Consider the following 72,089-nt stretch of genomic DNA (forward strand, 5'->3'; position numbering starts at 1 on the left):
CTAGCCCAGGTCCTAAACTGTAATGGAAATGCGCCACGGCCTGGACCGGCCAGCGAGGCAGCCCGAGCCCAGAGCGAGGACGCTTAGGGACGCTTAAACGGGGCTACCCCGCTGCAGTGGAAACGCGCCATAATACACATCAGTTACATGTCCAGCACAGTGTGTGTGTTCAGATCACATTATAAAGAGCCAGTTCTGGTCACGAGCAGAGAGAGGATCAATGGTGGAGCTTGCTGAGCCGTGGCTGCAGACTGTCAGACACTGACGGATACATCGGTGTGTCAGTAACACACACACACGCACACACACACCAGTGGCGAGCCGTGACTTTTATACCTTGGCCCTCTGACCCCCCTTCCCTCGAAAAAAAAAGAAGAGTTATTACGTCACAGCGTATACTTCAGCGGAATATCAAAACAGCGGCCCAGGGTGCAAAACGCATCAATGACAGCGACCCTGTACCACACAAAACAACATCATTTATATAAACACCTATCATGACAGGGCACCCACAGCCAAGTAACAATTACAAATGAATTAAGTCGGCACGGCGGCCCGCATTGAAAATGACTTAGGCCTACCTTTGATGATCAAATCACTGAAACACAAAGTCCATCCTCCTGTCCTTTTGGATGAAGCACTTGATGGCGGGTCATTCAGCTGATCCTTTGCCACTCCAGTTTATCATTGTAACTCAATCTTGAAAATGACTCGGTTAATAATTTCGCAACGATGTCATCACTATCACTGAAGTGAGCCATCATGAACGAACTTATGCTAATTATAAATCTATCGATCATAAATCTATCGATTAGATTTATGATTCGAAAATGATAAAAGTAGGTAGACATGTGGATATTATCAGGCTGAACAAAACATGCATTTATCTAACAGGTTAGTTTTCCACAGACCTTATTTCCAGCTATTTTTCTAAATCCTATGGAGAAATCCCGTTGCTTTCTGTCGAGGGAATCCGAGCGCAGCTTACTTCCGGGTTTTAGGACGCGTCACTGCACCACTTGCATAGACCCCACAGCGGGCGGAACTTGTCATAAAGTCCGCGAAAATAAAGCCCGCCCATTTAGAGGGAAGATATGATTGGTCAATTGTACTGTCATTTGACATTACTCTCTCGTTTACCTCATTCACACCAACGGTGTTTCAGGGCCGGTTCGGAGCTGGAGCTTGAAAAGCACCGGGTTTTCCTCTTCACACCGCAGCGGAGCAGCCTCTTAGCTCCGGAATCCGGTTCGTTTCAAGCACCAAAAAATTGTCCGGCCAGAGCAAAAGCACCACATACGTCACGCTTACGTCGAGGCGGGGGCAGAGACAGGATCAACTCCTGAACAACAACAAAAAGCCCGCGTTTTATCCAGTTTGATGGAGAAACTTAACAAGAGTTTCAGTGTTTCTGCCATAGACTGTATAAAGGTTTCTGCTCATGGTGAAGCAACGTGTCTGCGTGTTAAGGTGGAAACTGAGCATTCACGTTGATCACCTCTCATTATAACTCATTATAAATCTATAAAACTATAAATATTAAACTTTACTTCACATGTTCATTTGAGAACAGCTGTTACATACCTGGGTGAAGGTTACAGTTCATTTAAATCAGGGGTGCCCAACCTTTTTTGAACCGAGAGCTACTTTTAAAGTTGCCAGTCTGCCGAGATCTACCAGTCCAAATAGAGAGGCGTAGCCATTACAGACAGCCTACTACCAGGTAAATACACACTACTTGTATAAAACTTACCTTTGTACGATTAATACTTCATAAAATACTGCAGATCCTTTATCTTACCTCTTTCTAATCTACACACATACAAGTATTTAACTGAAGTTACACAACAGTGTTGTTGATACAGAGTTGGAGTTTATTCACACGTCACATACTACAGTGGGTAATGTTTTTTTTTTGTGGAGTTGCAGCAATCTTTGACTCAAGTTTACTTATCAATACTAAACCAAAATTAAATTATACCTCCTTTGAAAGTCTCGTTTTTAGTCTTACGCATCCGACCTGGAAAACTTTGCAGCCAATCTTATTTGTTACAGTGTACCGTGCACCAGGTCCTTATTCAGAATTCTTATCTGAATTCTCTGAGTTTTTATCAACTTTGGTTCTTAAAACAGATAAAGTAATTATCGTAGGTGACTTTAATATTCATGTTGACGATGATAAAAATAGCCTTACTGTTGCATTTAACTCTATATTAGATTCTGTTGGTTTTTGTCAGAGTGTAAATAAACCAACCCACTGCTATAATCACACTCGACCTTGTTCTGACTTATGGTATTGAAATTGAGCAACTATTAGTCGAACCGCATAATCCTGCTTTATCCGACCATTTCTTAGTAACTTTTGAAGTACTGTTACGAGACTACAAAGCATTAGTCAAAAGCTCCTGCAGCAGAAACCTATCTGTTAGTGCTATAGCCACATTTAAGGAAGAGATTCCACCAATACTTAACTCGATAGCATGTCTGCATGTAAGGGAGGAAACTTATACAAAATGTACACCACCCCAAATTGATCATGTTGTTGATAGTGCTACAGATGCGCTGCGAATAAAATTAGACTCTGTTGCTCCTTTGAAAAAGAAGAAAATAAAACAATATAGATTAGCTCCATGGCATAATGCCGAAACCCGCAAAATAAAGCAAAAGTCGAGACAACTTGAAAGGATATGGCGTTCCACTAAACTTGAAGAATCTCGTTTAATTTGGCATATTACTCTCAATGAATATAAGAAAGCACTGCGTAAAGCGAGAGCAGCCTACTACTCTTCATTAATAGATGAGAATAAGAATAATGCAAGATTTCTTTTCAGCACTGTAGCCAGGCTGACAGAGAGCCACAGCTCGATTGAGCCTTCTATTCCCATAGCACTCAGTAGTAATGATTTTATGTGCTTTTTTAACGATAAAATTGTTACTCTTAGAAACAAAATTAATGACCTCTTGCCTTTGACCAGTATAGTGTTATCAACAGCTCCCGGAAACGTAAGTTCTAATATTACACTAGATAGTAAACTAGAATGCTTTTCAGCCATAAACCTTGAACAATTAAATTCAATGATTCTCTCTTCTAAACCATCAACGTGTATGTTAGACCCAATTCCAACTAAGCTGTTGAAGGAAGTTTTTCCATTAATTAGCACTTATTTATTAAATATTATGAATATGTCTTTATTATCAGGCTATGTTCCACAATCATTCAAAGTAGCAGTGATAAAACCGCTTCTTAAAAAGCACAACCTCGATCCAGAGGTTTTAGCCAATTATAGACCTATTTCCAATCTTCCGTTCCTCTCAAAAATTCTTGAGAAAGCGGTCGCAAAACAGTTGTGTGATTACTTAAAAAACAATGATTTATTTGAAGATTTTCAGTCTGGCTTTAGAACACATCATAGCACAGAGACAGCTCTGGTTAAAGTCACAAATGACATTCTAATAGCCTCTGACAAGGGACGTGTCTCTATTCTTGTTTTGCTCGATCTCAGTGCTGCATTTGATACTATCGACCATGATATTTTATTGCAAAGACTAGAGCACTTAGTTGGCATACAGGGAACTGCTTTAGACTGGTTTAGGTGCTATCTATCTGAACGCTCTCAGTTTGTACGTGTCAATGATGAATCTTCCACGCAAACCAAAGTTAGCCATGGAGTGCCACAGGGCTCAGTGCTCGGACCTATTTTGTTCACATTATATATGCTTCCGTTAGGCAATATTATAAGGAATCATTCTGTACATTTTCATTGTTATGCGGATGATACTCAACTATATTTATCAATCAAGCCTGATGAAATTAATCATCTAAATAAAATTCAAGACTGCCTTAAGGACTTAAAAACGTGGATGACCTTAAACTTTTTGATGTTAAACACGACCAAAACTGAAGTTATTGTACTTGGCCCGAAGAATCTACGAAACAAATTATCTAAGGATATACTAACTATGGATGGCATTAATTTGGCCTCCAGTGAGACTGTAAGGAATCTTGGTGTTATATTTGATCAGGATTTATCCTTTAACGCCCACATAAAATCAATTTCAAGGACCGCCTACTTCCATCTACGTAACATTGCAAAAATCAGGCATATCTTGCCTCAAAACGATGCAGAGAAACTAGTCCATGCATTTGTTACTTCAAGGCTGGATTATTGTAACTCTTTATTATCAGGGTGTACCAAGAAGTCAGTCAAGTCGCTTCAGCTGATTCAAAATGCTGCAGCTCGTGTACTAACCAGAGTTAGGAAAAGGGACCACATTACTCCTGTTCTGGCTGCCTTACACTGGCTCCCTAAAGAACACAGGATATCATTTAAAATTCTTCTTCTCGCCTACAAAGCCCTTAATGGGCAGGCGCCATCTTACCTTAAAGAACTCATTATACCCTACTGTCCTACTAGGGCATTGCGTTCCAAGAATGCAGGGTTGTTGGTTGTTCCTAGAGTCTCTAAAAGTACAATGGGAACCAGAGCCTTTTCTTATCAAGCTCCACATTTGTGGAATCAGCTTCCAGTTTGTGTTCGGGCGGCAGACACCCTATCCGTTTTTAAGAGTGCGCTTAAGACCTTCCTTTTTGATAAAGCTTATAGTTAGGGCTGATTAGATTCAGCCCCTAGTTTTGCTGATATAGGCTTAGTTTGTCGGGGGACATCTTACTTCTTCCTTCTCTCTGTCTATACCTGTGTACTCTCATGTTCCGATTAACCCAGCTTCCCCAAATGTCTTTCTTTTTGGTGTCTATATACGCCGGGATCCGGAGTCATGGATGATCCTGCGCTCCTCTGTCCTGGATCGCGAGCCCTGGATCTTGAGTCGTGGCTGTGGTCCTGGATCATAGGTCCTGGATGGATATCCTCGTGGATTCATCTTCCTATTATACACACATGCATTTCCAAACATTTGGACTACCTATGTTGCAAATGTATTATCTTTTCAATTTACACACGGCATCTATTGCACGTCTGTCCGTCCTGGGAGAGGGATCCCTCCTCTGTTGCTCTCCCTGAGGTTTCTCCCATTTTTCCCTTTAAACTGTGGGTTTTCTTCGGAAGTTTTTCCTTGTACGATGTGAAGGTCTAAGGACAGAGGGTGTCGTATTGTCATACTGATATTTTGTACAAACTGTAAAGTCCACTGAGACAAATGTAACATTTGTGATATTGGGCTATATAAATAAACATTGATTGATTGATTGATTGATTTTCAAGAAACATTGAACAGTACTGCCACATATGACACAGGAAAAGAAGAGACGCTGAACCCTTTCTTTGCCATTAAAATTCGGCTTACTAATAAGACAACTCAGATCTGAAGCTACACAGGAATCTGCTGCCAAAGTGCAATAAAAAAGACAAAATTAATAGAATCAACCCCTTTTTTTTGTTGCATTTTAGTAGAGTATACAAATAAATGCCTTTTTAATAGGATGCAAGCAACACTAGTTTCTTAACCTGAATTGATGATAGACTATAATCAATTTAAGTTTGCATTCTTATACCATTTTGTACAATAATTATAATGAAGAAGTTCAAACAAATAAAAACGTACAGCTGATTAATAACGGTATCTAACTTGAGTTTTTATTATATCAAAAACCTGTTGAAAAGCTTCTGTTATTTTTACTGTCCCCAAAAAGCGCGTCGCAGCCTCCAGGAATGCTTCTTACACAACTTCGCCGTCTTTGAAAGACTTCATGTGTTTTGCAAGAACGTGACTGACACGATAAGATGCTCTGGTAGCAGCCTTGCTCTTGTTGTTGGGCCTGGTGAAAATGGACTGCTGTGCATTTAGCTGTCCTTTCAGGCCCCTCCCCTTTTGGGAGCGTAGGGCAGAATTAGGAGGGAATTCCGTCTCGTAGCGTTTGTGCACTGTTTTGAAATGCCGCTCCTAAATTACCCTTCTTCGATAAAGCCACGCTCGCATTGCAGATGAGACAGATGGACTTTGAATTGGAATAGATACAAAAATAATCATTCTCCCACTCGGGAGTGAAAATGATATATTTTGGGCTTTTTTGCTTCTGCCATAATTGCTGTGTTGTGTGTGTGCGGACTGTCACTCCTGGACAACGTCAGTGAAATAGTGTCCACTGCCCACCAGCCACGCCCCCACATATGGGGTCACGCCGGCCAATCACAAAGCTTTGGTGCGTTCAAGTGCATTATTCTGGCACAGGACGATTATGTTATAGGACATTAACGATAAAACTGAATATTGTTGTTCTATTTTTAGACACATCTCGCGATCGACTGGGAATCTCCCCGACTGGTTGGGCACCCCTGATTTAAATGAAAGATACAACGTTACTCCACACTCATGGTTCAGTCCACCTTAAGAAATAAGACCGACCTCGGAAGCAGTTGTGTTTTAAAAAAACCTTTATTGACACGAGTACACTTTTTTATAAGAATATAACTAAATCACAGAAATGACTCCGGAAAAGCTGCAGATAGAGCCATAAGAAATGAATGCAACTGATTTCATCCGCGCGGTTTGGCTTTATGAAGCAGGCACGCAAACGGTTACGTCATGACACAAACGATGACGCAACGACGCATTACCAGTCGGACTCTGGGCGGTGTGAAAAGAGCCAGAGCTAAACCGAAGAACTGGTTCTGAACCTGAAAAGCTCTAGCACGGAGCTTGAACCGGAGTTGCGTTGGTGTGAATGAGGTAGTTGAGTTACTATAGCTGGCCCTCTGTGAATGTAGAGAGGGACCAACCGTCTTCACATAACTCACATACCTCATTCACACCAACGCAACTCCGGTTCAAGCTCCGTGCTAGAGCTTTTCAGGTTCAGAACCAGTTCTTCGGTTTAGCTCTGGCTCTATTCACACCGCCCATAGTCCGACTGGTAATGCATCGTTGCGTCATCGTTTGCGTCATGACGTAACCGTTTGCGTGCCTGCTTCATAAAGCCAAACCGTGTGGATGAAATCAGTTGCATTCATTTCTTATGGCTCTATCTGCAGCTTTTCCGGAGTCATTTCTGTGGTTTAGTTATATTCTTATAAAAAAGTGTACTCGTGTCAATAAAGGTTTTTTTAAAACACAACTGCTTCCGAGGTCGGTCTTATTTCTTAAGGTGGACTGAACCATGAGTGTGGAGTAACGTTGTATCTTTCATTTAAATGAACTGTAACCTTCACCCAGGTATGTAACAGCTGTTCTCAAATGAACACGTGAAGTAAAATTTAATATTTATAGTTTTATAGATTTATAATGAGTTATAATGAGAGGTGATCAACGTGAATGCTCAGGTTCCACCTTAACACGCAGACACCATGAGCAGAAACCTTTATACAGTCTATGGCAGAAACACTGAAACTCTTGTTAAGTTTCTCCATCAAACTGGATAAAACGCGGGCTTTTTGTTGTTGTTCAGGAGTTGATCCTGTCTCTGCCCCCGCCTCGACGTAAGCGTGACGTATGTGGTGCTTTTGCTCTGGCCGGACAATTTTTTGGTGCTTGAAACGAACCGGATTCCAGAGCTAAGAGGCTGCTCCGCTGCGGTGTGAAGAGGAAAACCCGGTGCTTTTCAAGCTCCGGCCCTGAAACACCGTTGGTGTGAATGAGGTAGCAGAGACGGCATTTAACCCTTCACATTCCAACAGAAACTGAACAGGCAGATTTGAAGGATTTTATTATTTTAAATACAATTAAATCAAGTTATTTTGGTAAAACTAATGAAAAATGTAACAACAACAAAATATTAAACATTTTTTTTTTTTTTTTATGTTTTCAAATATCATTTTTTTTAATATCTTAGGCCCTCACAGAGGGCCTAGAGGGCCCTGACGGCTCGCCACTGACACACACCAATGTCAGAACCCACCACGACCAAAAAGCTTTTGGAAAATGTGAGTGCTGCTTGAAAGAAGAAACCTTTAAACAACGGGTTGTCTTGTGTCTACATTTGTCATCTAAATGTTAATGTTTGTTCTTGTTTTGTTGTGCGGTTTGTTTATTTGAAAGTCTCTTCATTATCCCCTGGAGTATTCCAATCTCATCTGAGACAATTTCTTATTTTTCTTCCCCTCTGTCTGTTTGGTGTATTTTTATCCTTACTTTGCTGTCATGTTTTTCTGACTGTGCAAGAACTACACTTACAACCAGGATAAACACAAATAGACGTTGCACTGCTTCTGAAAAGGAAAAAACAGATTAAGCAGCAGCAAACATTTATATGTTGTGAAAAGTGTTATTAGAAGGGTACAGGTAACCTTTAATCCCACCATCATTTATCTCCTTTTATCTGACACCCATTTTTGTCTGGTGTTGTTTCTTTAATGGCTTGGATAAAACTGTCACAGCATAAGTGGAAGACATCTGAAACCCATGTTCGCAGGCGACTGGGTGCGGTTACTTGAGGGAACGTCATAACTCTCCAATTGTCGACCAAATGATTCTCCACGTTTCATTACATGGGTGACATCAAAAATGAACGTTGGGTGGTGTGGACTGCAGCCTGACAGAGGGAGAGTCTTTTATGTGGCCAATAACGCAGACTGAGCTCAACAAAGGAATGCCTGCGTACCCAGTTTTAGCCCGGATTATTTTTACTTTAATGTAGCGCAGTCGGGGGGGAAGCCATTCTCAAGCATGGGCTCAAGGGATTCCGTCATTTTAGACATATAACTCAGTCGGATAATGTGTACTAGAATAGGCCACACAACAATAAAGATGATATTCATAGTGGACTATATCTTCGACCATGCATTCCATGTATCTTTTAAAGCACACATTGGAAAGATGCAGCTTCCGGCACTGGGGAGCGAGCTGTATGCAAACTTATTCATACATAATAAATGCACACAATGAGATAAAGACATGAACCCCCGCCCCCCTCCATGATCGTTTCCTATCCTCCTTTGTAGTCTTTTATTTCTCTTGTTGTAGCATTCTGTTGTGTCCTTTGTTTGTTACGCTTGCTTGATTTCTTTCTTCCAGCTTTTCTTTCTCTCGGTCGAGGCTGGATTACCAACAAGGAAAAGGAAACTGAATGAAGAATCTGAACACAGATTTAGTCAGCAGAAGTTGGCTTTATGTAATTTGATGAATTGATTCGTTAGTTAAGGTATTTGAAACCATCTATGCACGGTATAAATAAAGGTGGGTCTTTTATTATTTCCTAATCTAGTGTCTTAATTTTAAAGAAGGCCAAATGGAGTTAATATTGTGCTAATACACAACAATTGACTCAATTTCACTTCAATTGGGACATCACAAACAATCCAACCAATCCAAACGAATTTAAAATAATCTAAGAACGTTAGAAACTTCCACTTGTAGCTGAACTTGGACGTTTCCCTGTGTGTTTGACTAACAGGAAGCTTTGTCTATATTTGTTGCAGTTAGCCTCAATGACACCTTATTTATCACACATTTTCAGAGATGTCTTTAATGCCTGAATTCATTTCACACAATGTGATTGCTAAATATGTAGCTAATAAACAAGTGAAAATGGTGTTTATTAAAGGTTACGGTTAACATAACTCTGACAATTACTCCATGATTGTTACTTACAATCAGCCTAGTAAGTTGTACTATCTGTCAAATTATGAGACTGCAGCTAACCCGCTAGCATCAGTTTCGACATGCAGGCCTGTCTCTAGTGGCCAAAGCATGAGAACGTAGTGAATACCATGCAATTAATTATATTAGACTATCCAGCACATAGAAACCTGCCACTAAAAGTTTTCCCCAGTGTGTTGAAAAGTGATGTCTTGGGTTCCTGACCAAGCTCCCCCCTCCTGGGAGTGAGAACATATTGATGAACCCACTGGAATTTCTACCATTACAACTCCACCACCAGACAGGATACAAATACAAAAGTGTGGAGTGGAGGAAAATAATTCATCTTTGCCCAGGGACCCGAATGTTTCCTTTATTTATAGTTTGTTTTTGAATTTACATTACAAGACATCACTGTCCATCCCATCTCTCTTCTGATATCCTATCCAAATCTACGCCATCTCCCATCTTCACTGTCGAGTTCTCTCATTATTCCATCATAATGTCCAATCGTCTGTCACCCTATGTGTGACTAGAGCTTCATCCCAGTGCGTGTGTGAGACACCTCATCATCAGCCAATCATACGGATCAGTGACGATGATCCGGCTGGAGCATGAGGAACAAAAAGCAAGCTATTGTTTTTGGACCCGCTCCTCCTTTTTCTATCTCCACCACAATGGACCAAACCTGTCATTGACGTTTGCCCTGTTTGAGCCAAAAGAGCTAATTCATTCATTTATATTTATGAATGCAAAACCCATTCAACTCTGCCATTAAAACAATGCAAATGGAATTGAGTTGCTTTGTTAATTTCTCTCTCTTTCTATATCCCCAAAACCCTCTGATAGATTATCTGAACCTTTGTGCTGTAGTCATGCGCTACTGAACATTAGGAAATAACAAAAGCACCGTGAGCTGATAAAAGTGACAAAAGAGGTCGATGATCTCGGCATCAGGGACAGAAAAATCACTGCAGCAGCCAAGAATAGGTAGGCTGTCCGCAAACAGGGACCAGGTGAGACTGGACCTGGATTTACCGACCAAATCACACTATCACAAGTTAGATTATAGTTAAACATGCCAGTAAATATATACCAATAGAAATCGGCTTATGCCTTAGCTATATGTAATGAGAAATACACTTTATTTACAGCGCTATGTTGCCAATTATTGTCAATTAAAACAGATAAAATATTGAGCTATGGGTATATACGTATGCATCAGGGGATGTTATTTGTGTGACTGTGAATATGTGGATAACTACTTTACAGTGGCAGCATTAGGCTAATTGCTGGTGGACAAGCATCGTATCACTCCAGTGCAACATGACCACAGCTCCGACACAGTCCGCCATGGTTTTTGTGGTGAGTTTAGTTGCCGAGAAAATTGGCAACTTAAACAATGACATCATGTTGTGGCTCCAATCGGGCACTGGGCAGTGGAAACCAAACTGTTTGAAATGTGTTGGACCAAACTAAGATCAGAAAAAAACTAGAACAGAAATGATTTCAGTGGAAAGGGGTTTCTGTTACTTCTTTTTGATTTGTGCTTTTATTGCTAGTTTACCTTGAATATATTTTTTATTTTGCCTAAATCATCTTCTAATTTGTTTCTGCTGAGAAAAATCTGCAAGTTTCCAGCTACCCGTTAGCCTCAACTGATGATCTCAGGTGATGAAAAATAATAGTAAAATGTAGTGGTTAGATTGATAGAGGTATAGAGGATGTGGAGGGATTGTCTCTTTTGCAGCTATCGCATTACAACTGGCAGAAGAGGAAGAGGTAGGGGGAAGGGATATTATTATGTGGGAAAAGGGTCGCATGACGTCCTTTTTGAAGAGATGAGTTTTGAGAGGGATGAAAGAATGTGCTGTGCTGACTGGAGTAAGAAGGTCCACTTTTGGAAATGAGGGAGATAGAAAGGACCGGGAGGAGCAGCAGAGTGAAAGCTAAGTTGTAGAGCCAGACTCCAATGGCCTTCCTTTTTTCTCAGAGCTGTGAGATCCTCCTCTGCAAGGTGATTGAGACTAGTTTCTGAATGATGATGAAATGCGGAGGTATTTACTCCAATACAATTTATCCCTTGCAGAAGTGCAATGCAGTGGTCACATTCAATGTAAAAGCACCAGTGACCAACCTGCAGCTTACCGAAAGTCTTTAATAAAGCCATCACACATACACTGCCGGTACAATGGTTACATGAAAGCCATAACCCTTAAATATAGCCGTTTTTTTTACCCTTTATCAAAATCATGTGTGGCAAACTATTAGCCACTGCACTCCAAACATGGACCCAGGTTCCATAACAACTGGTTGTATATGATTTGATTTCAATTATATTAACGAATGTGTACTTCCAAAGTGCAATTTCAACTGATCTCGTGGCCCTGACAGAAATGTTTCAAAAAATGGTTTCATAAAAACAATAGCTTGATAACAGCACATCCCCAAAAAAAGAATGTGTCTGTATCTAATACCTGATATGTCTTCTGTGTCATCCTGTAGATCTTCATTCAGAAACACATCAGTGATCTGGCTGACATCTTCTTTCATTACCATCAACACACACTATCAGCTGTTTTTATTTGTTCAAAAATCAAAATATATCTATGAAATGTTCTTAAATTAAAAGTACATTTTAGAAAACGTTGGCATGCAGGATGTCTTCTTTCCTGACTTCTAAAATAAGCCCAACATAACAAAAAAAGTAAACCCTGCCACAAAATAACAACAACAAAAATTGTCTGCAATAGTAATGTGTGCGTGCGTGTGTGTGTGTGTGTGTGTGTGTGTGTGTGTGTGTGTGTGTGTGTGTGTGTGTGTGTGTGTGTGTGTGTGTGTGTGTGTGTGTGTGTGTGTGTGTGTGTGTGTGTGTGTGTTACACCTCTGGGACAGCAGTGGAGCACAGCAAACAGTGCAGTGGCTCCTCTGGGTCCATTATAGTGGGACTGACATGGTTCTAATGATGATGCTATGAATCTGGCAACAAAGGTAGCTCAGTCCCATGACAACAGGATGATTGACAGCTCCCGGGTTGTCGTGGACAGCGGGAGGCAGGGAATCCTTCACTATGTTGTGGGTGAGTTAAATTGACACGTGACCTGGCTTCAGCTTAGTTCATTTCACAGCCCCGCCCTTGGCTGGTTAAACCATGACAGACCATTACCATTACAGATGGAAAAACTCCACCAAGGCAAGGCTGCTGGCCCTGATGGTATCAGCCCCAGGGTCCTGAGGACCTGTGCCCGCCAGCTGTCTCCTGTTCTACAACAACTGTTCAATTCCTGAGCCTGCACCTGGAGACCATCCCGGTGCTGTGGAAGGCGTCCTGCGTTGTTCCTGTCCCTAAAAAGACGACTCCTTCTGGGCTCAATGACTATCGCCCAGTAGCTCTCACATCTCATGTGATGAAGGTGCTGGAGAGACTGGTCTTGGCCCATCTCAGACCGCAGGTGAGATCATTCCTAGACCCTCTGCAATTTTCCTACCAGCCTCACCTGGGGGTGGACGATGTCATTATTTACCTGCTGCAGCGTGCTCACTCATACTGGATGGATCGGGTTGCACTGTGAGAATCACCTTTTTTGATTTCTCCAGCGCTTTCAACACCATCCAGCCTCGGCTACTGAGTGACAAGCTGCAGGCTATGAGGGTAGACTCGTCCACCATCTCCTGGATTACCAACTACCTCACGGACAGACCACAGTACGTCCGGCTGGGCAGTGTGCTGTCTGATGTGGTGGTTGGTAGTATAGGAGCCCCTCAAGGGACTGTGCTGTCTCCTGTCCTGTTCACCCTATACACCTCTGACTTTCAATACCACTCAGAGTCATGCCACCTGCAGAAGTTTTCAGATGACTCTGCAGTGGTAGGGTGTATAAGGGATGGACGGGAGGAGGAGTACAGAGCATGTGGCCAAGACCAGAGAGATGGTCATTGATTTCAGGAGGAAGAGGACGTCTCCTCAGCCCCTGTGCATTCTGGGAGAGGGTGTGGCTGTTGTGGAGGACTACAAGTACCTGGGAGTGCACTTAGACAATGGGCTGAACTGGAGGATCAACACTGACGCTGTGTACAAGAAGGGGATTAACAGACTCTATTTTCTGAGGAAGCTGCGATCCTTCCACGTGTGCAGCAAGATGCTGGAGATCTTCTACCGGTCTGTTGTGGCCAGTGCACTCTTCTTTGCTGCGGTCTGCTGGGGGGGCAGCATCAGAGCCGGTGACACCAGCAGGATCAATAAACTGATCAGGAAAGCTGGGTCTGTCATCGGCATCAAGCTGGACCCCTTTGAAGCTGTGTTGGAGAGGAGGACACTGAACAGGCTGTTGTCCATCATGGATAACCACACCCATCCTCTCCACCTGCAGCTGGAGGGTCAACGGAGCTCCTTCTCCAACAGACTGCTCCGCTGTCTCAAGGACCGATACAGGAACACATTCCTGCCCACTGCAATAACTCTGTAACAAATCACCTCTGGCTGGAAGAGAACTCTCTGCTCCATAGTTTCTCTTGGAATAAAACCTCGCTGTACATTTGACACATATATAATCTGTTCAATATTTTATATTAATATTCCATATATCATATATTTATGTATATATATATATTTGAATATATAATATCTATATATATATAATATCATGTCAAATTCAACATGTATATTTTCTTTTCTTTCTTTTCTTGTTTATTTCTAGTTTTGTTTTATTGTAAAAAGCCTTGTCTTTTATGCTGCTGCAACAAAAACAATTTCCCAAATTGGGATCAATAAAGTACCATCTTATCTTATCTTATCTTATCTTATCTTATGAGTTCAGACGGGGGTCAACAAAGGGTCTAGGGCCACTTTACTTTACCCATTATCTCATTACCCATAATCTAACTTTCCCATGGTATCCAGTTATGTAGATTATGTATTGTGGATATATTTTGGACCATTGTTTTTGCGGTGTCCATTGGGTCCACTGAAAGGAATAGTTCAGTTCAAGGCAGTGCTCACTGTTTCAATCACAGCATTAGTCATTTGATGAAATGCCTGAGAGGCCCAGGTTTACATTTACCTGACAAGGACATTTGAGGCTGTAAGAATAATGACCGTTCATTCTCTGAGAAGCAAAGGTGGAATTGTGAATTATACTTAATGACTTAATTGGTAAGTCCCTTCAGAGCCTCCTTGGTTTGTTATATTGTGAATATGGCTTTATGAGAAGAAGAAAAAGACAACCCATTATGAATATGCAAAGAAAATGATGGCACATCTCAGATACAACAATAACTTTGTGACAATGTATTAAATGTTGTACATCTTGTTGTCGTGACTCTAAAAAAAGAGGTGAATTCAATAATTGTAGCATTTGCGGATGTCTTAGAATAGAGTAACTTTTCTCATTATGTCCAGTCCCTGCCATTTGTTTCAATCCATTTTACAGAAAAACTGAGTTACAAATTCATTTGAAGGGAAATGAACTCCATGAAATGACAAAAATAAGAGTTTAGAATTGTAAAGAGTTGAATAGTGAGGTGTGTGAGTTAATAATCGCTGCATTGATATAACTGAGTAAGACAATAGAGACACTGATATGAGTTAGTACCGTGGTACGTGTTGAGCCACTTCCTGCGGCATCTCACAGGAGTCACTGTGTTGACTTCAGTTACTACCAAAGCACTGGGGAGTGCTCCTCCTTGTGCAGTTTCACTATGTCAGACACATGTCGTATGACTAAATCTGACACCAGAAGAAGAGGGAGGATGATTTGGGGTTGTGGGAGGAGGATGGAGAAAAATAAATTGCAGACTGGGAATAGGTAGGGCCCGAAGAAGAGGCATGGTGAGAGGATTAAGTGATTTCAAAGCTTCTTTTTGTGTTCCTTTTTTCAAAACGAAACACTGAGCTACAGCAGCTAATACCTTCCATTCATCCTCACAAAGGAGGGGTGGGGCTGTCTGCCTGTACAACAGCACAGTGAGTGTGTGTGCGGCTGCTCTCCCATTAGCCGAAGGTGTTGGCTATATTTACACACCTCTGTGGCATTTCACCACCCAAACCTTCATGACGGTGGGGTCAGGCATATTATACTGAAACTGAAACCCTGTTTGGTAGGTAGGGATTGTAGGCCTATGTGTGCGTAACAGATATTTAACCAACTCAAATATGGACTGTTGTACATTGACCGAGGAATCCATTTTAAATTGTTGTTAATTAGGGTTAGGGGTGTCTTTGTTTGAACAGGATGTAGTATTTGTAAAATGGTGTCTTTTATATGGGTCTATTTTACAAAATGTCAAACGTTGCAAATTACAATGTTTTGTAATTCAGAATGACATTCTCCTAGCTCCAAGCTCACAATGTCCTCAAAGGAAGTACCTTCTAATCTTCAGAGTACTAGCTTGTTACTATTTCTACAATGTGTAAACAATATCAAACTACAAATGCTATTAAATAGAAATAAAAATACGTTTTCAACAATAACATTTAATAATGTTTTGTCCATTTGTATCTGGGGATCAGCAATAGGAGGACCTGGTTGAGGTGACTAACATAATTCTTTACACCCAGAAGCGTTTTTGCTACCGAGGAATGCCACAACAAAGTGTCAACAAACTAGAACAATGGGTCTTAAATTCAGCAGGGTGAAATATAAGGTGAACCAAACCATGAATGAATAATGCTCCCATATTCCTGGATGAGTCACGCAGCAGGAATCAAGTTTCTGTGAGGATTATCTTATTATTGTAAGATGTTGTTTCACCCATATGACTTATTTGTTTACTCCCTCTCCCCATATGAGAAACTAGGATGGAATTCCACAGTCACATGACACAACAGTATGCATGACAGGGTTATTCATTTACTCAATGGAGATAATCTGAACAGAGGAGAGCAATGTTAATTCTTCCCGTGAATAGAGTGGTGCATGAATCAGTCCTTACTCACCACTTCCAGTTCCCTTGTCTCGGAGTCAATGGTTTTTTCAACGTGTTTTTGGTTAGAAGCCTGAAATAAGATCTGTGGCTAACACAAGCTTAGGAGACTTCCAAGTGTTGTTCTACGACATAACATATGTCAGTAAATACCCCACTGGTGATGTGTCATAGAAACAGTGGTTGCTAACAAGTGACTAAATAAACTACTAGAAAACATCTCGCCGAACATCAGCTGCATTTAGCTTAGTGGTGCAGTTTGTTTTACATTAGCTTTAGATGTTTTATGTGTTAACAATCACAAATTGGTGTTAATATGTGGATATTATCCGGCTGAGAAAAACGTGTAAGTGTCATGTGTTGGCTACTGAAATCCAATAAAGGATTCCCATTGCTCTTTGCGAGGCAGCAGGAATGCGTCATCGCTGCACCACTCTACGCTGCAGAGAAACATCAGCTGGGATCACACAGGCATTTTATTTTCAGTGATCAACATGACTGATTTAAATGCCAACACAGGTGTAGCCTACGTTCCAAGCACCTCTACAAACATTGCCACCAACTCAAGTCCCAGCACCTGTTTTCCTCCCCAACAGAATCATGGTTAACACAGGAAGCTCCCGGGCATTTAAAACACCGGCCCTCTGGTTCTGAACAATGTTAAATTACAGACATGTGGAGAGAGGTTAAGGGCCTAAAATCCTTACTACTCCCCGGTGATAAACCCTTCAGCTTCCTCAAAAAACGAAAAAACCAATTAAGCACCCGCAACGCCTCGTCGCCTCTCAACAGCTCTCCGCCAGTCCAAGGCATGAAAGCGAGGGAGATAAAACGGAAACGTTAAATAGGAAAAACATCTGAAAGTTTCCCCCCCCACCCTCCCTGCTTTTCCTATTCCTCATCAAAGTGTGTGAGTGAGATGCGAGGAGATGACAGACCACCATGAGAGAGCGAGAGATGGGAGCCTCACAATTTGTTTTCTCTTTTTGTTTCCTGCTTTTTTTTCATCTTGGCTTCGCAGGCGGCTTTTTCCCTGATAAACAGGAACAGAAAGAGCTGCGATGCAGACAGTGCCATGAAGACATTTTCATTTTCAGCTGCAGCCTCATAAACACAGTGCTGTGAAGACAATGTGGTTAGAAATGATGAATATATAGCCAGTGGCTTTAATATCTCTAATATGTGTGATGTGGCAAAGAATAGAGCGGGGAATTGGATAATGATGAAAAAGAAGAAAAAAGATGGTGGGTGCTTTTCTACTCTGAGAACTGTGCTCCATTAGGCATTTTTAACTGCAGGTTTTAGCCATAATGCTTTTTCTCAGGACTAACAAGGTTGCTTTTTTCAGCTTTGGAGGTGCTTAAATGTCAGTGAGGTTGCTGAAATAACAAGAAGACCTGCAATGCAGTAAACCAAAATGGGAGGCAGGTGTAGAGTAAACCACAGAAAAGCGTACAGGAGTTTAACACTTTGGGAAATGCACGTTTGATTTCTTGCAGAGAATTAGATGAGATGTCCGAAAACTAACCAACCATATACTATATAAAACAAAAGTAAATATGAAGATACAGCTAGCCACCATTTGGCTTAGCTTAGTAGTACATACACTGAACACTTAGTAGAAGCAATACGTAAAAGATTGTTGGAGTGAATCAAACAAGATCTTTGAAGGCCAAACCCTGAAAAATGGTATTGCACATGTTCTCTTGAGAGCATTGGATTCAAAAAATATAAGCTTTGTGGCAATCAGATGTCCCAAATGAATGGTTACAGCCACATTAGCAGTGGAGTGGTCTGGCCAAAAAACAGTGAATACGTTAGCCAGTACGTTTGATGAACCTCTTCTGGTATACATACAACCATTAGCAAGGTTTCCATCTCAAGTTAAGTGGTTCAATGTTTATCCGAAAGCAAAAACAGACCCAATGAGCTAGTGTTGATGCTATAATAAAGACCTAATCTAGACTTGGTCAGGACCGCTGGCTGGCTGGATGCTTGGCCGTCACTACTATAATCTTGCCTGTTGCTCTATTTCCTGGCGTGCAGACTGTATGGCTGTACAGAGAGTTCTGGTGGTGAGCTGATGGGCTGCAAGAACTGATTTGGTGGCTAACAGGCTCTAGCTAGCTATAGTAAAAGGGAAGCCTGCCGTGTCTGCCTGGCTGTATCCTCTCTCTCACTGGCAGCAGGGCTGGTTATACAGGCTGGTTGCCTGGATATATTGGCTGATTACTCACATGCCAGCTTAGTGACAACTTGGCTGTGCTTGTTCTGTCTCAGAGAGCAACCATCATCCCAATGATAGGGAACAGGATCCCTTAATCACTGCCTCCATATTACATCAACAAACAGTAATGAGTCCATTACTGTCGTAAGACTGCGTTAAGCCTTGTGTTGTACAATGCATGGTCGGAACTGTGAGGACACTTCCTTTTGTCTGAGGCAAGACACCTTAGTGTCAATTAAGAAGCTTAAGGCATTGATTGCAATACAAGTGGTGGGTTATTTTGGAGACCTTTTCATGGAAAGACTGTGGTAGAAACTCATGCTCTGCACATTCACAAATCTGAAAACCCTACATTGTTGAGGCTTTGTCTTTTCTATCACACTTGAAAGCAAGTCAATAACAAAGGCCCCTGGACTCAAACCGGGGATTTTGGTTCATTTGTTACTTTGAGGCTCTCATGATTCCCCACACCAGCGTCTCTTGGAGTGTGATTAGTGCTGCTGTTTTGCGTTGTCTTATCAATGACAAATAGTTATCTCTTCCACTCTTCCTAGAGGGCAATGCTCATCTTCACCTACATCCAACACATGACAGAAATGGAATGGACACAATCTCTTAAATCAATTATTTAAAATGTATAAAGATTCCAAAACTAATTTAACTGGGAAGCCAGGTAGCAAAACCATTTCAGGATGAGACATTGAGTATTAAGGATTTGGGTATTAACCAAAAACATTTGGACATGAAATTCAAATGGGAAGTGTCGGATACAATGATTAGGAGGCTTGATGGCATTTTAGAAATATAAGTCATCTCCACCGTGCTTCTACCATTATTTTTCAACCCTGTCTCACTCAATTCCTCAACTTTTAAGAACGTTCATACTATATTACGGCAGTGTCCCTTTAATGCTACAGCATGACAGAGTTTTGACAATAGTTTGCTTTTTTTAGGGCTGCGGACTGTTGCTGCGGAAGGTCCTTGTGTGATTCAATATGACATTGCCCCTTAGGTCAAATGCAGCACCATAAGAAGATGCTTCCCAGCTTCATATGGAAGTATTTATCTGACCTCAACCATCCAACACCTTTAGGATGTACTAGAACTCTAGCTGTGAGTCAGACCGTATCACCAGCATCAGTGTCGCCCCTCACTATCGCTCTCGATGCTGAAAGGGAGAAAATCCCTGCAGCATGTGGCGGACAGACTGAACCCAGAAGAGTGGAGGCTGTCAGAGCAGCACATTGGAGATCGTGGTTGTGTAACATGGTAATACTTTAGTGTCCACATTAAGAATAAGATCCCTTTACTAATCGCTGAGGGGAAATTCAGGCCTTCACTCGGGTGCTTTTTACAATTACACACATAGGCCCAAAATCCACACATACAAAAAAAAGGACCTATACAGACATGTACCAAGGGTGCCAGAGCTAAGAAGCCGACAGTGTTACGGTACCGGGAGCAAGGACACCTCAGTATTGACCAGGAGTGAACTGCACCTCTCCGATTACCAGTCCACAATCTGTATTTTGTTCCCGATCGGGCCTTGAACTGGCGGCCCTTTGGTTCCCAAGCCATGTCCTTACAGACTACTATAGGGATTGTTAGTACTGATATTTCTGTCCCTCTGTCCTGCAATCGACCCATCATAATATTAGGAGCAGCGCCTTGGAACTAGTGTTGCTCATGGGCACCTCGACAGTACTCGGTCATTCCGAGACTTGAACTGACAACCTTCAGGTTACCAGGCCAAGTCCTGGCCCTGGACTGAGCCACTGTCAGCACTGTCGCTATAGGAGCCACAATTATGAATGTATTATGTGCCTGTTTAATTATGTGTAAAAATGATATAATATTGGAAATGGAAACTGAATATATAAGATAGTAAACACTATTAATTCATTGTTTTCAACTTTTGAAGTTTAAATCCCACACCCTTGTGACAATCAGCTGATTGAGGCTATGATTGTATCATCTGGTAATAAAGTCCTTTTGGTTTGAAGCCACACGGTTTTTTTACCGCTGTGCTGCGTGGAGTGAAAGTAAATACTAAACTAAAGTGGTGCTATATGTCTTTGACCACAGTGTATTTTAATGAACAGAAAATGATTGTGCATGTTTTTGCATTTCAGCTCATAATAGTATAAATAATATTATAATAATAATAGTAAAAGCTACAATGTGCCGATGTGATTTCAAATGTTCTCTGAAAACATCATGAGAGTGACAGTCTGACATAAAGCACTGGACTGTGTGAAATATATCCTCCGGAGTGATTCTGCTCCCAGATAAATAAGTAGATGAAACTGTCACATCAACTCCTGTACTGTCAAGCTGTGTGAGACAATAAAATATGGAAATTATTCATTCATGCCGTTTGAAGGCAACAAAGCAACACAGGCAGACAGCGCGTCCATAGGAAAAACATTTTATTGAAAAACATTTTCAGTTTGTAACAGACTGGTGGAATGTGTGTCATTTATCCTCACTTTGAACTTGTTTTAAATTGTCAATGTTAAAACCATTTTTCCCAGCCTGGCCATCTCATACTGCGAGGAGGGGGGGGGGGGGGGGCTATAGCCACCCGGCAACCATGACATGACTAAAGAAAACCAGGGGGAGAACAAACAATGCTGATATAATACTGTGTTACTTACAAACTGGACTGAAGTTAAATCGTTAACAAAACAAAAAAGAAACTAATTCAATAAATATTTATGGTACACACTTATGGCACAAATATGCAGCAGTCGGTTTGGCAACTTTTTCTCTCATTTTTTTAAAACCAAATTACCATGGAAACAGTGCAAAAGGGGAGGGAGTGGGGAGGACACAGGCTTTCCATCGAGCGCTAGCTAAAATACATAGCAAAAAATTCAAATTTTATACAAAACATCTTACTTTAAGAGTTTATAAAAATGTTTTTATTGGGTTCTGGCCAATATTTACATAAGCTATTTACCAAAAAAGTAGTATGCTCTGTTTTACTGAAGTGAATTCAATTTTTTCTATCGTTTTTTTTCCATTTACTTTCCTAAAAAGGTGAATAAGGCTATTGTAACAACCCAGGATCCATATACAATACAAACATTAATGTATTTACAGTTTCTTACCTACAGAAGTACGGTGCAAAATTACTGAGTCAAGTGACCAAGGGCTGACCATACGAGCAAGGCATTTTACAGAAGCCTGAGGTGCTTCTCCTAGCCTTTGTGCTAAGACTCTCACAGCATCGCTCCACGTTTCAGAACCGTCAGAACCAAACCTGCTCAACGCTGGGAGAGCGCTAGTCGAGGGGCAGCTAAGAAAAGGACGTCAGATTCAAATAAACTAATAAGATTGTCATATTCTGCCGCAGACAGATAGCAACTAAACAGCCATTTCTTTGTGTGTGTCTTTTTCATCTTTTTCTTAAATACCTGTTCAGGTGTGATATATATGCTTTTGTAATGGTTTCACAGTTTACCTTTGTACTACGGCACATCGTTAAAACAGAAAAGGTTCAAATAATAGGACAAATAATGCAGGAAATAAAAACTAACAGCAGGCTTGTGTGACGTACTTTGCTAGTTTTGTGTCATTTGTTTGTTGTTAAGAACACTTTCCATAGGTGGGTTTTTTTTTCTTCTCAGAATCGATTAAAAAAATAAATAAGAATTGCATATTTGCAGATTTTGTGGCCTCTTAGAGGCACAAACCTCAGATCATACAAGGCTTGGCTTTTCGGTGAAATTTGATGTTCTTCATGAACAAATGGCGATGTGGATGATGGGCTGATGCATGCTCTGTGAAACTGCTTAAGTCACGATTATGATCCAAAGCCAAAGATAGTAATGAATGTGATGCACTGAAATATGGACTTGCTCATCACGCGCACACACACATACACACATGCACATGGAGGTGTGTTTGAGGGGATTGGGTGTTCATGAGAATTATCCTTTGGGAGATGCTACACTGAGTGAGTGTGGGAGACACAGCTACTCTGCCCTTGTGTACACCAATGTGAGCTATTTTGGGTAAGTTAGCCCTGCCCCCCCCCCTACCCTTGTCCTGTTTCCCAGGACCGAGAGCTCTTGAAATACGGGACTCAGCGGGCCGAGAGATATAAAATAATCAAAAACCTAGATTGCATAATGTGCACTTATACCATAATATATTAACACGACTTCTTCCTCCTGTCCATACCGCCTGACAACACCTGTGCTCTATGTGTCTATCGTAAATAAATTCTGCTTTTTATTTGACTTTTTTATGATTTTTATTTCATCTTTCGTAATGTCCTTTTTTTAATGTACATCTATATTGTAAAAAAAAAAAGAAAAGAAAAAAGATCACAATATGGAAATGCTAATGGAGATTGAGAAACAGTGACGATGTAAGAAGATGTCCCTGTGCTTTTTTAATTTTTTTAACAAGAATAGGAGAGCACCTGTCACCCTTACTCATCATTGGACCCCGGGGGTAAACAGTACAGTACCTCCAGCTGTTTCAGCCAGCTTCGCTAACCTCAACTACATCGCAGGCCTCTTCTTCACCTCATGTGAAAAACGTCAGTAAGGCGGGTTTTGGATTTATTATTGCCCCTAACACTTTCCCGTGTGAAAAGCCCAGGTTCTGGAGAAGATGAGGCGAGCCCTCACTAGTAAATCTGATGGGATACAGCTGCTCTCCCATCTCTAGCCATCACTGTAACTGCTGTGAAGAGTGGAGGTACCAGAAAGGGGTTAAAAGTGCTGCTCTATGTATACGAGAGGCCTCCACTCTTCCCAGAAGCCACCTGGGCAGACCTGACAGGCGCCCATTAGCAAGAGAGCGCCTGCGTAATCCTCACTTTTCCTGCTCTGGCCACTCCTGGCCAACTGTTGGGTCACTTGTGTTTGAACGTCACACACGATTTGACAAAGGAAAAGAAAAACATCTCTCTATCCACATATGGAAACCAGATACGAGCATAAACAAGATCAGTAAATGTTGACAGTACAATACAAAAGGGAATCTATTTCTCTTGCTTAAAACCTTCATCTAGAAGAAGTGACTTTCTGAAAAACATACGTGGGAATGAGGAGAAAATGGTGTAATCCACACTTAAACCCAAACAGTTCACCGGTGAGACAGTGTGTCTGTGTGTGTGGGTGAATGTGTGTTTATGTGATGGTGAGCATGTGTGTGGCAGGGTGATTGGGTGATCTCCATGAGTCAGTCAGGAAAGTCCCGGAGAGGAATCGGGATGAGAAACCTCGTCCGACTGCTGAACGCAAAGAGTCTCTCCGGCTAGTGGGCATTAAGGGAGGGCGGCCATTTTGTGAGTTCATGGTCAGCCCGAATTCTCTTGCATCTCCTCCTCGCTTGTTTTTTGTCTCTTTTTCCAAGCAGTAGTCTCTCTTAAATGTGAGGTCAAAAATTCCTGCCAGTTAACCTTCCAATCCATACATCCGTCCTTCTGTCCGAGAAAAAGCTGTGCATCCGTTTCACTTTCCGACCCCTCAACACTCAGTTCCTCTAAAATGCTGGCTGCAGTGCACAAAACAAAACCGGGAGCAGCATCGAGGGAAAAAAAGAGATTTGTCCTCTATTTCCCAAGAGCCCCCAGAGAGCGGGGGCAGTGACGGCAGGAGCCTTCTCTCCGGCTCCCTCCACCCGCCCCGTCAGCACCGACTGGGACCAAACCGGAGCCACAAGGTATCAGCAATAAAGAAAAAGTAGTGACAAAACATCAGAGAGGAGGAGGAGGAGGAGGAGGAGGAGGAGGAGGAGGAGGAGGAGGAGGAGGAGGAGGAGGAGGAGGAGGAGGAGGGAGAGAGAGAGAGAGAGAGAGAGAGTGATTGCAGGCATGCCGGCGGTGCCAACTAAAAACCCGCTTTTCCGGGATTGTTCAAGATCTTCTCTTGCTTTAAAAGTCCCGCCTCAGACCTTGTAGTAGATGTTGGCCGGACTCTGAGGCGGCATCTCCTGCACGATGTAGACCGGGTGGCCGTAGTCGCCGCTGACCTTCTCGTAGTGCGGGCAGAAGACGCTGTCAGCAGTCCTGAGAGGGATGATGATGTCACTGGGCTCCGAGCCGTTATTGTTCCCGCCCCCTCCGCCCCGTTTGGGCGTGGCCAGGGTGCTCAGAGACAGCGTGGTGGCGTGCTGCGGCGAGTGCTTGCGGTGCCGCCGCCGGTACTTGAGCAGCAGAAGGACCAGCATGATGATGATGATGATGAGGATGACGCTGCCCGAAGCAATGGCCACGAAGATGGCAGCGTCAGAGGCGATGCCGCTCGAGGACTTCCCGCCGCTGTCGTCGCCGGCGCCTTCTCTGGGTGCTACACCTGGGAAACAGAGGGGAGCAAGGGTGAATACAGGGAGGAAATGCATGTCACTTCTATAAACACAAAATGAATCAGGGTGAACTCAAAAGTAGTTTGTATGCTATATGCCATTAGACCGGTTTTCCTGGCTTTGCACTTGGCTGACTCACAACAACAAGTGAGGAAAGTCAATAATAACAGACGCAAATTCACAACAGCTGTGTCCACTCAGAAGCGTTCTGCATCCACACACACACACACCTAACCTATTCATGTGACCTCCACAGGGAGGGGCTTTTTTTAGGATTGACAGACCTAGCTCCTGGTCGCATCAAAAAAAAGAATTTGAGAGAAAATGTTTGGTAAGTTTGGAAGTAGGCATGATTTTTGGATTGCTTTGGAAAAGTTCCAAAACTGTAATTTGGTATCAGCAGGTTTCAGATGATGGAATAAACTCTTCAGTTTGAGTTTACGGACTCCTTCTAAGAAAAGGAAGCTGTTTTCCACAGTCTTTCCCCACCTCTCCCTTTCATTCCTCACCATCTTTTCATCAGGCCACAGTAAAGGTGGCCGGCAGCAGCGTGGCTGAGAGTGAAGCCTTCCTATGGAGGGCTTTTGTATAAAGGTCACATTCGATCGGTGGCTATTCAAATTCAGGCGGTGAAGACTGCAACCTTGAAAGTAGGGCGAGCGCAGCCTGAGAGGAGATACAATGGCTGAGATAGATACAGGCACTTAGATAAATTGCATTCTGAAAGGCATAAAAAGTAACTTTATTTTATAACTAGCAGCCTCAGAGGGACGAAAATAAGAGAGAAATATTTGAGATTATCAGGGGACATCAATTATGGAAGCCGAGCTGGGCTCTGACTCCCTGCGATGGACATTCTGGTTCCCATCCAGCACCTGGGGGGGCGGGTGTGTTCCGTTCTCCCGGGCTGGACCCCGTTCCCCGGGCAGGCGGGATTACTGAGGCTCCCTGTCTGGTTCCTGCTCTCCTGAGGGCCTCAAAGTGCTTCTGCTGTGGTATATGGGGGGAGTGGATACATGATGGCAGGCAGCCCAACGCAGAGACCCTTCAGTTGTTTTACAAGGGGATTACGCTGCCTCAGAAGCACTGCCCATAGCACTCTGACGCCCATGTGCTGGAGGGATGAGACATAAAAAAGCAAGGCAGACGACGGGAAAAGGAGAGAGCAAGGTGCTGATGTCGGCAGAGAGCGGTGCCAGCATGGATTTAACAGGCAGGGGGGGGGGGCAGATCTGCATGCTCCACGTCAGTCAGATTTGAGGTGACGCCACGCCCTTAGTGAGCCAGGAGAGAAGACTGCTCATATAGGCAGGTTTAGGGAGTAATGGACTATGTAAATCAGATGTTATCTTTTCTCTATAAGCTCTGTTCTGAAGGCTAATTCTTTAAGTCTGAATCTATACGTTCATTTGTTCTGTTTATTATTCAGTAGGTGAAGCTATATGTTAATGTCTTCTCTAATTTATTGCCATTGCATTTGATATCAAGGAAGTAGCCCTCCCAAACTTACATATAGGTGTTTTTGTTCTTTTTGCCTTTCCTGTTTTTTATTTCTAATCACATATCGCTGAGGAAATTGCCGGTCAGATTTGCTTCTCTGGAGATTTCTTACTGCAATATAATAGGCCGAGATAAGAGCGGTCTGCACGCTGTCTGAGTTGTGATTGGCTGTAGAGACAAGCGTGCGTCTGTACTGAGAGCAGGTGGTTTAACAAGATGGCAGACAACGATCAGATCATTTTCCTGAAAATGTCACTTACGCGGCGGGTTAAGGCTGGAACGGGGCCAGCAGGGAGATACCTTATAAGTCCTTGAGAGGCCGGAGATGCCTATCAGTTTTATGGGCAACATTCAATTACTGGCTGATGAATTGCTGACCTTTCTTTCCTTCACTTTCACATGCACACCTCAGTGACTCGCGCAGACACAGACACACACACACACACGCTTACTTGCCGCTATCTGCTTTTAGTTAGGCCAAACAAACGCACGCACAAAATGTCAAATAGTTTCGATAAGTCCTTCACTCAATTACCAATTTCCTGGGATTAAAGATTCATGTGTGGGACCTCACCTGGTTTTTCCAGCACTTCGTTGGGGTTGTAGGCCTCCTTGCCATCTGGGTTCTTGGGAGAGTAGGGTACTCTGGTGGGGCTGTCTTTGGGTGAAATAGGGTCAGAGGGATCTGAAATAAAAATACATAAGAATTTAGTTTCATTTTAAGGTTGTTCTTTATGTCAATCATGCAACTCCCAGGGAAACACAATAAAGGGAATTTTGTATGAACATATACAACAATATGTTCCTCCAAATGCTTCAACAGTGTACATTTATTTGACTAGATCCACTTAAAAACAAATGTACATATGGCTCTTCACGACCCAGAAATGACTGTAATCGACTATTAAGAGTAGCTAATGGTTGTTTTTAGATTCTGCAATGGGTCCATTTGCTTCTAAATGTATCTCAAATGTCCGTCAGTACCTGTGTTGTGCTTGTAGTGATGTGCAGACAGTCACGCTAAACGGAGGAGTAATTCCCTGAGCATCTGCTGTTAGAACCACAGCGATGAACCCAAGCCCAACGGTACCGAAACCACACTAAGTAGAACATTACGTTTAATAAAGCCCCCGATGGTAGGCAGCTCCTAACACAGGAGGCTCAGATATTGCTCAGCACCTGTTCTCTCCTTCCTCCGAGTGCAGCGGCCATTAATTCCCTGACCTTCAGCCACTCTCAGCAGCACTGGAGCTGGAGCTGACGACCGGCCAACCCCGGGATATAACCACTGTGGGTGGCAGCCGAGCAACTGAGTTATGAATATTATCGCTATAATAAAGAACAGTGTCCGACCTGGTGTGGGGCAAACTGTGCATGTGTGTGGGAGTCCCGCATACAGGGTCATAACTCATGAGAATACCGCCTCTAAACTCAATTTGTGTGCAGAAAGCCTTCTAGATAAAGCGTGTAGAGCAGCAGATGCTTCTGGTGCTTGTGTGCATGCAGGCATACGCAATGGATGTGTGTGTGGTGTGGTGTGTGTGTGTGTGTGTGTGTGATGTGTGTGTGTGTGTGTGTGTGTGGTGTGTGTGTGTGTGTGTGTGTGTGTGTGTGTGTGTGTGTGTGTGTGTGGATGTTGAGTGAGTGAGTGAGTGTGTGAGTGTGTTTGAGCGCATAAGGCTTCCGCTAGATTACATCTCCTGCCCCCTCGCAGCCCCAGGTGTCATGGAGACGATGGAGCTGTATGCTGCACAGCCTCCTATGACCTTATTAGGGCATTTTCAGAGTCTCGCACAGTTGTGCACAATGTATCGGCGCTGCATTGTGGCAGAATGCGTAAGCCTGCAGGCACTCATGAACCGTAATTCAATAACACAATAACACAATACTCACTTTGTCCCACTTTCATGATTATCTTCATGGACTTGGTCTTGCACACTCCCCCCTCCTGGTTGTCGATGCCCTCCATGGTGCCGTTAGATGTAGCTGCAGGAGGCAAAGAGAGAGAGGTCAGAGTGAGCTGTCACTGCCAGCATCTTGTACAGAGGCAGTGCGGGGGGGGAAATTGTGTTGCTATATATGCCTCAGTCTATCTCGGAAAAACAGCCATTTCCCAAAGACCACAGAGGCACTGAAAGCCTTCCGCCGAGGCAGGAAATGAGTCATATCCCCTTTAATGAGATCACAATTCACCTGTTCATCACCTCGGACCTCACGTCCCCAAAGTCAATTAGCTTGAGTCATTTTGACTGTAATACCTCTAACTGTGCTGATGGGCCTCATGAAGGAGGCAGTTAAGGGAGGTGAGGAGAGGAGAGAGGAGGGACTGAGGGATGGAGGCAACGCGGGGACGGCCATGACAGCGTCCATTTTGGCAAGCCGCAGGAAATTTGGCGGTGCGTCGTGCATTTGCGCTAATGACACTCCAGAGAGAGGTAGCCGCTCATTAAAGAACACACTTTTGGATTTTTAAAAGCCCCTCAAATGCTCAGATCTGAAACTGGCTGCCAGGCTTAAAGAAGGAGAACCTGCTGACAACTTGAAAACATATATTAACAGGAGGGGATGAGGAATTGTTAAAAATAATAAGAAATAGGGCACTTTTCCAGGAAGGCAGTGAAATGAAGGGAACAGAGGGAGGTGATAAATGCCTCAATAGCCCTTGGATGAAAATCGCTTAAAAGAGCTACAAAAGCACATAAACAGAGGAGAAAACAGCAGTGCTCCACTAAACACCGTGTTTAAGGGACAGGGGCAGATGTCGGGGGGGGATCTCGAGGGGGGATCTCGAGGGGGGTGCAGGACGGCCCACATGTGACAGGAGGAACGAAACGTGCCCGGTGATCAGATGATGTGAAATTGCACTCTGATAAAATAAATCTATACACTGAAAACACTGAAATGTTGAATTGAATGAAATGTAGTAGGTCAACAGATCTCACATAACGGGATTAGATAAATGGAAGCATTAATGTTAAATATTAGGTTCAAGTTAAAAGTATTGCTTTCAACTAACCTAATACAGTTATTTGCCGTTTTCAAATAACCCCCCCCCCCCCCTAGAAAGCTCAATCAGCTGCTCTAAATCCATTAGCTGCTGCTCTGCCTCTCTGCTTTTTATCTGTGCTGCCCCCAGAGGTTGCTGGGCAGAACTGCAGGGCACAGGGTGGGGGGAGGAGGGGGGGGGGGCTTGTGGTCTATCAGGTCAGTAACACAGAGGCTAACGAGCTGCCAGGGCTTAGCAGCTTGGCTTTCCGCCAGCCCGCAGTGGCCCGCATTCACCATACTGACCCCCCCCCCCCCCCCCCCACACACCTCCTCCCCGCCCCTCTGCTTCCTCTCCAGTCTCTCTTCCTCTTTACCCTCCCAGAACAACACCCCATCATCCCCAGTTTCCACCTCTCCAGGGCGGCCATGCCTTCTTCCCTACACCCCCTTTACCCCTGCACATCTTTTCTTATTTCACAGAGGATTAAATGAAAGTCTTGTAGATTGTATGGAGGGACTGTTACCGGCAAAGTTCAAACACATTCCATTTCAATTTCAATGTCTTTATATGCCTCAGAACATCATTCTAATTCATAAGGTTATCTTTTTCAGTGTTTCAATTAGAAAAACTTTCTTCTACCGTTTTAGATGTTACCTGTTTTAAATGATATACTGTTTAATGTATATATCATATGTTATGTTCCCCTTCGTTCTCCATCAAGGTAGGTGCTGGTGAAACTTGAAGATGCGCTTTCCTTTCTCCTCCTCCATGTTGTCCCCTTTCCTTTTTTCTCCTTCCTTTCCACCCAGCTACCAATCATTTTGATCCAAAACCCCTTTGCTTCAATAAGATGGTGATGGGAGCGGACACAAAGAGCATGTTAACAAGGACTCCCTCCCTCCCTCGCCTCCTCTCTCCCCCTGTCTCCTTCTCTGGCTGACCTATGGCTTTTCAGTGGCGACCGAAAAGCACATTACAGACAAAGCTCCTTAAAGGCTTGTGCTCCTGTGCCCTGTGTGTTTGTGTGCATGACGTGCGTGTGTTCATTTCATAAACCTGTTAGCACAACACACATGAAATGAACAATCCTGCAGGGTGTCATTAACCACCTCGACGATGTTTACTTTGCGGAGCGATCAGCGCGGCCACGGTGCGTTTGGGTTTCAGGCGTCGAGGTGCATGCACGCTCAAAAGCCTGAGAGGTCGGAGTTCACATGGCTGTGAACTAAACAGAAGGTGTGTTTATGTCTGTGGCGCCTCCTTCATTCCTGCCTTGTTCTTTCCCTTTGCTCATAAATCGCTTAACACATCCATCAACACTCACAACAGGAAAAAAGAAACATCTTCCCTGCCAAGACTTTTTTAAAACTACCCACTTGGCTGCAACATTTTCTTGACATTTAAGAGAAGCCAGAAAAAATCCTTCAATCGGGAGTCATTCTCCTTCCCCTTTAAATGCAGTGTTAAACACACTCACTATGCCAAGGCTGCAGTCCCAGAAAGCCTGACTTGGATTTAAACAGAATGTGATGTTGAATGGGCTCAGGCTGAATGACTTGGCCCTCCTCGGCCCAGCCAGACGAGGCCAGGCTGACAGACTAGCTGGCTAGAGTTAACCAGCTAATCCATAATGCTGGGGAACACGTTGGAGGAGGGGGGGTGGGTCATACCAGACCCTCACAAATGGATTTATTTGCCGCATTTAGATAAGACTTACAGGGAGGGAGGGGGGGAAGGAGAAAAAATAGTGAGAAAGATTAACCCACTGCTTCAGACTGTGTGACCTCTCAGAGAGAAACAATGAGAGAGAACATCTGATTTTCCTTCACTATGCTCTCCATCTCCACCGTGAGTTTCACAGACTATTTTCTCACTAGGACGTAAATCTGGGCGTTTTGGGGCCGAAGACGACACATGCTCCCATACACACAAACACATTAACACACTAATGCAAGAGCAGACTCCGCAGCCGGGGAAAAAGGCCATCAGGAAAAATCACTCACCGCCTGTGACAAAGTACCGCTTGAGACCAAAGTGACAGCTTGAGTGGGTCCACTCCATATATACACATTTATCCAGCACTCACACACACACAACTTTAACCTCACACATTGTGTAGCTTCAAATGGTAAAAGTGTGTCGAGGGAGTGTCCCCACTTTGAGCCAGCCTGTGTGTGTGTTACAGTCACCTGTGAAATTAGCACTAGCATAAATAAAAAAGCACGCTCAAACCCAGTGGCAAGCCGTGACTTTTATACCTAGGCCCTCTGACCCCCACCCCTTCCCTCGGAAAAGAAAAAACGTATAACTAAAATATATATTTTTTTAATGTTTTTCAATATTATTTTGTAGAATATCTTAGGCCCTCAGAGAGGGCCTAGAGGGCCCTGACGGCTCGCCACTGCTCAGACCACAATCCCACCCCTGCTCCGTAAACATACATCAAGTCAGTCCCCCCCACTCCCAACCGTCCTCACCCTCCTTAACTTAATTGACGCTACCTAACTTCATTTTCTGCTGTTTCTCAAATGAAGAGAGTGGAAAATCACCCTGTCTTAAAGGCAGTCAATTGTGTGCTGCAATCCACATAAATATGCAGAGCTCCTGCTTTCTACTCATGTAACTAGCAAGATAATCCTACAGATACCTGTGCTCGCATTTAGAGCTAGTTTCAGATTGGCAAAGGGTAGTTGAGCTAACATAGCACACATGAGGTTGTGTCTTTTTTTGTTCTTTGAAATAGTAAAGTATATGATTTAATTTGTGGTGGGACAACGTTATGACCTTTTTATGGCATTTTAAGAACGAAGCATTTTCACAGCGTTCAAATAGGAAATGATATCTCGTACAGAGGCTTGTAAAGCTTGAAAAATAGACGTTGAAAGCGGGCTTCGCTTAAATTGCTCAATTCCGTGGGTTTAATTAATACACAATGAGCTTCTGCATAAAGACAATGCCTTTCCCTCATAATGGAACAGAGCTGAGGCATGGCAACAAGAGACTGCAGAGGCAAGAGAGAGAGGAAGAGAGGTATTGCACACAGCCAGAGAATTAGAGAATGATTGGATGGACAGAGTGAGGATGTTTCCCCAGAAAGAAAAGAGGAAGAGAAGAGACAAAGGCAGCTATGATCTAAACTCTGAGCATTAATTGCCATCCATCGTGTTGCTGCGGAGCTGTCGCCACAGCGCTGGGGTTACGGGCTGGTTAATACCCCTCACCACCGTGTGCCCTAATCACCTGTGACAGAGGCGCCTCCGCATTTCGGGACCCCGGTGACCCTCAGAAACAGGCCAGGGCAAAGCTGGGTCGCCCCGGATAATCAAAGCTGTCCAAAAACCACTAACCAACATGTAAAATCCATCATTTAAAAACACTTCACTCCATCATTTCAGCAGTGGTTACATTATGATTTAGCATGTCTGAAAGTTTTTAGACACTTTTTAGAAGAGTATAATAATCCTGTCTCCCTTTATCATAATGATAACAAGGTCCCCAACAATCTAACACAGCCACCTGGATGTATTGGGGTGAATTAAGAACGGATTGTCTGAATCAGACAAATCAGAAAATGCATGAAAGCAATTTTGAAAATGGTATATTGATTTAATGAGAGGAATTTCCCTCTCACAGTATCACACGACAATCAGCAGGGAATGAAGACGGGACTATTTTTCATTTGTGACTGAGGCAAAGGTTGATTACAATCTTGATGAAATGTCCTCGTGTGCTCTGACTGTAAATTCAGCTTGTCCTTCTCTTGCCCTCTTTAGCTCGTCGTCTCTTCCTCTGCCCCCGTTCCCTTTGGCTCTCGTTAGCTCACTTTCGCTGTCGTCACTCTTTCTGCCCCCTTTCCCTCCTTATTCATTCCTCTCTCTTTTCCCCCTCCTCGACCCCTCTCTCTCTCCCTCTTTAGCTCATGTAATCATCCAGCTCACTACGTCCTCGCCTGCAGGCCGTGCTGCCGCAAACAATCACATCAAACTCATCTGCTCTCAACTGGAGCAGCATTGTGCTTTCAAAAAGGCACACCGAAGTACACACGCATGCACAAAATACACAAACGCGCCCACGTGTATCACAGTGACAGAAATCTGCAGATATACAGCTGTGCACGCAAACTCACAATATGCAGTTTGCAAAGACACACACACACACACACACACACACACACACACACACACACACACTTACACATGTATCCGTCTTTTTCTTGCTCGTCTGTCTTCTCTTTATGATAGTACAGGAAGAGACAGGCAAGTAGTGAGGCCTGATTGCTTCAATGGATGGGTTTGATGTGTGTGTGTGTGTGTGTGTGTGTGTGTGTGTGTGTGTGTGTGTGTGTGTGTGTGTATGTGTGTGTGTGTGTGTGTGTGTGTGTGTGTGTGTGTGTGTGTGTGTGTGTGTGTGTGTGTGTGTGTGTGTGTGTGTGTGTGTGTGTGTGTGTGTGAAATACTCATCTAATCTAGGTCTAGCCTTGGCACAATACTCAATGCAAGGCAGCGCTAATCCAATTGGTTGAGACTCAGATCCGTAGCATTGATGTGGGGGCCTTGGCCATTGTGAGAAGTAATGGAGGATTAAACGCCGGTTAATTAATTACGTATCGAGTGCTCACTCCAAAAGACTAATGAATTCCTCGCCGTGAACTTTCTGAGGCTGTGTCACACTGATGGATCTTGGACAGGACTACTGGAGGGGGGGTCGGACAAACACACACACAGAAGATGGAGATGGTTTGAGGTGGAGCTGCACAGGGCAAGTCAGGCCAATATGTATCTTGTATTCCCTTCTGCCACGGGGACGCACGCAGTCATAGGCAGAGATTCACACATTGGCTCAATGCAAGGTAGAAACAACCACAATCAGACTGATTCCACACACACACACACACACCTCTGCGCATTCCTCTCATTCTCTCTTTTTGTTGTGTGTGTTTGAGCTTTACTGCTGCTGTTTGCACATGCAAAGCTGGAGCTTCACCAAGTGGCCGATTCAACACAAAAAGGCAACATAGGCCACAATGCAGCTGCAGAGGGCTGTTCCAAAGCTGCAGAGCTGGAGCCAGAGCTGGCCAAGGAGAGGCAATTAATAGCAAAACGTGACATATGCCGCTGGAGAAACAGCTCCCTCTCCCCTCTTTGGGCTACACATTAGCATTTTGGGTAGATGTGAAGGAAGGCGGGATGACGGAGAGGGGAGTGTGAATGTCGATGGAAAAGGGAATTTGCAAGAAGTGCAACATTTGAATTTTCCGACCCTTCTTTTAAAGTTCCGAATTGAACTTCCGCACAGCTCTTTCTGTTCCAACGTGTCGACTCGGCATGTTGATGGAGATGAGAGGTTTTCAACGTAAGGCGCTGGGAAATGGAATATTCTGGTCTGCTAAAGCTGTGCCACAGAGAGAAATAGCTTCTATAGATGTAAAGTGAAACCACTGGATGTACCGCTACAGCTGTGTGCACAGAGACGCTGCTCCATCTCCAGCCTCCTGAGGAACAGTGTGTTATCAGTGTGTGTTTGCTCTCACCCATGCACCCAGCACATGCACCCCTAAATGTACCCGTGCTGCTCTTTCTTAGACATGTTCTTCATTAACCCGAACTTAACCCTGTCTTCTGATTGCGATCCACCACAGTGTGATCACGTTCAGCCGCAGGAGCGCAGGCAGAGCTCCGGGAGAACCAGAGAGAGTAAACACCAGCTCATCAATAATTAACTGCAGCGTTTGGGAGGGAGAGGAGCGGAGGGCGATGGTGTCTGGCTCAGAAGCCTTTGTAGTCCTAGCACACACACACACACACACACACACACACACACACACACACACACACACACACACACACACACACACACACACACACACACACACACACACACACACACACACACACACACACACACACACACACACACACACACACACACACACACACACACACACACACACAAACCACATCTGATGGTTTGTCAGGCTCCTGTGTATGTGGATGCACTTGCTTGCTTGCAGGTGTGTTTAGTCCCATATATTCTCTATTTTCTAAATTCAATGTGAGTCTTTTTAAAGCAATCAGCCGCACTGCTCCAACATAGCTACTTGTCTTACCTGCAAGACCACAAAAGCAGCTGTTAGACTCTTACACAGCAGGAGCAGCCCCCCCCCCATGCACATATCCTGCAGCTATGACACATTGGTGACAGAGCAGCCACTTTTGCTTGTGTAGTTTGAAACTGACTGAGGTCGGACTGAATGAGAATAATGCGTCTGTGGTTTCTCTAACAGCTGTTTGATTGATCTCTCTGCGGGACTTCTGTGGAGCTCAGAGGAACATTACATTCACAGGAGTCTGCTTCTGCGGACGGTTTAAAGTGGGACATATAGCGTACAATACAATTACCGTGTGTATCATTTGTTTTGCTGAATTCAACTTCCTCTTCCCGCAGACTGTTTGGAGTCAGTATTTCCTGCTCCTCTTTCCTCCTCCCTCAATTCTCTTTTCTTCCCCTCTTCCTTCTCCTCACTCAAAAAGATGGCCTTCTCCTACTGTGACAGCTCACAGATGGCGGTGGCAGAGCCTCACAGATGGTCCTATCTGCGGCACACCCCCTATCAGCGCCACACAGATGGTTCAGTCCACCTCCCATGTTTCAAACCAGGGGGCCGTCGCTAAAACCCGATCAGAATTTCCTCCCAGGGCGACGTTAGTACATCACAGGCAATCAGCCGCACCTGCACCATGACAGAGTGAGCGCTGCGGTCTGAGCGCGTTAAACATTCACTCTCTGACAGGCAAAGTTTTTCCTACATCTTGGAATGGTCTGGCTTTAATGTTCCCATTTGGATCTTTCTCCAGGCTTGATTTATGCCAGAAGCAAATTCCATAAGGAACATCTTTAAGAAGAACAGAATTCCTTTGAATGGACTTTGAGCATACCTTGAGATGGACCTAAAATGTTTACTTATGTGCTCAATAAAAAAAGGATTGTAATCATACAGGATAGCTTCTATCTGCCAATTAAGCATTGGCGACTTTCCCCTCAACCCAAGGCTCATGTACTTCAGTTTACTTCCTGTAAATCTCAGTGTCCATCAACCACAGAGACTGATCAGACTGATCAAACGCCTGATGCTACAAAACTGAGTGTTGAAAGGATTACACCCAGACTAATGTCCCACCCTGTCTTTGACCAGTTATCCACCAGAAACAGAAAACCCCACAACAAAGTCCACCATAAATTCAGTGCGTCACTAACACCGGGTTCTTTGACCTTGCCGAACTGTTCCAGGCTGTTTTCCCCTTCAATTATGCAAAGCCAAATTGATTGCCCCCTCAGGCAGAGACATGTACTTACAGATGATGTAGTAGTCCTTCCCTCTGAAGAACTCCAGGCCCCACAGGTTGGGACTGAACTCCTGGAACTTGAGGGTGAACTTGACGTCCTGGTCGGGCTTGACACAGTTGAGGAGCGGCGTGTCGGCCTTGGTGATGGTGCAGCTATCCTGCTGGTCCCGGGGCACCATGTACACCTTGAAATACTCCACGGCATCATTCATCCCGGCTTCCGAACGGGGGCACACAATGTCCAACTTATCCCCGATCTGGGGGTACAGCACCACGCCTTGGCTCGGCACAAATCTGAAAGGAGAGGAGGGAAAGAGGATATTAGTAGGCTGCAGAGAAACTGATGATAACTCATCCATTATGCATTGCTGATTGGAGTGTTTGCCATTGAGCCTCTCTCCATATCTTTCAACAAAAAAAGAGCAGTCAGCTTAATTATTGATGTGGTAATTACTGATTGGGTCCATTCATTTGAGATGATGACAGATAATGGTGGGATGTGTGTATATGTGTGCATGCGGTGCAAAGTGACCCCGTATCTGAGGATGAAATCACAGCTTTTTCTTCAGCATTGTGACAGCGACGGAATAATGAACCGGATAAATGAGGAGAAGGCTTCCCGGATGCCAGGGAAAAGGCAGAAACGGCGTTGGCATACAAAACAGAAAATTAAAAATCCCGGACTGGGTGAGGCAACATCATAAACAGGAAGAGCTGCAGAAACACACATGGACTGCAGGGCTTTGTTTGGGAGTGCAGTTGTATTTCCCTAAATTCTTCCCAAAAGAAAAATAATGTCGCCATTTAGTCTCCGAGCGCTGAGAGCCCCCGCAGCATGATTGCACACACACTCACACACACACACACACACTCACAGTTGGAGGTGAAACCTTGTATTTATCTGCTAAACCAATTTGCCCCCACGCTTGAATACAATTTGAAGTGTTAACCGTGGAGGCCCTGGAGGCTTTTTAGAGCTGCAAGTAAATAGACAGGAATGTATTGCACATACTGACTACTGAAGATGATGGGGATATCTATGGGAACCATTTTGGTTTATTGTGTCGATTCCATAGACCATAGATTCCATGTGTCTGGTGGGGGAGAAGAAGAAATCCCCCCATTGAACAATTAATTGATCAAAAATTACATTGTGCAGATTTATAAACGGTAAAAGTGTTTTGTCTGAAAAATAGTTCAACTCTATCTTTACAATTGTATAAAGGAGAGAGCATCATCAAATTGTCACATTTGAGCGGGTGGAACCAGCAGAGGTTTGACATATAATGCTTGATAAATGACCCTTAATTATTTACAAGTTGTACCTTCTGATAGTTGATGAGGTTTGTTTATTTATTTCCCTCACAAATCTCCATCCAGCCATACATAAACACATACTGTAAAACAAATGTTTAAGTGTGGGCTGCCTGGCGCCTCTAACTGGCTTCTTTTCCTGGAATAAACCACATTAGAGCCAATAAGATCCTCTCATTACCAAAGCAATGAGACTGAAAACAGCACACTCTCCTGCTCTGCAGCGTGAGGCTTTTACTCGCTTCTTTTTTTTTTCTGACTACAAAGAGAGCCACCGCAGGGCGGCAGGTTGTCTCCACACAGGGGACGGGTGGCAAGGCACAGTCGATTCATAATTAACAAAGAGCACTAAATGAAATAGCGAGGGGAGAAATCCAACCCATAATCGGTTGTATATATCTACTTTGGCTCGACCGAAAATCGTTTTTAAATGTGCTATAGAAATAAAATGTGATTTGATTTTATTTGATTTGATATATATAAATATATAAACACGCCTGGGATGCTAGCTATGACAGAAGCATGTTTTTTCTCTCATCTCTGTCACACACTCTTTCAAATGATACAGTCACACACATTATTTCTCCTTCCTCCTGCAACAGCATGCATCATCTTCCTTGCTTCCGGCTTGAGCTCGTGCAAGCTAACAACGTGCAAGCGCGGCGGCTAACTAGGCCGAGTGAATATTTTCTGCGCCCTGGGGACACACTCAGCGGTGGCACAGTGTGTCCAGTGACGGACCCAGAGATGGGGAATGTATGTCCATGCATCGCAGCGCCATCTGGCATCATCTTATCATGTGAGTGTGTGTGGGGAGGGCGGGGGTGAGAACTAGAGCCCAGAGAGAGGAAAGGTCCTTAGAAAAGCCTAAGGGGGAGCTTCACTTCTATGCACACACTATGGAGCTGAAGGTGTGTGCATTAACCTTGTGTGTACGTGTGAGCACGACTGCAGGCACTCACTCATGCGTGCTAGTGTGTGTTTATACAGCGGTGAAAGCATGCGTGCATGTGTGTGTGTGCACGTTAGCGTGTGTGTGTAGCACAGCACGTGGTGGCCATTATTTATCTAGCGAGGTTAATCTAAAAGTGCTTCAGTACTCGGTAATGACAACACAACAGCAGATCTCTATCCTCCTTTATCGCCCTTTCCCATCATGCTTTGCACATCAGGATCCATGTGTGTCAGTCCTGAGCGTTCAGGTGATTATGTTAGAAGTGATACCTGAGTGAAGTAGGAAAATGTATATCATACAAACATGTTATTTATGTAAAAAGTAACTGTAAGTGGGATTTTTCTTTTGGAAAAGCACAATATTTTGAAGTAGAAGTAAAATGTAGCAGAACATTTAAAGTACCTTAAAATTGTACTTAAGTACAGTACTTGAGTACACTTAGTTAGATTCCATCACTGTGCATGATTCATCTGTGTTATTGTTCTCCTTTATTAGAATAGTAACCTGTCGGTTTGCCGGACACAAACTAAATTAGGGGTGTTATCATTAGTTACAATACTGATTATGTTGGTACACTATTTTATATAAAGAATTATTTTCAACTCCCTAAAAGAGAAAATGTTTTAAACTTGAAAAGTTCAAATGTGACACACGCCCAGGCCAACACCTTCTGTACAAGCAAACATAGTGAACAAGTGAGTCATCAATAATCTTTCCCATGACACATTTCACCAACACCTTCCTGACAATACCAGGGAACTGCTGCTCTGCTAGCATGAATGCTATCACTGCTACAAGTGGGCGACTAGTTCAAAAACATGACGAAGTGTACACAAAGCTAACACACCAGCCTAGCTGCATGACACACACACACACACACACACACACACACACACACACACACACACACACACACACACACACACACAAAAACAACACAGGGAGATTTCCTGTCAGAACATCATAATGGCTCTCTCCTGTTCTTTTCAAAACTGAGATCTACCTTAGCCAGGGGGGGGGACAAGAGCATCCTCTCTACACTCCTGTGTGTAAGCCAGCTGATTTACAGAGCTAATAATGAGAGCATTCAATAACTGCTGACAAAGACCAATACAACCGTTTGAGTGGGGTTTTAAAGAGGAGCTGCCAGGAGGCTGATTGAGGGCAAATATGAGCTATGCTGGATGGTCTCAGAGAAAACCCAGAGACAGAGAGAATGTCCCGTTGGACCCTCATTCATCAGCCCCCCATCCCCCTGAGCTGTGCGATGACACCTGGCCAATGGCACCATCAGAAGCTAACAGCAGGTACACAAGGTCACGCTGCACATACTGCAGATAGCAGGGATGGGCAGGAAACATATAGGAACCTGACCCCCTATCTCATGATTGTTAATGCATTTGACCCCCACCCTGCTTTAAGGCACACTTGCCCCCTCCCCTAAAAAGCATTCTTTAGTAAACTCCCCCCTTCATAAATATTCCTGAAGCAAAGAGCCTTTATCTCACAGAGGTCTGCCATTACACAGCAGTGTCTTTAAACACATGCATTCACTGTGAACTGGTTACACACATATTGATAGACTATAGGTAGAATGCAATGAAAGCCTATAAAACTCTTACTTTAAAACAGTCCGTCAGTCCAACATCAACTAAATACAAATAAATGGTTAGATAGTGAACATTGAATTAAATGATTGTGTGTTGCTGCTAAGTTTACTTTCACGTCCTCTGATCACAGTGTATCCCTCTACCTGCCCCCCCCAGCTCCACCTCTCACCCCACCAGCCACAGGTGCCTCTCTCCTCTCAGCCTCCGTCAGAAATAAAGGCTTTTATACTATTGAGAGGCTTTTCATAATGAAACGGTAAAATCAGACAGCTGCAATTTTCTCCGAACAAAAAGCCCTCGCAGCTTTTCTTGGAACGGGCTTTTAAAAGCATGGACTGTGATTGCTCTTTAGTGGAGGTCCATGGCTGCCTTTGTGAACATGACTTTCACATTCACATGGATAATATTATCTTTTGTGAAATATGGAGCTGTGCATTTCAGGGTCGAGGACCCTTTAAAACCATGTAAGAAGTGAAATGCCAAACCCGCAGCCTGAGACACAGGTGCAGAGTCCTGCAGCCCTCTCCACCTTCAACTGTCTGTTCGTATGTGTGTGTGTGTGTGTGTGTGTGTGTGTGTGTGTGTGTGTGTGTGTGTGTGTGTGTGTGTGTGTGTGTGTGTGTGTGTGTGTGTGTTTGGGGCAAAGGAAAGAAGCAGCAGCAGGACTGTACTCCTACTTCCTGAGGTTATGACCACTGCAGTCAAAAAGACAACAACAAGTAAAGTTAGATCTCTCCTTCCTTCTCTCTCTCTGTCTCCCCCCCCCTGTCACTGCACATCTCCCCCTTCATTGCTCTCCCCCGTCTCTCAAACAGCCTTTTTTATTTAGACCTCTCCTAGGATTTGTGACAAAACAGCCGCGGTGGTCTCCCCCGGTTGTAATCCTCCGGTACGTTCTCCCCTCCGTTTCTCTTCCTGTGGTCCCAAAGTTATGAGAAGACAAAGTAATATGATGGAGGTGTGTGTGTGTGTGTGTGTGTGTGTGTGTGTGTGTGTGTGTGTGTGTGTGTGTGTGTGTGTGTGTGTGTGTGTGTGTGTGTGTGTGTGTGTGTGTGTGTGTGTGTGTGTGTGTATTTTACTACAGATCAAGAGCAACTGTTTGACTCGGAATCCCAGCTGCAACGCAAGGACTCATTAAGGCGGCAGACAAAGAGGCCGAGTGAGGGTTAATCCAGCCGCCATTCTTCACCGTGCCCCGGCTTTCGCCCTCTGTCGGCCGAGGGGGGGACGAGGGTCTTTTAGGACGCCTGTCGCCCCTGTCGCCCCCCCCCTCTCTCCTTGCCCTCTCTCTGGTTCTGTCTCGCTACCTTTCATCCAGTAATCCAGGCCTATGGGTTCAGAGCAGGCCTAGACATAATTACCCTGGCCGCCCCCAGGGCCCGACACTATCTCCCCTCTCTTTCATATTCCTTCACTTCCTGTTCTTTTTATTACACAATCTTAATCATCACTGAACAGGAATCATTATACAAAAGCCACCTCACCCCCCTTCTCACCTAACCCTCACCCTGGATGTGCAGGATTTCACTTTGACTTACTGAAGAAATTGACTTTAATGAAATGTATTATGACGTCAAATGTCCTGTATTAGGTCAGTTGAAAGCAATAATATTAAGTTGAACCTAATATTTGTTATTTAAACTTAATATGAATGCTAATACAGTTATGTGAAATCTGTTGACAATATATTTATTAAAGTTCACTGCTGCTTCCATTTGACCTCTCCGCCTGATCGATGAGGCTAAATGAAAGCAACTGATCCTTCTATCTCTGAAAAAAGGAAGACAGGAAAAATCAGAGCGACTGCATGGCTTTGGAGAGGAGGGGTAGTTTGAGGAAGAGGGGGGGGGGCGACATTACATTCAGCACAAGGCCTCGTCAGTCATTCATGATGGACCTGCATCTCTATGCATCCCCCCCACCACCACACAGCCCCCCTGTGCATTCACAAATAGGACCCACAGAGGTGCCCCCGTCACTGCCCGGTCACAAAGGGCCTTTGGGGGCTTCTGTGTAATCTCTTAATGAACTGCAGTGGAGGAGAGGGAGCGCTCCTTTTTACATAAACCATGTAAAGCAGGCCTCGCTTTTGTTTCTCCCTCCCAACTACAACATGGATTACCGTGTGTGTGTGTGTGTGTGTGTGTGTGTGTGTGTGTGTGTGTGTGTGTGTGTGTGTGTGTGTGTGTGTGTGTGTGTGTGTGTGTGTGTGTGTGTGTGTGTGTGTGTGTGTGTGTGTGTGTGTGTGTGTGTGTGTGTGTGTGTGATTCAGAAGGGTGGGGGGAGGTGGTGGTGGGGTCATTGTTTTTTTTCGTAGTAGTAGGTTCATGCACAAGGGCAATAAAGTAGTAAGGCGCAAACAACAATAAGGTTTAATCGACACAGCCGCGGGCCCCGTGGTGGGTTTTATCTTCCACGCACACTTAGTACACACAGTGTGTTAGAGAGCCTGGCTGTTTCTTTATCCTCTCCCCCGGCCTACACACACAAAGGCATTAGACTGGCCCGCAGCCTTCACATTTCTAACATCCATCCTTCCTTGAATAGTCAAAGAGGAGGAACGCGCAGAGGTTCTGGAGCGTTCTGCTGACATGCTGCAGAAACATATTCACGCACGGGCTTCTCTGTTACCAGGGGGGAGCGGGCGACACACAGGCAGGCATGAGGACTTTCAACAAGCAGTGAAAAGGGGATGATACACTCAGGGAAGTTATTCATCACACTGTAGCTGTGTGGAAAATGAGCGGCATCTTAATCTCAAACTTTAACTAACTTTCTTACTTTTTCTAATGCAGGGGCGCAAAGTGTAAAAATACATTAACTGCAATTTTCACAACTTTCATGTATACATTGTATATTTACAAATATAGTAAATGAACTTAAGCTTCTATAGTTCCTACTTTAGTTTGTATGGTGGTGTGTCAGTTCAGAATCAGATGGTCAGGAGGATTACTACACAGCTGTGGAAATTAATGTAAAATCATCACATTAAAAGTTTTGATCATATCCAGATACCGGTGACTAAATGTGCTGTACCTTTGTAAATACAATGTGATCTGGAAGTTGTAATGTACATTTGTAAATAATAAACTGAGGCATACAAATGTTGAATTTCCACACGTTTTTCTTCCGGTAACTGCTAGAATCCACTTCAAGACACTGGTACTTGCGTACCATGCTGCAAATGGATCTGGCCCTTCCTACATCCAGGACATGGTTAAACCGTACACCCCAGCGCGTGCACTACGCTCTGCATCAGCCAAACGACTCGCTGCACCCGCACTGCGAGAGGGACCCAAGTTCCCATCAGCAAAAACACGTGGGTTTGCTGTCCTGGCTCCAAGATGGTGGAATGAGCTCCCCATTGACATCAGGACAGCAGATAGCTTGCACATCTTCCGGCGCAGACTGAAAACTCATCTATTTCGACTCCACTTCGAGCGATATAACTATTAACGAAGCACTTTTATACTAATAAAGGACTGGCTTATCTAAAGCCAGTTGAGTAGCACTGGAAATGTTTGGCTCTATGAAACCTGATGTCAAATGTACTTATTGTAAGTCGCTTTGGATAAAAGCGTCAGCTAAATGCAATGTAAAAAAAGTCAGGTTGTCAGGTTGTTCATAACGTTTGCTAGAAACAAAGTTCATTCAAAGTGAACATTTTCAGAATGTACTTTTTTGCACTAAAACAAAGGGAAGAATTTGGAGTTGTGGTTATTTAAAGGATATTGTGCTATGATTTTACTGGTCCGGCCAACTTGAGATCAAATTAGGCTGAATGTGGCCCCTGAACTAAAATGAGTTTGACAACTGTTCTAATGAGTAATAATATAACAACTTTATATGAAATGTCACAAATATGTTGAGAAAAAGCTGAGTTGTATTGCAGCCAGAGCACTTGAACTACCAACTGAAGCTATTGTCCCCCCTGTGCCGTGCTCCAACCCAGTATTAGCTCCACAGGAAGAGGTGAGTGGTCAAACAATGATATCACTCTCTGGCCTTTTACCTCTGAACTCCTCACCCACCCAGACAGAACGCAAAGAATGCGCACAGGCACACACTAATTCCGTGGAATGCCCTCTGCATTGGTGGCAGCCCGGGGCCTGAATACTCTCCCTGAGGCTGGACCATGTTCCCCTTTTGGGTTCTGTCCTCCTTTTACGAAATCAAGAGTGGAATGACACAAGAGCTGCAGCTCCAACATGGAGAAGTTCTCCGAGACGTTTTCTAAAAGCACAAAATGAGTTGATCCCTATAGAGAAAACAACCTTTGCCAGGAAGCAAAAAAACACATAGCATGACATTTAAAAAAGCACATTTGCTGTGAACTACTTTGCATTGGCTTCACACTGAGATCTCTCGACACGTCGGATTCAAGCAAATGTTTCCTGCTGAAATCAATGTGGGGTGTTTTGTCTCACTGTCTCTCTAATAAGGCCAAATGGTCATCAAATGGCTCTACAGCAGAACAACAAAGAACTCACTATATAACACACGGCAGCACAGGGCCATTTGGGCTGAAATATAGTAGTGAAAACCAAAACCGATATTAACCTTTAAAACCTGCCTGTCTGTCTAACAATGAGATAAAGTATAATGAGTGCGTCACCGATGAGATTCAGACACGGCGGGACACAGATGGCTGAGGCAGTCAAGAGGCTAGAAGGCCGAGTGCTTCATGCAGAACACAGATCAGTGTGTCCCGCAGACCCTCCACTCAAATACATGGCGCAGACGTGGCCCCAGTGCGCACAAGTTAGTGTTGATTTCCAGCAGTCAGCCTGCAGGCCATACAACAATAGACACCTGTTAGACGATCATAACGTCTCCATTGTGTGCATTTCTGAGAAGGGAAGCAGAGAGGGGCTTTCTGGGCTGTATCGGAGCCAAAAGCTGAATTATTAAGCGAGTTGGAGTTTGGCCATGACGAAACGGCCACAAAGAGGGGCGCCCCCCGCCGGGCTGAGAGCAGGGGTGTAGAGGAGGAGAAAAACACCTTTTTATTCGAATAAAAGACTTTAACCGCCTCTCTGGGCCTGTTGGAATATTCAGGAGGCACATGGAGTGTTTAGATTATTTTAGATTGGGGAACAGGCGGGGAATAAGTGGAGCCCGTGTTTGTTTGCTTTAATTCATATTAATCTACACAGCAATGGTCATAGCTAATGCAATATTTTCTGAATATATACTCACAATTGTATGAGACATCCTGAAATGTCAAACCCGACACTTCTACATGCAGGATTCTGACCGATAGTGAGAATGTCTGGGTGTATAGAGCCATAAGTATGCGCACGGCGGTATATTAAAAGGTTGTGCGTCAACTTACCAGTATAATATACTTTGCTCAATTCATTATTTAATTGTACCCACACAACGTGTTGGACACCGTCACCAGAGCTCCAGAGGCCCGGCGGGGCGCTCCGGCTGCTCCATGAAGCCTCCACCCCGTCACGTAAAGCACAACGAGGACCCATTCCTCTCCAATCTCATATTTATATTATCTTCAATACTGGGGGTACAAATAATATCCAATATTTTATCCAGTGGAAACTTAACCGCATGAATAAACAGGGATGCTAATGAGTTCAGTGCAGCTTCAAAGCTCTGCTATTTTTTAATTGATTCAGACCTGTTACAGTCAGATATGAACTATAGTAGTCCAAGTTGTTATTGACCAAGGAAGCGATGCGTAAAGTTACCTTCAAAATTAATTGTCTTAAAACTATCAAAATCCAAACAACAAATATAAAAGAAACATGCCAATAAACAAAGAATAACCGATGGATCGCACACACTACCGAGCCGTGTGTATGTGTGTGTGCTGCCTCCATTACGCGCGACCGAGCGGGCCCTGTCCACTGCGCGTAAATATTCCCACACAGTAAATCTACCAGATTAGATGTAACGCCATACTCAGAGCTAAATACAGTTTTCTTTATCTTGACAGGCGTTTAGGGTGATGTGTGCATCATGTATGGTAAAGCGTGTATTAGTATCCTAACCCCGATGCCTCTCGGAATACAAACTCCGGAGTGAAGCTGCAGAGCGGGCACGGATCGATGTGAGATGTTTTACAGTTCATTAAGGTTATGTGGGAAACTCGGCATACTCACGACCCACTATAAACAGTTATTATTTCTGACAAACATTTTTTAATCGAGTCTCAATTTCAACAGATCGTTGTCGTGGGAAAGTATTATGAGGATAAGAGGCAAATAATCATTTACATTTAAAATCACGCTCCTATGAGAGCTCTTTGTTTCACTTAATGTATGCTGAATGTAAGAGTGGCTTATGTTTAACTACCCCATGTTAACTCGTGCTATTTTACCCATATAGGCAATGTGCGGCGGGGAAAGCAACATTCAATTGCATGATTTTTCAACCGAGTCTGGCACGAAATGAGCCGACACACGGGAGAGCGCTCGGCACCGCGGGGGCCAGCAGCAGCTCGCGCGGCTTGTGTTCCACTTACTTGGTATTTGTTGTGTTCCAGTAGATGGACTCCAGGATGACCGCCCGGCACAAGTCCACTTTGAAGGCAATAAACAAAACTCCGAAATAATATCTCCACATCGAGTCCCCCATGGTTAGCCTGCGCGCACAATCCTTCTCGAATATGTCCACAAAAAACAAATCAAGCGCTCCAGAAAAAAAGGCTGACCGTGGCAATTTCTTCAGCTTATATCCCGATTCAGAGGAGATGCGCAAATCCAGATCAGAGCATCTCCAGAGGAGCTCCAAAAAGCAAAGGCGCACGGCAGTAGTTCATTCAGCGGCAGCGGCAGCGGGTTCTCCCCTGTTCAGAGCGCACACTTCTCCGCGCTGTAATACATCCCTCACAGAGAAAAAAAAGTAGTGGGCCAGGCGGCAGATGGAAATCAATAAAAAATATAAATCCCCCTGCGTAATAGTCCAGCGGTGCACGCCAAAATCCAAATCAGCAGCAGAGAAAAGGACAGAGAGGCTGGGGCTGGAATGGAGAGATATTCCCCTTCAGATGCTGCTGGTGGTGGTGGGGGTGGTGGTGAGCTACAAACTGTGGGTGACAGCAGCAGAAAAATGAGAAGGGCAAAACAATGAGGTCGGATGGTCAAAATGAAAAAAATGGTAAAATATGAGAATGAAAGGAATCAAAGGAGCTGTAATGGAAGTTCTCATACTAGAGGTTCCCCCAACAAGTGCCGCGGCTCGGTCCTGCAGATATCGTCCTCCACACGGCCGCACACAGCGTAGCGATGATGCCTAGTGCTGCTCCGAAACCTGGATGGAAAGTAACTGCGAGCTGCCGAGACTGGGAATATTTGGTGTAGCAGGCCCCGCCCCCGCCGCCGCTGATTGGTCCCAACGGCGGGGAATTCAGTAGGAGCCCTGCTGTCAGTCAAGCGCGACAACTGGTTCAGCACGGTGACTAGTGGTGAGCGAAATGTGGAGGAAATACAGCCGAATCCTACTTAGGCCTAGTTAACTAGCAGGTGGATGAATATCAATCTGAAAATGTCACTTGTGTCTAATTATGACATCATAAAAGTGTCAAAGCATATTAGGTAGTCCAATAATACACAAAAACAATATTAAGGTGCATTTCACTTCGATTAAAACATAGCTAACACTACAGAACAGCAATCATATTTGTACTTCTTATAAAAGCATATGGGCTCTCAAACAACGCATAACGTGTTTATAGTTTCTGTAAATAGTCCCATAATGAAAACAAAGAGACAACATTTGGTCCCATAAGGCTCGCGCACAGCCATGTATGGAGCCACAGTGCTGCGCGTGTCTCCATCAGAGCACTGCAGCGCAAGCTCTTCCGAAGGGCACGAGCGCCCACTAGCGGGAAAAACATATCTGAGACAGATGAGGAAATACAGAAAACAATAGAAATGTGTTATTTTGTACATTTAAATGTAATAAAAAAATTACAGCACTGCTTGTATTGATGTTTAAAAAAGTACAACATCAAACGATGAAGTGCCTGGCCCTATTCTAATTAAGAGCTATTTTATCATCAAGCCCACGTCATTTTAAAGAGAAATCCACTTTAGGCTATTTAAACTTTTTAGAAGTTTAAAAAGTATGGCAGTATTTACAGGAGTTTTTCCTTGACCGCCACATTATTTAGGCCTAGCCTACATTATAAGATGTCCTGCACAGGGTTTCCGAACAATTAAAAGGTTGTTTTAAAGTTCTTTCAAAGCATAATTGAGACGGCACACATTGACACTTTCTACAAACACTCTACTTTTAGTCAATGGCCTCTAATTTGATGAGCACTCACACACCTCTGCAGTCGTAGATTACAGGTCCCTGAAGGCACCGTGTGAAGTTTTGACACTGTTTAACGACTTAATTCGATCAGGCTTTCTCCAGGCGGCCGCTGTGGATTGCGGCTGTTTGATGATCGTCCGGCTGATATTCACCGCAGACTGTGTTTATTGCAGCAGCGTGAACATCTCATTAATTTAATTATGCGAAAGGCAAAGGCAACTATATTAGATTAACAAGACTGGCACGCGGCTCTGCGAACCGGCCCATGCAGTTCTCTAAAATAGGCTATAGGATGTTTACTCATTGACCTAAATAAAACAATGCAATTTATAGAGTTTCAGAATGTGTCTACATATTTTAAAGATAGTATTTTATAACTGTGAGAGCTTGATAGTTGTGTTTTTGTTTTCTCTACACACCAACGTTTAAAAGTGGCTGAATAAAAAAATAACTAATATGCCCGTTCTTGAAGCTATAATCATTGATTTAATTTGAGTAAATATGTGCCTCTTCTGTCGTCTGAAGTAACGCATCTCTTAAGGTAATTTCAACATATTCTTAACTTTATATTTCATGTAAATTATGGCTTGTCATCAAATGTGTTGTTTGAAAAATTGTGGATGACAGCGCAGAGGAAGTTTTGAGTTTATTTATTTTTAAATCTCTTCCTTCCTGCCTTTAAAACAAGTCCCTCAGCCCGACGGGCAATGAGCTGTGGAACGTCTTTCTCACACACACACACACACACACACACACACACACACACACACACACACACACACACACACACACACACACACACACACACACACACACACACACACACACACACACACACACACACACACACACACACACACACACACACACACACACACACACACACACACACAGAATCTCTGAGGTTGACACTTGCAAACAGGAAAGCACTTTGGACAGGACTTTAATTGTTGTTCCAACATTGTTCAAAGATAATCAAATGGAAATTGTCCTGCTGACAGACAGGCCGATAGGTATTTCAAACAGACGCGAAACAAGTTTCGGAGTCTCAGCTTGCCTTTAAAAGAACATTTAAAACAACTTAAGAAAACAATTGTAAAAATTAATATGTATAATAGCCCGACATCAATAGCATAACCTGACACTTCTTTGTTTACTTTCTATATTCAGCTTGGAAACTTTTTTTAAACATTGTTTTATCTCCAAGTAGCCTATACTCATTTGTTTCTCTTTTAATTTAGTTTGTGGGGGAAATGTCTCTAAACCAGCTGTAGATTTTTTTTTCAAACCAACTAAATGTAGGCTACCATGTAGCATATTAATTAAATGACTTGTATCAATCAGAAACAGTCCGCGAGAGGCCGCGGTGAGCCCCGTGTGTTCCGCGGCACCAATTAGTAAGACATTAAAATAATATTAGGTTCGTTTGCTCCTCTGATTCAAATAAACAAAGTAACCGGAGTTTAAATACTCACCTCTCAATCCGTCATTGCTTGACATGCACTTTTCGTGATCGGCCCGTGCCGGAGGACCCGGGTTCGAATCCCCTCCGTCTCCCCCTTTCAACTAATTCGCTTAAATAGAGGCACTTTAAACAAATAGTTAAAGAAAAAATATATATATATATTTATATATGGATACATTCATTGAGACTTTAAGCAAACTGCTACCAAACACAGTAGTATTTGTTGAGGTGATTTGTCATGTTGAATATGAGAAGCATGATCTCCTTCAGCAGCCCTTCTGAATCCAGCTGCTGTTACAGGGTTTGTTAACTTGATGTATCGCTCGGCTCAAGGGTGGAAATGGATCGTAGTGCGATACAAACCGCTGACAAAGCCGGTGTAATGTCATTAAAATGTGCCAGTCTGAAATACTACTTATTTAAAACGGTAGTGTAAAGTGCTTTTAATTAACTTATTTGTGAGCTAGGACTCAATAAAAAGTAAAATGGAAGTTGAGGAGCGTTTCCTTTAAACTTCTTCACATCATCACACAGACACATGAGCGGCATTCAATGGATTTATTGAACTGTTCAGTCCCTTGACATTTGGGGGAAATTACATGACAAATTCCAAGTCCCACAAAATAACAAAAAGTCTTTATATACCCACCTTAGGTCAGCCTGCCTGCCAGTCACACACACAAACAAACAAACACACACACACATTCGCTGTCACACTCACACTGCTGCTGACCTTAAACCTGATCTTACCTGAACTTGTCCATCCTAAACGAATCAAGACTTACCAAGCGAGGCGCATTGCCAATTTTAATGTAATCTACAAAACTGTCATTAATGAAGGGACTGTATGCTCGGCTGTTCTCAAAATGCAAAACTCAAGTATTACTGTGACTTTTGTGATCAACTTCCTAACACAATCTGAATTTGGGGGGGGAGGAGGAGGAGTGGGAGTCAGCACATCACAGCAAGGCTAATAAAGTTACATCATACAGGAAATGCACTCTCCCCTGCCTTTACCCACAGGCCCCCTTTTATCGTGGACGACACACACATCCTGTTGTAAGGATCGGTCATGGGCAGCTTGGGAGTCGGGCTGCGTTAACCTGCACTGCAGCGACTTCAAACCTAACACATTTCATCTCAGGTCGACATGCTGCTGTCATTTTAGAAAAAAAAATGATATACATGGCAGACAGAGCTGGAGCAGAAAGAAAAGAGGTTTATGGTGAAGGAAGGAACGTGGAAGACACACCGCTGTCAGCTGGACGGGAAGTTCACTGTGATCGGTTACCACTGCCTGCTTCAGATGAAACGGAGAACAGCAGGCCAACTCCCAAGCTGCACACGAGCTGTTTACAGTAGACTGAAGTACACAAAGTCACACATACTCTTCTATACCGGGGACTGGAGTTCTATAGTAGGTTGCTGGCTGTGAACACATGTAAAGAGGAGCGCACAGGTGCTCGCTGTTAAGACTTAACGGGGGCATGTTAAAGCATTCTACATCAAAAGGTCCCTAAAAGTACAAAAAAAAAAGCACAAACAGGATTCATCTGTGCGGTGGGGGAGAGGAAGGGTGGAGGAAGCAGTCGGGTCCTTCTTGGATGAAGAGCTGCCTCCTCTTCAAGGTAGTGGGGTCTTTCACAGCGACAAGCACAGGGATGCGGCCCGTTCCTCGGCCTTCCTTCTTTCGGCGCTTCCAAAACGAAGCGAGCGTTCCGCAGAGGAGGAGGAGGAGGAGCGGGGGGCGATCGATGACAATGGGGCTCATGGAGGTTGGGGGGGGGGGGAGCAGTCTCATTCCGTGGCCTTGAGGGAGAAGGACAGCTTGGGCCTGGACTTGCCCTTGCCCAGGATGATTTTCTGCTCCTCCTTCTGCTGCTTTTGACGGTCCTGCTCCAGCTTCATGCGCTCCTCGTGAATCTTTCTCTGCTCCTCTACAATACGCAACTGCTCCTCAGCCTGGGGACGGAGAGGAACACACGGAGCAGACAATAGGGGTCAGACAAGGTCAGAACGAGACAATGCTGGCATTGGGGTTTCAACCATGGTAATAATATAAAAGAAGGGTTGATAGTAAAGAGTGTTACAGGAGCGGGTTTACTAATTGAACTCAAACTAAAGCCTAAATAAGATATAGGGTTTACATAAGATTGGGAACAGTTTTGAATTGCCAAAAAAAATTCAGAGTCTTAAAAAAGGAGAGCTCTTTATAACATATTAACTAAGACGTTAGGAAATATGAAAAATAATGAAATCAATGAGTCAGTACATTTTTTGCCACTTCAGAGCTGGTTTTTCTTTCTGCACGTAAGAAGGCACACTTATCATTGGCTGTGATCAGGACGGTAACATTTGTGGGTATCAATATACTCCAAAAATGTTATTAAGAAAATCCCTGTTTTTTTCTTTTAAATATACAAACATGGTTTCCAGGTTTAAAGAGGATGCGATTAGAATGTTTCCGTATGTGAGGAAGGCGGCATGCAAAACAACTCAATTGAGGGTTATGAATTTTAGTCAAATGGAATAAATGTATGAAAACAAGACAGGAAGTAGCAGGGCGTACCAGTTTGGCCTGAGCGTCGGCGATCTTGCGGTTATTCTCCTCCAGGATTTTTTCCAGCTCCTCCCGCTTAGATTTTTCTTCCTCCTAGACGGGTGACACGGTGCCATGTTAGCGCACGAACAGGCTACAGCCACAGAGCACTTTATGCACACACACACGCTCACCCTCTAATTGTCACACATACCAGCACACACACATAAAGTCATTGCACCACAGAGAAGTTTGTTTAGCCTCTCGCACATGACCACACTGTGGCATTCTTTGCAGTCAGCCCGAATTCTTAAAAAATACAAAGAGGGGTCAAAACGCATATAGAAACTGAGGGGGGGGGGAATTCACCGGCAACTACTTTTCCCTCCCCTACCCTTTAAGGAATAATTAAAGCTCATTCGCTGAACTATCGTAAAATTTACACGAGAATAAAAAAAATATATATAGAAGGGGGGGGGGGGGGGGGGGTCCCACTCATCACACTCGTAAAAATAAACATATAAATGACAGACAATCTAGAGGAAAATAGATTTTTAACATCATTATAAGCATGAGAAAAAAGGATACAAATAAAGGAGGGAATAGTTTTGGCTCACCAATGCACGTATACCTACGCATTTTCCTTGCCTGTGTACCTACACAACTGGTGAAAGCATTCAGCATTAAACGGTTGAATATTTACTGTCTCGTCCGGACTGTGTGGCCCCTGCAGAGACAGAGAAGCGCTCCTGGGGTGGGTGGGTGGGTAGGTAGGTAGGTATGGGGGGGGACTCTGCCATACCGCGCCGGCGGCATTCCTCTTTATAACTGATCTCTGTACTGCTTAGCCTTTGCCTGCAGCCACAGCTCATTCTGTTTAAGGGTTTATCCGTTCTGTACGGCGGCCCCACAGGAGAGGACAGTACAAAGTGGGGGTCCACGGTACACTTACAGTACAGGACACGAGTCACGGTGAGCTGAAGGCTGCAGGCCAGCTCGGGGGTCAAGTGCTAGTTAGGAAGACGCTGAGTTGTTGTGTTTCCAAAATAAAAACAACACAAATGTATTTAAATAACAGTCTCAAAATGTAGCAGCAAACCCTATAGGAGAAGTCATGAGTACAAAACACAGTACATTTGCTTTGCTAGAGAGAAAAATCTCTTCAAATTAAAATTATTAGAAAAATATATATATATTAACAGATTAAAAAAAGGTTAGACCACAGATAGTTAACCTTGTCAAAACAGGAAATGTCCGTCATTATGTATCCAAGAGCAGGTGGCGTCTAACAGAAGAATCCCAAGAGAAGGATTGTTAAAGAGAAGGTAGGGGGGGGGGGTAAGCATAACACCTGCACAGGACAAACTGTCTGAATGAACAAATGGGATTAACATTTCTACACATCAAATTGGGTTTGAAATGTCAGCGTAGCAGATAGGAAATCTCCACTTGTGTTTTTAAAACTCAGGAGTTATTGTAGGAGTCTTCAGCTGAATACTCTACACGTTGGTTATAAAAAGGGCCTTTCTACCGGTCCTGTGAGTTACACGGTGTCGGGTTGAGAGTGGGACATTCAGAAAGAGGCATACAGACAAACTGTAACGGCCCGTCCACACGGCGGCGTGCGTTGAAGCTTCAACGCTTCTGCCCATTCACTTTGAATGGGGTGACGTCACACTTTGCCGAACTGCATTGTGGGAGTCTCGCTTCACTTTGCTCGCTTCAAAAGTTGAGCAATGTTCAACTGTTGAAGCTTTGACGGAAGCGTCAGCCAATCGAATCATATGCCAGTACAAGCTCGAGCCAATCAAATCGCGTGCTTGTGTGTCCGGGGCGGGAGATTCATGTGATTGGTTGTTGGGCTAGCTTCAACGCACGGCGCCGTGTGGACGCTGCGTAAGGGGGCACAGGGCTGACCCAATAAGTCCTGTAGGTGAAGGAGGCTTGCTAGGACTACATTTCTCACCCGATTATTCCCGAGCCACTGGCTGCTCCCTGTGAGAGTCAGGGTCACTAGGCTTTAGCCACCCTTCTCAAACACAATACATTATTACTGTAGTATAAACAAACCCCCTTTTTTAATGAAGCCTGGGGAGGCAGTGGACAGGCTCTGTCAGACAGCTTCACTCTCTAAACGAAAGGAAGAAGCAGGGGGGCTGTACTAACTTGAAAGAGCCCGAAAAGGGTTCATCATAAAAACTGTTACAGGACATTAGGAAAACTAAATCAAACTGAAGCCTAAAAATAATTAATAGAGTTTCTCAAAACTTGTAGGTATTTGGGAAGTTTTAAATGGCGAAAAATGTTCAGAGTCGGTGGTCTTAAAATAGAGAGCTCAAAAAACAGAACCGGGGGGGGGGGGGGGAATGAAATAAAGAAATCAGTTCATTTTTGTAACCGCGCCATGGCAAAACTCTCACTGGCAAGTTAAGGAGACCCTCTTGAGACGCCATTCACATTGCCCCATGTGTATAAAACAGGCAATTATACTTTAAGTCTAAATTGCCTATTTCTAGCATAACTCTGGCTGTGAGAACCACATGTCCCATACTCCTAGTGACTGCAAGAAAAAGGATCACTTTTAACATGTGAATGTGTGTACATGTTGTAGTTGTATTACTTTAAATAATTGTAAGCCTTGTGCACGTAAGTTCATGCACATCCGACATATTTAAATTTGTAAGAAATAACAATTTTGACAAGTTAAATTGACAATGAATTAGATTTATTAGTAATGCTTTTGCTACATGATGTCCCTGCAGGCTGTGCATACACCCTCCCTGCAGTGAAACTTGTACCATGGCTAGATCACGCATGTCCTGGAGAAAGGCAACAGTGAGACCAGCTGACTGGGGAAGGTATGTAGGGAATGGAGGGGCTGCGTTCCAAACGACCGAGCGTTACCTCTCTGGCCTTCTGGGCCGTGAGCTCTGCCTGCCGCTGTCTCTCCAGCTCCTCCAGCAGCTGACGCTCCATGATGCGCTTTGCCTCCTCCACGCGCCGCAGCACCTCCCGCTCAATCTCGTCCTTTCGCTTCTCCAGCTCCTCCTCCACCCTCTTGGCTACCAGCTCCTCCACCCGCCGCGCCGTCTCCTCCTCGATCAGCTTCTCCTCGATCTCCTGCTGCCGGCTGGAGGACGGAGAGGGAAACAGATGAGAGGAGCTATGAGAGCGGGATCACAGAGGGAAGGATGCAGGGATTTATCATAGGGCTCATGTGCTGTCCTGCCAAAGAAACACATTCTACTACACTGAGAACAAAACAAGGGAGTGAGTTACCAACACACATTTAAACAAGTATCTTGGCTTTTTAAAAATGATTTAGAAAATGTTATCTGCAGCAGTGTGAAGTTGTATCAATGCAATATATCTTCACATTTTGAAGGATTTATTGTCATAAGGAAGTAGCTACAGTGTAGTGATGAAAAAGTACTAAAATACTGCTCATTGTCATAAAAGATGAATATGGGAAATGTAACGGAAGAATGGTGTGAAGTAGTGAAGGCACAGAGCTCAGGATATAGATATATATTACTTTATAATGCTTACTCTAGTGTTGTTTTCCCACTAAAATGGCTACAGTGGGTTGATGCAGATGGAGTATCATCCTGTTAACCTATTTAAAATGCTTTAAAATTGTTCTTTCATTCTCCAATTAACAGGAAGCTATTAAGAGTGGATGTGTGTTGTCACATCGCTCCTGGCCCCACTGTAAACACACAGCCCACCCTGCCTGGATCTTATTTCATTTTGTCAACCACTGGGAAACCAGAGACCGTTCCAGGCCCAAGTCCTTCCTTATCTCCCAAGTCTCGGTGTCAGGATATTTACATGTGTATACCAGGAAAAGTGGCCTTGTGACCAGGGGTTAATGGAAGAGCCACTCAGGAGGCCAGGTGTTGGGCAGAGGCTGGTGTCTCAGGTGTCTGTGCGCCTCTGGCTACCACACACATTCACAACAGCAGCTTTCCTGTCAGACAGACAGAACCTGCCAGCAGACAAGAAAACTAGCTATGGTCATTATGTGTGGCAACCGCTCCAGTGTTTTAACAGAGAAGCGGCAGTCTATGTGAAGGGTCAAGGGGTTTATTAGTACATGTATTGACAGCCAAGTCAATTGTTTTCCTTTGTGCAACTCCATGTTAGACTGCAGCAAACTAGTATGTCCATGTTAATGTGTACATTGATGTAATTCTCAATAACCAATGAGTACCATAGGGGAGGTTAAGGTAAAAAAGGTACGAAAAATCACTTGTGTCAGATAATGATCCATAACACATTCAGAGGTTAATGTAAAGCACAAGTTACACTAAGACAAGATTCATATAGCTGCTCATTAATGAGTAAGACAACTACCACATTTCAAAACTGTTGGTTGACAAACTGCACAGCACTACCTAGCATCATGCATTAGATTAAGGACCAGTGACCTGTTGTACTGACAGTAATACTTACAACAAAGTTGAAATCTCCTCATTGACACTATGAAGAGTGTAATAATGATAAGCATAGTGCAACAACATGGCTGCTATTATAAAATGGGAATTATCTAAAACTTAAACTTATCTTCAAGTGCAGCCAGGCTGAAAAGGTGAGCTGGCCCCTGCGTTGCTTTCTTCCCTGACAGGGATAATAATGTGTGTGTGCGTGTGTGTGTGCTCAGGGCCTGTGGAGCCTAGCTGACGTTAGCATGCTTTGGCTGCTAGCATGCTAGTGCAAGGAGCTGACGCTATCCATACAACTGAATGGAGCTAGCCTAGCATTTAGCTTAGCACATATTGCAGTTCATTTTACGTTAGATTTACAGAGTCTTTCATTAAAATATACTTACATCTTCCTCTGCCTCTCCATTTCTGCCCTTCTCTCCTCCTCCTCTTTCCTCTGCTTCTCGTCCAGAGCGTTTCTCTTGCTCAGCGTCCTACCGAAGATATCGATGCGCTCCGGCGGCGTGGCTGGTCTTTCTCTGCGGGCTGGGGCTGTGGTGGACCGGGAACGAGAACGAGATTCTCTGCGACGGTTCCTTTTCGCTTCCCGGGACTTGGACCGCTTCTTGGACCTCTCCCTGTCTTTGGACCGGCTCCGTTTCTTGCTGTGCTTGCTGCTTTTGGAGTGTTTGGAGCGGGACGAGCTGCGGCTCCGAGATCGGCCCATCTTGACCAGCTCCGCTTAGCGTTACACCAAACTACGGTGCCTTGTGTCTGATATGTAGGCAATACTGCGAATCCTGTTGCACGAGCTCCTTTTCAAACGTATTGCTTACAGCGAGGTACCAAGTAAAATTGCTTCAATGATTAAATTCTGGAGAAATAATCATTTAAACGGGTTGTTATTTGCCCTACTAACTCTCTGTAAAGAAAGATGGCGGATTGTCGACTATTGCGTTTCCCAGCAGGCACCGCGGCTTTCGGTATTTTCCGGTGGGTTTCGGGAGAACCCAGTCAGGTGAAATCCTAAATCAATGTACAGAGCCCTGAGTTGCCTTAACTTTGTCAATATAAAGATATTTAGAAAATGTTACGTTTATAAATTATTGAACAATTGGCGTCTATAAAGCCTTTGTGTTCAACAGTAATAATTACTTTCTATACATGAATAACCGAAAGCCAGTTTGTTTTCATTTTCTCACATAGTGCAGTTTTGGGTTGTTTGTACTGCAAAGTCAAAGTTACACTTTATTTGAACTGTCAATGATATTGTACATAATTAAAAAGTGTTTACCCTCAAAATAATTACTAAATGTGTGGTCTTGAAGTAGGCTACTTATTGTGTGCTCTCAAGTTATCAAAGTGGTTGCACAAATAGAAGCATGTAATGTATCTTTTATCAGATGTTGAAGTCATGTCAAAGGAACACACCATTGTAGACAGGATCGACCATGTACAGTAACATGTCATCTTAATGGGCTGCTTACAGTTCATGCAGTTTATTCATGATTTCTGACAGAGATACTCAGATACTATTCAAATCAAGTCTTTAAATTAAATAAAATTAAGTAAATTAGTCACTTTGATTAGAAAATGGTATAACCTGCATCCAGCCATAACCACATTTTAAATTACTCTGTTATAAGTAAAAGTCTGGCATACAAAATCTTACTTAAGTTAAAGCACAAAAGCATTTGCACCACAATATAAGTAAAAGTACTTTTAATGCAAAATGGCCCGTCATATAAGGCCTAGTGGATTAGGATGATTGATGCATTAATGTGTTCATCACAGTTTGTAAAGGTGGAGCTCATTTAATTACTTTATATACTGCTGTTGGATATTTTAACCAATCATTATTTGACAATGTTTATTAACCACTTAATTGTTTAAGCTAGAAATCTGCATTTTTAAAGTTACTAGTAACTAAAGCTGTCAAATAAATAGTGAAACGTAAAGAGTAAACGTACAATATTGGCTTCTTAAAAGTAGTCAAAGTAGCATAAATTCAAAATACTCAAGGAAAGTACCTCAATATTGTACTTTAAAACATACTTGAGTAAATGTACTTCACTACATTCCACTAATTCTTCCAGCTCTACTGCATCAGTGTTGTATGAATTATTTTGACTCCAATATCAAAAGATTAACACCTAGATAAAGCACTAATGTCTTCGCTTCCATTTTTCTTTAACCTTGAGCTGGCTCACCGCCTGCAGTTGTTGAGTAAAATTAAGGTAGAAGTGTAAACTGTAATCGTTTAAATGCTCTCCTGCTACTTTTAAAAGCAAGCAGAGTGGCACTACACAGCTTTGAATTGTTGTCCCTATTTGACCTATATTTAACTTTTCCTGTGTCCATTTTTAAATGTTGTTTTCATGCGTTATCAGAGGTTAAAGCGATGCTTTTATCAGATCTTGTAAATATAGCAACAAGAACATCAGATAGCCAACCAACAGACAGAACGAGGGAGAAAATAAAACACAACTTGACAATGACACAGTCCCACACTAAAAGACTGCCATCCCACTCTGGCAAAATGAGGCCATTGTGATAACTCTCCCTGGAGTGCTGTGCTCGAAATAAACTGTCATTACTAAATTTAAAAACACATAACTCAAAAGCCCAGTGAATCAGCTTTAAAAAGGTCACACAACTCAAGCTAAAAATGAAAGTGATCCAACTTCAGGAAGATGTATTTTGTCATTTTTTCTAATTACCTGAAACTTCCTGTATCTCTGAATCTAATTTTTGTAGAAAGAAGTATTTTGTTCACACGGAGTTTTGCCGTGTGAAGCTTTGATCGTGGATCAAGAATACTTTTAGTTATTGTGAACTGATAACAGTTGTCAGAGGAGTCACTCCCATGCACTCAGATGAAAAGGCTTTGTGTTGAGGAAGGCTGCATTCATCCATGTATTGTCAGAAAAAGCTGGAGCACCATTACAGAAATACAACTGTTCCCAGAATTAGGGAGAAATTATGTGATTTTAGTGCCAGGAATTGAGGGCAAGTCTTGGTTCATCTCTCCAGGAACAGCTCCCCCGCCTGCACTCCCTTTGATATACTTTATTTATTATAACTTTATCCCTCACTCCCTCCCTCAATTCCTCTGCTCAAAGCCAAAGAATCAATCTTCTGTAACTTATGGTTATGTTTTATTTTAATGATCCACAAATGCTGTTCCCGCAGATGAAAGGAATCAGCATTAAAGAGGCAAGGATGTCTTGTTTTTCGCTTGTGTAACGGGAAGAGAGTGGTGCTTAAAGCTCATTTTGATGAGTAATAGAAAGTGTTTAATGGAGGTGGAGAGGAAAAGAGTTCCACTGCGACTCCGCTGGGGATAAAAGAAGCCGAGCTGGAGGAGCAGTCGGTGTGTAAATGAAAGAATTTGCAGACTTTGTCTGTCTGCTCATGGGTGGTTTGTGGTGAATGTTGTAAGAGAGGCAATAACATGAGCGGGAAGATGGAGTTGTAAGAGAGTTTCAGAGAGCCTAAAGAGCAGGTTTCATATTCCTCTAATCCCTATTTGAAAGGATTCCTTGCTGAGGTGATCTCAGGAGAAACCATTTGGATATGTCACTTATGATCGCATGTCAGTCAAAGCTTAAAGGTGTCTGTGTCACAGGAGCACCAGCTCTGTCTTTGGTGGGAGAAGTGTTAGCCAAGATGATGACTGACCTGGTCCCATTATATCTCACTGATGAGCAGCTGTGTGTGAGATCAATGAGATGTAAAGAGGACTAGTGAACACTGTAACTGAGACAATAGTCAAAAAGTACATTTACTCAAGTACTGTACATAAGTTTACAGAATAGGTACTTAGTACTTTACTTTAGTATTTATACATTAAGCTAATTCATACACTGCGTTCCGAATTATTAAGCAAGTCGTATTTTTGAGGATTCATTTTATTATTGAACAACTACAGTACTCTCGGTCAATCCACGGTGTTAATAAACCTCAAGTCTCAATATTTAAAAAGTAAAAGTGAGGTTTTGCCATTATAGGAGAATATCTACGTGTGCAGAATTATTGGGCAACTAAACGAAAAAGGAAAATGTTCCAATCTGACTGTTTATTATTCTCACTTTACAAGATGAAAATAAACCAAACAACTCATAATGTACAAATAAACATTTCTCATCAATCTCTCAACAACATGGTGTGAGATGGGACGCAGAAGATCCACGAAGATTCACGGTCTGTCAACATGCTGCCTGATGAGAGGGACATTTAAAGCTGGTCTACTGACTATCTGAACTACTGGTTTGATTTGAGGTATTCAGACCATCACTCATTTCATTAGGAATTATACAATGGGATAACACCACTTCCTGTTTACATGCATCCACCGCTGCATGCGGTTTCAAAGAAGATGTATGCTGCTGAGGGGAGCTTCCACTGACCCCATTGACATTCATAAATGCAGATAAACCTCAGTAGTCTTAGTCAACATCATTATTATGACGTCCACAGCTTCAGAAAGGAATGTATGGGTTTGGAAGATATCACAGTTCACCAAATACCAAATCCTTTTAAAGCGTTTTCCACACACTGAAAGTCTTTAATACTTTCTAAGAACTTCTGACTTGTGTTTCGAAAGTTTTTCTTAGAATTCTACATTTCAGTTTGAATTATTTTGAAGAACTATACATTATCCTTAGAAGTCAGATTTACTATCCAAAACCCAAAGAAGCAGAACCCGGCTCCCCCGGCTAAAGTTAATCAAAAAGTCCATCCCTTTCACATTTTGTGATCAAAGTTGGCCCCTTTCTTTCACGAGCACTTTTCAGGTCCCCTGACCCTGCCCCGTGGTTGCTCTTCAGGGGGAAAAACACTTAACAAACACAGGATCTCTTTTAAAAAGCCCCGCCACATTGTCACATTGTCATGTTGATGGCCCAGGGGTCCTGGCATAAAGGGCCATTGAGGAAGGAGACCTGAAAGCAAGCTCCCCCACTCCCCTCCTGCCCTGAATGAGAACGCTTCTTTCACCTCAGGCTGGGTATGGGAGAGGTGAGGAGAAGAGGGAGAATAAAGGGGGAGGGCGGTGAAGGTGGAGATTTTAGGAGAGTGAAGAGATTGAGGATGTAAAGGAGAGGAGGGGAGGAGGTATAGTCAACAGGTCGGAGAAGAGGAGAATAGCAGGAAACACACTATGCCCGCTCTGCATCATTAGAGACTCTATGGAGTGAGTCAGGGATAATCACATCTGTATGGAACATGTCCTCTATTTTTCAATATCATGTCATTTAGACACAGCTAAAGTCATTGGGATACTGATTATATATACACTCCCTGAAGAGATTGTCCATTCATGATTAACATAAGCAGTTTTCTCATGATAGTGTGTGGAGTATTAAACACATGTAGGACACAACATGAGAAGCTGTGTCAGAAGCCTTCTCACACTCTATATTGTCGTTCCTTGAACATTTCTGAATATTTTTGGAGTCAGCCCTTACTGACAGAAATGCCTTGTTGTTGTCTCACCTGTTTGACATTTTAGTTGGAGGCTTTGTGAAAAGGACCCTTCTTCCTTCAGCCTCTGATGTTGGTTATCTTCCGGTTTTATAGCAGCAATATAAACGTCATAACCACGCCCACTCACTTGCAATGAATTCCCCAGAGAAAGAGTTGCTGGATTTGTACTTGGGCTCAGCAGGACATACACAGACTTAATACTTAGTGCATTTGATGTATGGGCTAAATGACTCGGACATTTGCGTTCCCACATTCTCCTTCTGTGCATGTATGTAATTTAACTGTCAAAGTCGGTTCACGTTTTTCTTTTCTTTTACCAGCCGCTGTTTTTCTTGTTCTTTTGCGTCTGCACATTAATAGGTCTAAACCCTGAGTGTATATAAACAGTGTCATAATCATTCTATTACCACCATACGTCATTATCATCGCAGGATGAAACTGTACTCTTTTTTAAATGAGAGGAAGAGAAGTCCAGGAACAATGACAGGAATGACTTTTTGACGGCAGCTTGTCTGTGGCCACCAGACTGCCGTTTGTGTTCTCTGTGTGTGAAACTGGTATCTGGGGTTAGGTTTTATAAGGTCTGACTCCTTAGATCCCTGTCAGATCAGGTCACTCATTGTAAAAAATAATTTATACGTGTTGTGTTATCCACTCGTACAATTTGGATCCCATCCAAAACAGGCTTATCAATGATGTTAATGGCTGTAGTTAAAAACGACAACGTAGCTTTGGTGCTCTTAGGGCCCATTATTAGGTGTGGCAATTAAAATACATTGTCTATTGAAACAAATCCTGCAGCCCCAGTCAAATCATGGAGCATACTTCAACCATTGTGCCTGTTATATCAGTTATACTGCTGGAACAAACACCAACAAGTTTAAGACTAAAGTCAAAGGATTGTCTTTCGGTGTCGTGGCCACGGACTTGTCTTAGGGCCTGTGTCCATATATATATATAACATCTTCTTCTTTTTGTGTGCCTTTTCCAGGCACTTGAAAATATTTAAACTTTTAAGAAAAGTGCTGGAAATAATTGAAAATGAAGAAGAACCTTGTTTTCGACCACATACTGTATGTCTATCCTATACTATCATAAAAAGACTGAAAATCCTGTTTGTGGGAGCTGATCGGCCTGGTCGTTGCCGCTGGTGACGAGTGTGTGACTTTTATCGCCATACGTGGATCATCCTCCTCGCTCTACAGCTGTCACACTGAAGCTCATTCATACAAAGTGTGGGAGCAAGCATCCTAATTAAATACTATAGATACTAACAAATAGATAATACAAAAATGGTAGGCGATGCTAGTCTGATACAAGAAGTGGCTATTTATACTGCTGTCAAAGACTTTTTTTTAAAACTGCTGGGAGTGTTTTTTTGATAAAATGCTGGAATAAGGCTCTGCTCAGTGTCTGACCTTTTGCCGGAAAAAGATGATATGTGGAAACAGAGGTTTATGTATAGGCTTGACCAAGAGGTTTGTTGTGAAGCTGTGTTATCTGCCCTGCAACAATCTGAGAAGAACTTACAACCATTAATGTTCAAATAGTCAAAGGTGAAATGCAATATTTTGCACAGGGACTATCTTCTTCTTCTGCTGTCCGATTTGAATTTCCGTACCGTGTGACCTCAACAGCCCTCACTGAGCCACTGACCAGATGTCCATTCCCTGACCATTACTCAAGACACAGCCATCCTGAAGATTCGCTCAATTCAAAATCACTAACCCTTAAAAGAGGTCCCCATTCACCGCGAGCACCATATGCCTAATGTCTTCCTCCTGACCATTTGTTTGTGTCAAGTCCAGTGAAGGGCTCAAGTCCGCCTGGCACGTGACAGCCATGTCCCCTTTCCCCTTAAGAGATGTAATTAAGTGTTAGAGGAGCTTCAGAGATGACCCCTGTGACAAAAGACTCCAAGGGAACTTGGCTGTCACCACCAGGGATTTGTGACAAGCGGTGGTCAGCTCCGAGGATCATCTTTCTCTGGAGGGCCGGACGAGAAGAGAGAGAGGAGGACAGGTGATTCTAACAGGCCAAACGGAGAGGTCAAGGGTCGGGTTTGAAGTATTGGCAGGCGGGGAAGCTGATCTGGTTAAGCTCTTGTCTCTATCTTCATCTGAGACGAGCGGTCTGCTTCTCTCCGGGTCCCTCCCTTCCCTGCCATTCACAACTCAAATGAGCAAAGTTTAGGTATCAGAGCAATTATGAGCTGAAATTAAAAACTGTGAGTGATCGAGAAGGGAAGGGCGGTGTTTTCTCAGCTGAAAAGACATATGAAAGGATTTGAAGGGAACATGATCTGGACCGTGCACCACCTCTGCTGTGGAGGCTGCAGTTTTATGTCAAAACAGGGGGGAATATAGTAATGAGATTTGCTTTCTTCTCACTCCTGTATTTCTTATTGCGCCAAATGTTCTCCCACAGCGTGCGCAGAGAAAGCGTGGCATTAGAGCAGGGGTGTTAAACTCATTTTCGTTCAGGGGCCAAATAGTGGGCCGGACCAGTAAAATCATAGCATAATAATCTAAAAATAACTACAACTCAAAATTGTTCCATTTTTTTCATTTGAAAATGTTCACATTTAATAAACTCAGTTTTTACCTAACATTATGAACAACCTGTTATTTCTTTAAAATAATAAGTGCAATTTCAACAGTAATAATTTACATCACAGTTTATCTACAAAGGCACAACAAATTGATGGCGCATTTCAACTACAGGGCCTCGCTCGGCCTTGCTCGGTATGGCTAGGCCTCGCTAGGCTCACTTTATGCTGCGTTTCCATTACAGTTTAGCAGCTGGGGCAGTAACTATAGTAACGCAGTGTAGGCGGAGCCGTGTCATCTTCAATGAGAGCCCCAGGAAAACAACACAGCCGTTAGCTCTTAGCACTCAGAGCTCACAGCTCCTCATATCTGTTCAGAAACTAGACAAACCCTTTCATGCATAGAGGTCACTACAGTGGACAGCTATTCAAAATGTGTTTTCTTGTATATGCATTGTTTTTTTTTGCATAGTTGCACCATCAGCCACTACATAGGACCCTGTTGCATCATCCCATACACTGCCACTCAGTGCCAAGTCAGTGTAAGTGCATGATACATGTCTCTAAACCAAGATGGACGACAGAAAGCCACATGGACAAAGTCACCTATCTATATCTTGCCAATCCTTTTATGGAAAGCGTCCCCTGCAGGTATAAACAATGTGGTGACATCAAGTAACAACTAAGGAATCATATAATTCATAAATGATAAAAGTATTGATGTTATGTTTGCAGGAAATCATGATTAACCACCTGTCCACTACAGTGGACGTCATGCATCACTGGCTATATTACAATTCATACTGGTACTGCTGCTGTTGTTCCCAGGGGCGTCCGTCCCTACAGGCAGATCAGGCAGACTGTGTGGGGCCTCACCTTGTGGAGGGGGCCACACCTTGCGGAGGAGGGCCTCATCTAAGGCGCACCTATGCGCTTATGTGGCGTAATTAGGGTGGCGCGGCACGGTTTCGCCGCTGCGAGGCTCCACTAGCACTCATCAAATAACTGTGCGTGGGGCCTCAAATTGGCCGCTGGCCCTGGTTATTCTTGAAAATACTTCATCTGCAATATCTTTTTGGGCCGTAAATCAATATACTCATGTTATTAGTGGAATGCTGTTTACAGCATTCCACTATAGTTCTTCAAATCTTTATTATTCCCCTTATTTCAGCCAATACTTTGGCTCTCCATAACTTCAGCTTATTTTAAGCTACAGAAACCATTCAAATATTAAACTATTCAGCCTGTTCAGGAATCGATGGGAAACCTTCAACCTTTTCAAAATATTTTATACTTTTTGAAATATTCAGCTTTTTAAACTCTTTTTTTAACATTGAAGTCAATGGGAGATGCCTTCAAATCCTGTTTTCCTACACTTTGCGCCAAATGCTTCTCCTTCCACATAATTTCAGCCAGACACTTTATTCCAACTTTCAAATGATCACAATACCTTCAGCTATAAAACTTGTGTAAAAGATTTTTGATATCTTTTCAACTTTTTGAGATATTGAATTTAGTTTGGAGCTTGGTAGAGAGGCCTTTTTCAGATTTTAACATTACAGTGGATGGAGCAGCTCGTTAATTCTAGAGTGCTTTGATTTCAAAACAGGGTGCAGCAGTGCCTGAAATTCTCCCCCAAAAATGTTTTAAACTTGCCATACTTCCCAAACCCTACACTCCTCAGACATATTTTTTCATGGAAAACATAGGAATACCTCTCCTAGGTTGAAAATAAAATAAAATAAGAAAAAATATTAAACAGAATGCCTCTTGAGGGCATGAAGTGACAAAAACGTTCAACATTCCTCCATTGAAGCCCATTGTAATTTCAGGCAGATATTTCCTCATGGTAGCAGCCGCACACCTTTAGTTAAACTGCCAAAAAGGCCACATTATTAACCCGAAACTACACAAAAATTACACTTCAGATACTCAACTTCCTTGACATGCTTCACGTTTTGAAATTTCACAGATATCTGTTACGGTTCTTCCACAAAACGTTCACATGTATCTCTCATTCAGAACAATGGAAACCTGTGATCTCTACACACCTCGTTAGTTCAACTATAAACACCTGTGTAATGGAACACGATGATGTCATCACTCCAACTGACATGCAGCAGACTTCAACAGTCCAGCCGTGAATTTGAGATTTCTTCAAATGCCGTTGCCATGGCAACACAATGCTCGCCTTGAAACACGGTTTTCTCATAACTTCAGTGAAAATACTCCAAACAGCCCAGAACTTCACAGGTTTGATAACGATGCAGCCATCAATGCATCTAAGCGTAGTATGGGGTGTCATCAAATGTCGTTGCCATGGCGACAGACCACTCGCCATGAAACACAATGAGGCTGTAAATCCAATGGACACGGTCCAATCGTCCCCCAATCTTCACTTGTATATCACCGGTCTATGCCTCAACAGCTCTACGCCAAATCTGGGATCTCACCATATGCCGTTTCCATGGAAACGCATCCCTCGCCATAAAATATGATGTCACTATAACTCCTATGCAAATGTTCAAAGAGTGCTAAAACTTCACATGTGTGCTAACAGTCCAGCCGTGAAGACATCTACGTGACAGTTTTGAGATTTCTTCAAATGCCGTTGCCATGGCAACACAATGCTCACCATAAAACACGGTTTTCTCATAACTTCAGTGAAAATACTCGAAATGGCCCAAAACTTCACAGGTTTGGTAACAATGCAGCCACCAACACATCTAAGAGTATTATGGGATGTCATCAAATGCGTTGCCATGACGACAGATCATTCACCATCAAGTTAGTTCAAAAGTTTTCCAAGCCTTTTTACTTTCTTTTCTCATCTTAATACAAATTCATTCACTACTACTTACATCTGATATTTAACTCCTTCAGCCTATTTTCAGCTGCAGAACCCATTCAACTATTACATTATTCAGCTATTTCAGGACATCAAGGCTATACATGTTGTTGTTTATACCTTTTTTTAAACCTTTTCTTTTAAATATTCAGCTTTTTCTGCATTTTTTTAGCTAAAAGCAGCTACCATTCAGCTAATAACATATTCAGCTTTTTCTGCATTTTCAGCTAAATTCAGCCATAAATGTTCACAGTTTACAGCATTCGCACGCATTTTCTGCAGGAAATGCATTTTCTAGTTATAATGTAATTTTAAGTTTGCACATCTTTATTTATCCTTTTTTCAAAATGTACATCTCTTCAGTTCAAACCCTGAACACATACTGTCCACCTGAGTGGACATATACAAATCTCTTTAAAAAAAACTAGATTAAACAATAAGAAAGTTCAAATCTTGTTTTTCATGCCCCAAGACGCAATAATAACACTTGGTAAAAAAATCCTGACTGAGGCTTTCATAATTCATGCATGAAAGGGACAAGTACAAACCACAGACTGTCTGTGTCATGGCGAATACAGTCGCTGGTTTATTTATATCTGTATATAGCTTAGTCGATCTCCATTAAAAAAAAAAAAGCATTTAAAAAGGTTTTTCGCCTGCCGTCTGTCTGCAGACTTGTCAAAGCATTAATTCATGGTTTTTACTAACCGGTATCAGTATGTTGTTACTTCGGCATCATTTTGAAACGTGTATTACAATTAAATCACGGTAAAATATGTTCATCTTGTTGTAGTTGTAGCCCCCTTGCCAGCGATTCTCTCTCGAGTTTAGCATACTCAGCCCGACTCAGCCTGGTTATTGGCCCGGAAAGAACCTCGATTTTATGGGGTCAGAAAAACTGTGAAATAGTACCCGCTAGCCGGAACTACGCCAAGTTGAAACGCAACCAAAAACGGGCTGGGCACGGCATGCTTAAAGCGAGCTCCAGGCTGTAGTGGAAATGCACCATAAGTCACAGGTATCTTGAAGGGAACGATATAGTATTTCACTTTAAGATCAAAATTATTTAACATTAATTTCCACAGCTGTGTAGTAATCCTGACCACCTGCACTGACACACCAACATACAAACTAAAGTGGGAACTATTTAGGAAGAAGGTTAACGGCCCGTCCACACAGCGGAGTGCGTTGAAAGCTTCACCATTCACTTTGAATGGGGTGACATCACTTTTTGCCAAACTGCATTGTGGGAAGCGACGCGGAGCGTTGCTGGCGTGGCTTGCTGCAAAAGTTGAGCAATGTTCAACTTTTGACGCCTTGGCAGAATCATATGCCAGTACAAGTTCTAGCCAATCAAACCGCTGCTTGTGTGTCAGGGGCGGGAGATTAATGTGATTGGTTGTTGGTCGAGTTTCAGACACGCCCGCCGGCAAGCGACAACGCACGCCGCTGTGTGGACGGGCCGTAAGTAGCCCCCCTGCCTTTATAACATGTATACAAAATACATAAAAGTTGTGAAAATTGCAGTTAATCTCTTCTCTGTAATCTTTGCCCTCTGCAAAGTCATTTTGCGGGCCGGATTGGACCCTCTGGCGGGCCGGTTTTGGCCTGCAGGCCATTATGTTTACACCCCCGCATATGTGTGTTTCATGGGAAAAAAGAACTCTCCTGAGAAACAGGAAGGGAGACACATCCATCACCTCCTCCTGCCACCAACACACACTCAGTCTCTGCTTGCCACTGTTCCCCACTGTAACAATGGATGTTTCCTGGAGACCGGGGTCACGGTGACGGAGTGACGCCGAGACGCCAGTGTGTGAAAGCTGAAGAAACCGGCGGAGAGGAACAAGCCAAGGTCTTACTCAACCAGGACTGTTCTTTTTACAGATTCATATGTTTCCTCAACACTCATATCTTAACATGACGCCAACATCTGGCATGGGAAGGTGCAGCTCATGGCTTTTGAATACAGCATGACTCATGCTGCGATCCATTCACATTTGAAGTGGGAGGTTGGAACTGGGAGTGACGTCACATTCAAGTTGACTGTGTTCCAGTATTACAAGTCATACAAAGATGGAGGCTTGCAGGAAAGTTGTTGGCCTTGTTAGCAATACCAGTTGATACCTACGCTCTAAACATCATAGCAACATATCCAGGGCTGCACATAACTGGTGTGCACCCCCCGCCAAAAAAGAGCACCGGATCATTTGAAAAAAAGAGCATTTGCGCACCAACATAGAGAGAGAGAGAGAGAGAGAGAGAGAGAGAGAGAGAGAGAGGAGAGAGAGAGAGGAGAGAGGGAGAGAGAGAGAGAGAGAGGAGAGAGGGAGATAGAGAGAGAGAGATATATATTTGCGAGTTGCGAGTTGCATAAGAACTGGTAAGATAGCAGGGTTTCCCACACATAGACTACAAAGTATAATTCGCGAGCCATTTAGGTTTAATTTGTTGTATCCGTCTGCGATCCCTCGCTCTACCCCTCGCTATCGCGTGAAGGGTCTGCTTTATGTACTCTGCACAGTAACCCCGCTGCGAGGCTCCGGCAAACAGTTCATGAGCGTGCTCACTAGTGCACCCCCCTCCCGCCCCCGTTCATAAAGTCAAGAACCCCTCAAAAGGTACGGTTTATTTCATTTTAAGGATGTGCACCAAGCAACATCTCCAGGTGCTCCTTTGAGAACCAGGGCAAAAAAGTGATGTGCACCCCTGAGCATATCAACAGATATAGCAGTATATGAACAGTTGATGTAATGTGCCATAGATAATACAGAAGAGCAAAACAATTTATATTATCAATGTTTTCTCTTAATGTTCATATGCAGCGACCCCATTTTGAATGATGATCTCGGGCATGGCGAAGTATCTCGAGTTTTCAAGTAGGAATTCCGACCTCAGTGGGTATTCAAGTTGAAATTTCCGACTGGGAACTCGGATACTCCCACTTCCCAGTATAACTGGAACACACCAACAGGCCAATCAGCACAGTTCAAACACAGATTCCTATCTATTTACAGGCTGTAACAGCTTCACCTCTCAGGTATGGACTTTACTTGCTGCTGTTCAGGAATCACTCCATCTTCACTAGTATTTTCACTGTTAGGGAAGAGGAGGGATAATGATTCATACCCAGATGAAACACTGAAGGCTTCACACTCCCTCAATTAGTTTGATATCTTCAGAGCAGCAGAGAGTAAATGTGGTGGTTTCCCCTTGAGGCCTTGTCAGGTTCCTGCCTCTCTTTGTCAGACGAGCTCTCCTATCCATCTGCTCTAACTGAACAGAAGCCGTCAGTCTCACAAAGCCCTGACAGCCGAGATGGTTAGATGAGTGTGCCACCTCACCCTGATCCACCCTCACCCAACAAACCCCAGACATACAGGGGGGTTACATGAGTTCAGGGCAGATGTGTTTGTGTCTCAGGCCACGTTTACACGGATACGATAACGAAAACGAACCTTAGTCGATATCAAAAAAGTCTTCCGTCCACACGAGACCGCTCGACCCGCTGGAGATGCTGTAGTTCATATGCCGGGCCTGTAAGTGGTGCTGTACTTCCACCACAAAATACACCAAAAGCAGCAAAGAAGACCCCCCCGAGCATGGTTGCCATGGTCGCCTGGTTGCCCTTCTGTTTATTCTCCGCGGTGGATTTAGAAACATGTAGTTCATGTAGTTCTCCATGTCCACTTGTTGCTGATGGTTGTGGTAGAGGAGCTGTAGATTTTGCACTAACATCTGTAGCATGGTCAGTAGCAGACAGTAGCTACTTTAACCCTACAGC

At 43.4% G+C, this 72,089-nt stretch overlaps 2 protein-coding genes across 4 annotated transcripts; both read right to left on the bottom strand.

The window, feature by feature from the left end:
- Positions 1–21,091: 21,091 nt before the first annotated feature.
- On the bottom strand, positions 21,092–48,007 carry efnb2a (ephrin-B2a). 2 transcript variants are annotated; one of them, XM_034221485.1, is made up of 6 exons: positions 47,887–47,999; positions 47,199–47,762; positions 36,846–37,129; positions 28,397–28,489; positions 27,078–27,188; positions 21,092–24,993 (listed from the first exon to the last, which is right to left on the bottom strand). In XM_034221485.1, exons 2-6 carry the CDS (start codon positions 47,309–47,311, stop codon positions 24,587–24,589), a joined length of 1,008 nt encoding a protein of 335 aa, XP_034077376.1. In that variant the 5' UTR covers positions 47,312–47,762; positions 47,887–47,999; the 3' UTR covers positions 21,092–24,586. The 2 variants fall into 2 exon arrangements, with proteins under 2 accessions (XP_034077376.1, XP_034077375.1); XM_034221484.1 differs by having other exon boundaries at positions 47,199–48,007.
- Positions 48,008–51,003: 2,996 nt separating this feature from the next.
- On the bottom strand, positions 51,004–58,389 carry LOC117549504 (arginine and glutamate-rich protein 1). 2 transcript variants are annotated; one of them, XM_034221492.1, is made up of 4 exons: positions 57,830–58,389; positions 55,903–56,128; positions 53,029–53,112; positions 51,004–52,421 (listed from the first exon to the last, which is right to left on the bottom strand). In XM_034221492.1, exons 1-4 carry the CDS (start codon positions 58,147–58,149, stop codon positions 52,257–52,259), a joined length of 795 nt encoding a protein of 264 aa, XP_034077383.1. In that variant the 5' UTR covers positions 58,150–58,389; the 3' UTR covers positions 51,004–52,256. The 2 variants fall into 2 exon arrangements, with proteins under 2 accessions (XP_034077383.1, XP_034077382.1); XM_034221491.1 differs by having other exon boundaries at positions 55,903–56,161.
- Positions 58,390–72,089: the final 13,700 nt, after the last annotated feature.

Source organism: Gymnodraco acuticeps, unplaced genomic scaffold (assembly GCF_902827175.1).
Source record: "Gymnodraco acuticeps unplaced genomic scaffold, fGymAcu1.1, whole genome shotgun sequence".
Classification (NCBI taxonomy): domain Eukaryota; kingdom Metazoa; phylum Chordata; class Actinopteri; order Perciformes; family Bathydraconidae; genus Gymnodraco; species Gymnodraco acuticeps.

Bases quoted from the DNA above. Each gene is read 5' to 3' on its own strand.
- LOC117549504 (XM_034221491.1), bottom strand. From the start codon at position 58,149: ATGGGCCGATCTCGGAGCCGCAGCTCGTCCCGCTCCAAACACTCCAAA. The intron at 53,113-55,902 runs GTAACGCTCGGT...TCACCCGTCTAG, and splicing joins CGGCCCAGAAGGCCAGAGAG to GAGGAAGAAAAATCTAAGCG. The intron at 52,422-53,028 runs GTACGCCCTGCT...CTCCGTCCCCAG, and splicing joins CCGACGCTCAGGCCAAACTG to GCTGAGGAGCAGTTGCGTAT.
- efnb2a (XM_034221484.1), bottom strand. From the start codon at position 47,311: ATGGGGGACTCGATGTGGAGATATTATTTCGGAGTTTTGTTTATTGCC. The intron at 37,130-47,198 runs GTAAGTGGAACA...CTCTCCTTTCAG, and splicing joins TGGAACACAACAAATACCAA to ATTTGTGCCGAGCCAAGGCG. The intron at 27,189-28,396 runs GTGAGTATTGTG...TTTTTATTTCAG, and splicing joins AATCATGAAAGTGGGACAAA to ATCCCTCTGACCCTATTTCA.